Genomic DNA, 65,671 nt, shown 5'->3' with positions numbered 1-65,671 from the left:
GCTGGCCATTTTAGCTCCGGGGAACAGTCTTAAGCCAGGAAAAGCCAAAGACAATAGGGTGTGCCATGTTCCAAACCAAGGGAGGGAGGTGAGAAGGAAAAGGCCCTCTGAGGCCAGTTGATGCTGAACTTGGAAGCATGAACAGTCCTTGAGTGTTTTGCAGACTGTACATCGGGGCTGTACATTTTGGGTTTTGCCCGTGAGGTGAGAGGCCTGTATTCTGTTTGGTTCCCATTCGCACAATGACCCTTCACTTCAAAACAAGTGCTTAAAAATCTCTTCTATCCCAACAAGAAAAAACGACACCGTGAGGAAGCTCCACCACTCAGATGAGAGGAAAAGCCACAGAATAAAGAAGCAGTTTCCAGAAGAGCAAATCACTGGGCACAAGCCTCCAGCCACAAGCTTCAATGCAAGAGAAAATAACTATGTTTAGTAAATAAAGACGATGGTTATTTTGAGACTCAGTTTATCAGTGAAGGAACCTGGAGTCTGCTGGACTGTTTTCTTGAAAACTGAAGGAGATAGAGAAGCGTCAGAGAGGCATTACCTGTGGAGAATTTAAAGGCAATAATCGTATTCACTTAAGCTCTGGTTTCTATTGTCTTTGTGCGACCTTTCCATTGCTGACATGGATAAAAATTCCTCCCTAAAGCATTTTTGTGGTTTTAACATCTAAATAATTTTTGATAATATATACGTAAGTTTCAAGTTGGCATGTTTTTATTATTTCTCTTTGAATAAGCACTTTCTATTGAGAAGTTAATGAAGACTATTCCCCGTTGGCCCCAAGGCACACAGATATACCTGGGTACATTTGTTTCAGGTGTACATTCTGAAGGGTCTGGATCACATGTGTTTGCTTTAGGCGCAGTTGAACATGTCTGGCTGCCTAGAGGACTGGGTGTTCCCATCTGTCAGCCAGAGACTGGGAAGCCCAATGACAGTGTTCTGGTTAAGTGAGGATGTTACTATAATCCTGCCATTTTAGGAAACCACAGGAAGATTTTCTTCTGTTTAAAATGGAAACAGAATGCACACGTTGCTGTAATAGTTTGCTTTAGAAAAAATATATATTTGGGGTCAGAGAGATGGCCCAGTGGCAGAGCAGCACCGCCCACTCTGCACTCTACACGTGGCAGCTCACAACCATCTGCAGCTCCAAACACAGGAAACCCAAGGCCCTCTTCTATCTTCCATAGGTACAAGGAATGCATGTGGTACGCAGACATGCATGCAAGCAAAACACTCGTATGCATAAAATAAAATTAAAATTAAATATACAGAAAATATAGATATATTGTAGCCAGTACATGTATAATTATGGCTCACACAGTGGAGGCAGGAAGGTCACCAGTTCAAGGACAGCACAGGCTACATACCAAGACCCTGTCTCAGACCCTAGCGACAGGAGCTTGATAAACTGTCATAGCCCAGCAAGGATCAGGTAAGGCTGCTTCCTATCCTGATCACCTGCAAACTCTCAAGAAATGTATCTCACCAGCAAAGATAGATACCACTGAGACTGGAGAGATGTCTCAGGGGTTTGGTGTGCGTTGCTCTTTCAGGGGATTCAAGTTTAATCCCCAGCACTCCTGCCAGGTGGCTCACAACTGTGTGTAACTCCAGGTCCAGAAAATCTGAAGCCTCTGGCCCCAGTAGGCCCCTGCACACATGTGCACAGACACACATATGGATATAATTCTAAGAAATAGAAAATACTTTTTTGAAAAGTCTAGACACTCCCTTGGAGAAAAGGAAAGTGTATGACAAGCAAATAGAACTAAAGACAAGCAGGTGGAACTATTCTAATATCTGACAAAATAGACTTCAAATCAGAGATAATGACAGCTACACCTACCCTCCTAGAGGACAATCTATCAAGAGGATATCAGAGTTCTGAACAAAATACAAGTACACCAAGTTTCATAAAAATGAATGCTATTTCTCCAAGAAATGGGTCATTGAGACAAAAAAAATGATGTAATAAATTATATGGACCTAACAGATACTTAAAGAAGTTTGACCCAGTGGCAGAAGAAATGGCCTACCAATTGTAGAGGACCCAGACTTGGTTCCCAGCACCCCATGATAGGTCACAACCATCAGAAATTCCAGTTCCAAGGGATCTTACACTCTCTGGAGACCCCTGTAAATACCAGGAATGCACATGACCCACTTACATACATGCAGACAAAACATTCAAACACATAAAATAAAAATAAATCATTTTTTAAAAGAAGAAATTTTACCCAAGCACTAAGAAAATACATTCTTCTCAGGAGCACATGGAATGTTCTCCAACATAGATCACATTTGTAGGAAGGAAAGCAAGCCTTAACAAACATAGTAAAATTGAAATAATATCCTGTATTCTCACTGGCCACAATGAGCCAAGGCTAAATATCCACAGTGGTAGGAATGGCACAAGGTACTCATGGAGACTAGACAGCATGTATACACACACACACACACACACACACAATGATAAACAAATCAAGACATAAATAAAATAACTCCTATAATTGAATGAAAATGAGTATACAATATGCCAAATAAGTGGAAAAATTAAAGGCAATCTTAGAAGAAAAGCCTATAGAGGTCAGTGCCCACATAAAGAATTATTAGACAGGCTGGAGAGGTGGCTCAGTGGATAAGAGCACTGACTGTTCTTCAGGAAGCCCTGAGTTCAAGTCCCAGCAACACATGGTGGCTCACAACCATCTGTAATGGGATCCAATACCCTCTTCTGATGTGTCTGAAGAGAGCAACAGTGTACTCACATTAAATACATACATACATGCATGCATACATACATACATACATATTTTAAAATATATATATTAGGTCTCAAATAAATGACTTATGATGCACTTTAAAACCTTTAAAAACCCAAAGTAGTAGATAGGAAGATGTAATTAAGATAGGAAATTCATAAAATAGAAGTGAAACTTTAAAAAAAAACAATATGAAGAATCAATGAAAAATTCCTTGAAAAGATAAACAAGACCAGTAAACCCTTAGCCAATTTCACCAAAAGTAACAGAGATAAAACCCAAGTTAACAATATTAGAGGTGAAAATGGAGACATAACAAGAGATACCAATGAAATCCAAAAAAAGGCCATGCTTTAAAATGTAAATTCCTCTAAGTTAGAAAATATAAAAGAAATAGATGAATTTCTAGAATCTAGAAGCCTATGACCTACCCAAAATTAGATTAAAATGAAATAGGTAACTTAAACAGACCTATACTAACAATGAGACTAACTCAGTAAAAATCTCCCAACCAATTAAAACAGAAGTTTACAACCAACATCACAATGAGTGGAGAAAACCCTCAAAGTAGTCTCACTAAGATCAGGACCAAAGTGAATTCATTCTCGTCACTCATCCAATACGGTGCTCCAAGTCTTGACCACAGCAATATGACAAGAGAAAGCAACAGAAAGGATACAGGTAAGAAGAGAAGAGATTAAAGGGTCCTCTTTTCATATTCTATACAGGAGAAACCCTAAGGACTCCACCAAAAACAACTCTTAAATCTAATAAGCATTTTTGGCAAAGTGGCAACATACAAAATTAATATACAAAATCCGTAGCTTTTCTAAACACCGAGACAGGCACACTGAAAAAGAAATCAGCAAAGCAATTCCAAAAAAGAAAGAAATTCTGAAAATGTGGGTCTCTGTGTTACTCCAATGACAAGAGAGCCTTCCCCGAGGAGGGCTGACTGGTGCACTAATCTATGGGTATGTCAGTAAGTTATTAGGAGTCAATTTAAAACTATGTTTTAGCAATTGTGATCACATACACAAGACCCGTGCAAGCCAAGCCTGACCTAGTCGATCATAGCACAGAGAGAGACAAGATGGACATAGAGTCCCACCCCTAAACAAAGAGCTATTGGCAATTGATAGCCACTGGGAAGTGGGGTCAGTTTTCTCTAAAAGCATTGCCACTGGCAGGTCAACCACATTTAGTGAAAGGCCACGTGTCCATGAATGTATGGGAAGCACAAACTCCCGAGTGAAAGGAGAAAAGAGGGTACAAGGTTAGAGAGGGAAGACAGGAGCAAGATGGATGTGGGAGGAGTTGTGGGAGAACATAGATATGATCAGAACTCATTGTGCGATATTATTACAGCCCTAATAAAAAAGAATATAGCATTTAAAAAACCTAAAAAGTGATCCAAAATAGTAATTGTAAGAATTAATTTTATGTATATTTTGGGGGTGATTACTTCTGCCAACTCATTTGATATTAATTTTACTTTCAAAAGATACTAAATACAACCTTGTAGTGGATTTGTTATTCTGGTTAAACCTTTACTCAGTAACATGAATACCAAAATCAAAAGAGAAAAATAAAAATGGGCGTGGTGGCGCACGCCTTTAATCCCAGCACTCGGGAGGCAGAGGCAGGCGGATTTCTGAGTTTGAGGCCAGCCTGGTCTACAGAGTGAGTTCCAGGACAGCCAGGTCTATACAGAGAAACCCTGTCTCGAAAAACCAAAAAAAAAAAAAAAAAAAAAAAAAGGGGGGGGGGCTGGTGAGATGGCTCAGTGGGTAAGAGCACCCGACTGCTCTTCCGAAGGTCCAGAGTTCAAATCCCAGCAACCACATGGTGGCTCACAACCATCCGCAACGAGATCTGGCGCCCTCTTCTGGAGTGTCTGAAGACAGCTACAGTGTACTTACATATAATAAATAAATCTTTAAAAAAAAAAGAAAAAGAAAAAGAAAAATGTCTACTCAGGTAGGAAGCCATGTTCATCGGCAAGCAAATCAAAAGCTTCAAGTTGGGGAGGAAGGATATGACTCCACCTGCTTGTTCCTGAAATGATAAAAATATTGAAAAGTTTTAGCTTTGAAGACAATGAAAATGATCCTTTTAAATCTCCACTTGTTTTATGTCTGTATCAAATATTCTGCCTCATAGTTTATCCTAAGAAAATAATGAAATCAGGAAGTAATTAATGTTCTAAGATACTTGAATCATTATCATTTAAAATAGAAAATATTGGAGATGTACATACACTGATACAGCATTAATCACATTAAATAAAAATACACTCAAATGTTGAGATAATATTAAGCTTCTTGGAAGTTTGAGGTTGATCTTTATGTAATAAAATCTTAAAACTATATCATGACTTACTAAGTCAAAAAAAGAGAGAGAGAAAAAGAAAGAAAAGGTATGGGATGTATGGCTAACATGTTGAATAGATGCTGTAGTTGACATGCTAAAAATGCAGTCAGGGACTGGGAAGATGGCTCAGTGTATAAAGAGCTGGACCTTCAACACCCGTGTATAATGCTGAGTCTGGCTGTGTGCCTGCAATCCCAGCAGTGGGTGTTCAGAGAGAAGAATTCCTGAGGTTTGCTGGACCAGTCAAATCTATGAGCTCTAGGATCAGTAAAAGACAATATCTCCAAAAGTAAGATGGAGACACTAGCATTGACACTAGCATTGACCTCCAGCATCTACATGTACACCCAGAGAAACAGGTACACACATACACACACACACACACACACACACACATGCAATTTTTATATTTTTATTTTTGTCTTTGTTGGCATTCTAATATTTGGACAAAGGGTGTTCATTTCTTTATCAACTAAAAGTAAGCACAGCAGCCTCGTGATTTCCTTATTCTCTCGGGCTTACTAGACCACCCTGGGATCACTTGACGCTACAATTATGACCTCAGTTAAAAAGAGACAGACTCAGCTGGTAAAGGCATTTGTCCCAAGACCTGGATTCAATCCCTGGGACCCACGCAGTGGAAGGAAAGACTGGCCCCATTCAAGTCTTCCGGAGACCTCCACAACTGCAGCATGGGACACACAAAATAATAAATAATAAACCAGAATGTTCTGTGGTGGTATTCAAAATCCCAAATCTGAATGGGCTAATGTGTGGGCCAATTTGACACTTGTCTTTTGTCTTTGTTTCTGATGTTTTGCTGTATAGCAAACCAGTTTCATCCAGAAGACTGCAACTGAAAATGAGCAGGCAGCTCTCCGCTTTGCTCTCGCTCGCAGGAAATTTGCACCAAGCCCCACCCCCCAACCTCCCACCCTGACACACACACCCTTTTGCTCCCTGAGCTTCGGCTTCCATGAATATGGCCAGCTGTCTCACTCCTCGTGGGCAGGATGGAGGCCATGTTTACCACTCTTCTGACAGTGGCCTTTTGCTTAGTCAAATAAGCCAGAATTTGATTAAATTACCATGGATAAAATTCGATCTAAGTCCAAAGACTGGAGGCAGGGCTCCTGGTTATGCGGCCAGCTCTGGTTAATAGGGAGACAGAACAAGATACCCTAACTACCAGGAAAGAGATAACCGTGTATGGTTGAGAAGAGGAAAGTAAGACCTGCACCAGAAGCAAGAGAGTCACACTGTCATTTCTGCCTCTGAGGTAGAGGCCAGAGACATGAAGCCCGCCCTTGGTCGGCCAGTTGCTTTACGCGCATGAGTTCCTCCGTTCAGGTGTCTGTCCATCTCCTTTACGGAACAGCATAAATGAGGCTCAGAGGCATGAATGAAAGCAAGACACTGAACCCAGGACCAGGGATCCAAATCCCTTGTGCCTTCTTCCTTCTATTCTCATGCTCACAGCCTGCCACTCGGGCTCATCGGCAGAACTTGCAAACTCTACTCCAGTACGTTCAGCCTGAACAGATTCCAGGCTTAGAGGAGCGGAGAGGTTTGGCGATTCGCACAATCAGGCAAATCAGTTACCCCCACCGCCTTTGTAGGGAAGGGGAACTGAAGTGTGGTTTAGTACCTGGACTCAGGGACCTCACCCTATTACTGTGTCACCGGCTGCCTCCAGGACACAGCTGGGAGAACTAGCCCTTGGTGAGCAAACTTTGGGGGAGGGGGGTCCTACATTCCCATTGGACTGAAGGGAGCAGCCATGATCAAGATAGAAAGAACCAACAAACAACAGAGTTCCCCCAGAGTGGCTCAGGCTGGAAAACCCTGGCTAGGTTTGTGGCAAACACAGGTTCTGAGTTTCTGTAACCCTGAGCTGAGCTGCAGCAGGCTTTACTCCGAGCTGCTGGCTCCCTCTCGTGGCGGCTGCCACCACCCAAATGTGCGCCTTCTGGCAGCTTTGGGAGATTGGAGACAAAAGTGAATTGGAATCCCCTAAAGGCTTTTAAAACAAGCTCTGAGCCACAGGCCACTGCACTCCACATAACCTGGAGAGAACTGGATCTGTGTTGCCCAATGCTGCCACCAGCAGCCAGGAACTGCTATCGACTTCGGCCCTAAAGAAAACTGAAGTTTAAAAAAAAAATGCAGGAAAATAAATGGGCTTAAATATAATATTTTAAACATGGCATCACACAATCTAGAAAGAAGTCATGTGTTCTCTAGCATATGTCGAATCGAGTCCAGTGTGTTTGTGTATCTATGTGTGTGTTTCCTCTACATACAATATATGTATGTGTAAAGAAATGTGCATGAGAAATAGCATGAGAAAAAGAGACCAAGATTTTAAAAAAATGCTAAATATAAAGAAATAAGAAAGGACTTAATTGGGATTGGTGAGATGGCTCAGCAGGTAAGAGCACTGACTGCTCTTCTGAAGGTCCTAAATTTAAATCCCAGCAACCACATGGTGGCTCCCAACCACCCCTAATAAGACGCCCTCTTCTGGTGTGTCTGGGGCGTCTGAAGACAGCTACAGGACCGGATGGGGCAGGATGGACTGTAGTGAGCAGAGGTCCTAAATTCAATTCCCAACAACCAGATGAAGGCTCACAACCATTGTATAGCTACAGTGTATACTCATACATAAAATAAATAATTTTTTTTAAAAGAAAGGACTTAATTAATGGATACAAGCCTATATCTATAAAGCTAAATGTTTTTCTAGTTCTAATTCTATCACAAACCGTATTTGTTTGTTTTGGTGGTGGTTACATGCACAAATTTAACATGAAACTTCACAGATTCCTTTTTAATGTCAACTAACTATATAAAACTCATTAAGTTATGTAGTTTAAGTCTAGTTCATTTTAGTATATGATGTTTTTATTTTCTTTTATTTATTTTATTTTCAAGGTGTTTTAAATATTAAAGCAGGAAAGAATAAACATTCTATTTGAGATGGAAATGCAGAATGTCCACTTTATTTCAAAACCTTAGAACTGGAAAAGAATTTTCATATGAATTATCTGTTGAAAGGTTTGGGGGGTTTTTTTAATGGTGGGTTTAATAAATAACATTACTTAATTCTCCTCTTCCTTTTTACTTTTTAAAACATAGGTATTAGAAAACTGAGAGTCACAAATGTAGTTCATAGCTGCAGCTTCAGTCGTGCTTAACAGATAAAAATACCGGGTGCTCAGTTAAATATGAATTTCCAGTAAACACAAAATTTCTTAGTATATCTAATAAATGTTTAATTATGTTTAATTCTAAATTTTGGAGTATACTTATAATAAAGTCTTTATTATCTGGAATTCAAGTTTTATTAGTAATTCTGTGTTTTTATCTGGCCACCTTCCTATGTCTCAGACAGCACCAATTACACCCTTGCTACTTAGAATGTAGGTTTCACCTGGGAACTTACTTGAAATGCAGGCTCTCCGGCCTTGCCAGGGCTGCTGAACCAGGTTCTGCAAGCTAGCAAACTTCTTAGTCTAAAAGCACTGAGATTGTACAGCTAAGAGGAGGTACAATGGAGAAGAAAGATTAGCCTTCCCGGTGCGCTTGGGCAAGACAGACAACCTTAAATCCCAGGCTCTGAACCCACTCACTTCTCATCCTGAAACATAACAGTTGCTCAAGAACCTGAAACATGTATGAACTTATGAATAAGTGACTGGATAAGTAAATTCAAGAACAAATTGAGGGTGGTCGAGAGGAGATATTAGCTTTTTTATTAAGTTGTATTTGTTGTTATTGTGATGTATGTGTGTACAGGTGCATACATGCTGCGATCTCCACACGTGTGGGGGTCAGAGGATATCTTTAGGGAGTCAGTTCTCGCCTTCTGGGATAGCGTTCTGTTTTTAGCACGAACTTTGACCCCTCCCCTGCATCAGCTCGCCAGCCTGAGAAACACACTTTGGAGCAGAGCAAATTCTGAACTACATAAACGTCAGCAGAAGAGGAGGAGGCTCAGAGAAAACACGATAAAAAGGTCACTTAAAGTGAATGGAATGTATGAATGCCCTGTTTGTCTGAACCTCATCCTGTCCTCGCAGAGACTTGAGCCCTCAGTGACTTTCCCTCCAGTATCTCTCCTTCTCTTCCGGTTTCCGGTCTGTCACAGTTACACACGCTAACCACGCCTCCCACTCGATCTCCAAAATTTCCTCCAACTCCATGCTCTTTCTCATGATCCTATTTCTCATCTGCCCTTTCTCGAGCAAGTTTATGATTAAAACAAAAGTCTCTACTGTAATTTCCCTCCTTTTTTCATCCCTCTCCTCTATGTTCCAGCATCCTTCTTACGTTCTAAAAGCATCCTTGAAAAAGGCACCAGTAAACTTCCTTGTCAATCAACCCATAAGATAACTCCAGGCCTTCACCTGCTTGGCCTCTAGCAACAAAAAGTGTATTTCACCTCTTCTTTCTCTTTTTCTTCCTCCTCCTCCTCCTCCTCTTCTTCTTCCTCTTCTTTCTTCCTCCTTTTTCCTCTTCTTTCTCCTTGTTTTTCCTCTTCTTCCATTTTTTCCTTTTTCTTCCTCTTCTTTGTCTTTTCTTCCTCTTCCTCTTCCTCCTCCTGTTCTTCCTCCTCCTTCCCCTCCTCTTCTTCCTGTTCCTCTTCCTCCTCCTTCCCTTTTCTCCCCCTTCTCTTTCTTCTCTTCCTCTTCCTCTTCCCCCTCCTCTTCTCCCTCCTCTTCCCCCTCCTTCTCCTCTTCTTCTTTTTCTCCTAGCATTCTTCTTTTGCCTTCTGTGACCCTACAGCTTTCTCTACCTCTGTGCTCAACCTCCCTAGTCTTCTTGCTGGTGTTTCTCACTCTGCCTGCCATCTAAGGGTTGATAGTATTCCAAAGACCAGATCTGGACCCTCTATGGAACTGCTTTTGCACTCTGTTCCTGTGCCATCTCATTGCTCTAACCATCATCTTGCCATCAGGTGTCATCCTCGTGCTGAGAACTCAGAAGTCTGTGCCTCCAGGTCCCTACAACTAACCATGGAACTCCTCCGCACACCACTCAAGATATCTCAGAGACAGCCTCTGTCCACCCAAGCCCTCCCCTCTCTTTCTATAACCTCCAAAATGGTTCCTCCTCCAGCTGCATTTTTAACGTCCATAAATCTGCCACAATCCCCTCAGATACCAATGCTAGATGTTGGGGATCTCTCCTACCCATTTTCTCTCTTGCCCTTCTGTCCTGGTTAGCATCAACTGTCAACTGACACAGAAAAGAATCACCTGAAAAGAGAGTCTAATGGAGCAATCGTTTTTATCAGGTTGGCCAGTGGGCATGTCTGTAAAAGATTGTCTTGATTGTTATCTGATATAGAAGAGCTGATCCCAGTGTGGGTGGCACCATTCCCTAGGCAGGTGGTCCTGAACTGTATAAAAGCCTGATAGCATGAGTCAGCAAGGAGCACTTCCCATAGTTTCTGGGGGACTTCTTTGGCCATGAGTCCCTCAGACAATGTTGTATGAAATAGTGAAGCCTGGCTCACATCTTGAGCACTAGCTTTCAACTCCTACCCCTCAAGATTTGAGAGTTCAGACTTTCCAGTTTTTTTTTTTTTCAAAAACTCATGCCACACATAAGAAGCAAACTCTGGAAACAACCTAAACGCCCAACAGTGGAAACAGCAGCAAACAAACCTGGTGGTGCTACAGGGCAAAATGTGGAGACAGGCTCCAGCAATGAGTTCTTAAGAAAGGCAATACCTCTAAATATAAAGTTAAAACTTAAAAGGCAGGATTAAAAACCACATGTGTCATCTGAGACCAGCTATGTAAAAATGTATGCAATGCTTGGAAAAGAAAATTAGAGGTAAATGAAGACAAATTTTTGGGAGTAGTAACTTCTAAAGGGAGAATTATACATTATTTTCTGTGCTTTTATGATTTAGAAATTTGAAATATATATTTATTTTTATATTCTACGTATTTATTTTTCTTAGACTTTTATCTTTACAATAATTTTAGGTTCGTGGTGAAACGGAATGGAAGGAACAGAGATTTCCTAAACATGCCTCATCCCATACCTATCCAATGCAGGACCTTCCACGTTATCTCTGCCCCTCACCAACTGGTGCTTTTCTCACTGATGATGAGCCTACATTGACATGTCATCACCCAGAGTCCACAGGATTCAGGCTTAGCGTTGTGCTTTCTGGAGTTTAGACAAATATTTAGCAGCAGGTGCCAACCACCACAGAGTATGACACAAATCAGCTCCATAACCCGAAAGTCCTCTGGGCTCCACCTGGCCATCCTCCTTTGGATATTGGAAAGCACTTTCATTTTTTTTTCTTTATTTTTCTGTGTCTTGTATGACTTTTCTGATAAGGAAAAAAAAATAAATATGGCATTTAGTAAGTCTCAGTGGGAGGTAATCAGGTTGGAGTCTTAATTTCTCCCATGACTCCAAAACACCTTGTGTAAATTTGTAGCTCCCCTGGATAAAAGGACCCCTAACGTGATCGTGCAGTTCTCATCTTGAATATTGGGAGATGGCTGGGAGCCAAGCAGGCCTACAGCTAGTCAAACAGAAACCAGGCTTCCCACCTTGTTTGCTCTCGCCTGATTCTGCGGCTGATTCCTGAGAGCAGGAAGCAGTCCTGAACTTCCTGATACTGCCCTCGCTCCGATGAGACGCGCGGTGGGCACTGGTAGGAAAACCAGGACAGAGATGGTCACTATCCCAACTGCTTCTCACACAGGCCTTCTCCTCTCCTCTGCTTGCCATTACTCAGTTAATTTGTTCCCTGTGTTAGCTAAAGATGACTATAGATTTTACACTTAAAATTTTGCTTCATTCCAATTAATCAAAACTGAAAAAGAGCAAAGTCTCTTTCTCAGTTCATGTCCACAAACAATTTGGGGAATGTGATCACTACCTAAGACCTTTCCCCGGGAGTGTTTAACATACGGAAATCTTCCAGAGAGTACCAACTGTACACTTTCTTAGCTTATCTTCATGCTTCAGAGTGAAGTGTTAGTCCAAATTCTTAAGGTTTCTCACAGCACCATATTCAGTCAATTTTCTTAACTTTCTTGATGGAATCCTTACAGAGAGAGAGAGAGAGAGAGAGAGAGAGAGAGAGAGAGAGAGAGAGAGAGAGAGAGAGAGAGAGAGAGAGAGTTTGATTTTGTTAAAGTCTAATTTTTTCATTTTCATTTGTTGGTTATACTTTGGGTGTCATACCCAAGCAACTATCCCCTGCTCCAAGATAAAGATCTGTGTTAATGTTTTCTTCTAAGAAGTTTGTAGTTTTAGCTCTTGTGCTTAGTTCTTTGGTCCATTTTGAATTGGCTTTCATGTGTGGTGTGAGGCAGGGATATGACGTTATCCTCTTAAATCCAGATACTCTGCTGACCCCCTACTCATTGAAGGAACTGTGCTTCTTCTCCACTGAATTGTCTTAGAAAACTCTTTTAAGACTCAGTTGGCCAGAATGTGAGGGCTTATTTTTGAATTCTGAGTTCCATTTATTGAATTATGCGTCTATTCTTATATATTTGTGCCATGCTGTCTTGATCACTGTAGATCTGGAATATGTTTTAAAATCAGAAATGCTAAGTCCTATAATTTTGTTCTTCTTTCTCATGGACCATCTTAGATTCCTTGCATTTAGAATAAGCTTGTCCATTTTGACAAAGAAGTCACTGGAGAGGCAGAGCCAGGCGGATCTCTCTGTACTTTTGAGGCCAGCTTGGTTTACATAGAGAGTTCCAAGCAAGCCAGGTCTATGTAGTGAAAAAGAGAGAGAGTGGAGGAGGGAGGGAGGACGGAGGAAGAAGGAGAAAGCAGAGAAGGGGAAAGGCTGAAGCTAACCTTTCAATAGAGTATATTGGATCCAATTGGGAAATGTTACCATCTTAATAATATTAAATCTTCCATTAAGTTGAAGATATTTCCACTTATTTCTATCTTTTTAAAGTTAATTTCAATGGTGTTTTGTACTTTAAAGAGTTTAAAGAGTAAAAGTGACCTGGGGCATGGTGCATGGCTCGGGCATACAAAGTACTGCTGCCCTTCCACAGGACCCAAGCCTTCCATACGCAAAAATAAAAAATAATAAATAAAGACAAATCTTTTTTACAGTAAGAGGTTTTGTACTTACACTATGAAATTTATCCCAAGATATTTTTTTTCTTTTTTGTTCTGTGTGTATGTTTGCATGTGTGTCCGTATGTGAATGTATGCATGTGTGTGTGTGTGTGTGTAAGTTGTATGTGTCTGCATGTATGTGTCTGCATGTATATGTATGCATGTTTGTGTGTTTGCATGTGATGGTGTGGGAGTCAGAGGGTAAGCTCAGGTGTGAGTCCTCAGTTTACCTTGTTTGAGTTCAGTGTCTCTCCTTTTGTTCACCACTGTGTAGACCAGGCCAGTTGGCCCATGAAGTTGCAGGGATACTGTATCTTGCTGTGGAAGCACTGGGATTACAGGTGTGTACTGCCATCCCAAATTCTTCCATGGCTTTTGGGAATTTGGACTCAGAATCTCACACTTACAAAGCAGGTAGGTGCTTTCTACACTGAACCATCCACCCAGCTCAATATTTTAATTCTTTTGATTTTTGAAAACACTTGGATTGTTTTCTAAATGTTATTTGCTGATTTTTCATTGCAAAGTATATAAATATTTTTATATTGACCTTAAACCCTGCAACTTAGTATTTGGGTTTTTATGGGTTCTTTAAGTTTTTCGTGTGTGTATGGGTATAAAAGTAAGGATCATATAAATATATATATAGCCGGGCATGGTGGTACACGCCTTTAATCCCAGCACTCAGGAGGCAGAGGCAGGAGGATTTCTGAGTTCAAGGCCAATCTGGTCTAGAAAGTGAGCTCCAGGACAGCCAGGGCTATACAGAGAAACCCTGTCTCGAAAAACAAAAAATAAAAATAAAAATAAAAAAATAAATTTAAAAAAAGAAATAAATATATATAAATATATACATATATGTGTATATATGTAGTATGTGTGTGTCCTCAGCAAACAAAAATAGTTTTGCTTCTCCTTCCAATCTGGACACCTGTCATTTCTTTTGCTTGCCTAATTGTTGGCTAGAACCTCCTGAAAGATGGCGAAAGCAGGCATATTTAACTTAGTCCTAACCTCATGGAGAAAGTATTCTGTCTTTCACTTTTGCATCTGATCTGAGTGATGGGTTTTTTATAATCTCCTTTTTAACTTAGAAAGTCTATAGTCATCTCTTTTTCTTGACTTAAAACATTTTTTTCAGAATTTTCTTTTTTACAAGTCTGCTCTTAGAGAATGCACTCTATTTTATTGGTTTGAAAACCTTTTTTAATTTATCTCTATTTTTTTTGAAAGATTTTGCTTCCCACATTGAAAATCGTTCATTGCAGCTACCTTTCCTCAACTCTGAGAGGGCGTCATCCCACAGTGACGTCTGTCCTCCACTGTTGACAGTCTATTGCTAATTGCCACTCCCTTGAAGTGAATCTAGTTTTTATTAAAATTCCCCTTTATCTTTGATTTTCTGCCATGTCATGATATAGCTAGAGAAAACAGGATTCATCCTGTTAATTGGGAGCTTATTGAAGGTGCAAACCGTTGGTACCTTTCTCTGACTCCAAAGTATTCCCAATGACTATGTGCTTGTACTGGCATCTGCTGCATTCTGTCTTCTGCTATTTGAATTGCAGTTAAACAGACTTATTCCTTATCTCTTTCTCTTCCAGGCTCCTCCTTTCTCCCATCTTCTTCCCTCCCTCCAAAACCCCCTCCCTTCCTGCTTTCTCTAAACATCTATTTTTTATGTGTATGCGTATTTGCCTGCATGTATATACGAGCATCACGTGTGTATCTGGTACATACAGAGGCCAGAAGAGGGCACTGGATCATCCGGTACTGGAGTCACAGATAGTTGAGAGCTACAATGTAGGTTCTGGGAACCAAACCCAGGTCTTCTACAAGAGCGGTTATGAGTTCTTAACTGCTGAGTCATTTTGCCAACCATTTTGTTTTCTTAATACCCACAGTGCAGCCTGAGTAGGAAAGGGTTCATTTCAGGAAATGAGAGGCCAAAACTGAAAGAGAGGCCATAGAGGGGTACTGCTTACTAGCTTGCTCCCCACGGCTTATTCAGCCTACTTCCCTACAACACCCATGACCAACCAGCCCAGTTGTGGCCCGGCTCACTGTGAGCTACCCCCTTCCACATCAACTATCAATAAAAACAAAAACAAAAAACAGGCTTGCCCAAAGGCACATCTGGCGGGAGTATTCTCTGGAGGTTCCCTCTTTCCAAATGACTCTAGCTTGCATCAAGTTGACATAAAACTAGCCAGCCCATCCATATTTATAATTTGTACATAGTTATGCATTTCTGGGACCAAAGACTACGCCATATTTGTTTCCACACTGCCAGTGCGCAGTGGACTGACTGCACAGCCCAACAGCCACCTCTTAGACAAATGCATCCATGAATGCATCGAATCAATCATCTAAAAGCCATCAGTCACTTCATGACAGTCTACATCCCTGTCCACAGAGCACTACCTGAGTTCATCTAAGATCATGGAAACCCTCCCAGGAACAATCTGTTCCATCCTTTCTCGTCTATTCTTGTTGTGAGCTACATTTCCCCAGATAACACTCTGCCCACCTCCGTTCCTGCCCCTCAGCCATAACATCCAAAGTCATTAAGTAAGTTTGACTAACCCCAAGCCTAACACCTCACCCCAGGGCCACCGAAACTTCCACCCTCACTTTCCACTCAAGAGTTGTGTTGTTGGGGCTGGTGAGATGGCTCAGTGGGTAAGAGCACCCGACTGCTCTTCCGAAGGTCTGGAGTTCAAATCCCAGCAACCACATGGTGGCTCACAACCATCCGTAACGAGATCTGACTCCCTCTTCTGGAGTGTCTGAAGACAGCTACAGTGTACTTACATATAATAAATAAATAAATCTTTAAAAAAAAAAAAGAGTTGTGTTGTTGCCCTTCATACTTTGGCATGGCTACTCAATAAACCTTATCAGTAAATATCTCACTGGCGATAGCCAGAAGCCCAGCAGCTCCAGACTTCTGCACATACGCTGGTCCCTAGACTACCCTGGCCCATGTTCACACTGCCGCATCTGAGAAAAAAAGATATGAAATATTAATACAGACCTAGCTATGGATGAAATTCTTCTATTCTGAGATTGTAGTTTCCTATCTGGTATTAAAGCATTCTCTTATGATTGTAATAATTGATCTATCCTTTGCTTGGAAAAATAAGTTGACAATTCTCTTTATGTTCTTAAATCTTTTATATAAAAACATATTCATTCATAAAAATCATAAAGGCTTGGGACCACCAAATCATCTGCAAACTCAAAATCCTTTCCTTGACTTGTTCTTCCAGTGGAGAGAGAACTTGAAGGGTTACAGACTAGACTTTCTAGCCAGCCACCATGATTAGAAGGTGGATTGGGTTCCTGGGACAGTGGGCTCCAGCTAGAATGAAGGAGTTAGAGAAAGGGCAGAGAGGAAAGAACCAGAAAGGTAAGGGTTCCCTGTGATGAGAGCCATCCTTGCCACGGGCTGGCTCTATGTACGAATTCTGCCCTCTAAGGACCTGTGTCTCAGCACATAAACCTATGTTGGCAGCAGAAAAAGCAGCATCCTGGCTAATGTCCATTTTCATGTGTTCCACGTTTGCATTTCAACTACAGATATAGTTGAAAATTTACAGATCTTCTTCTTGCTGAGTCCAAGAGCGTGTATGTTGCTTTGTTCAAATTCTTTCCCAAAAATTTGCTTGAGTTTATGAGCTGATTTGATTCTTATGTTTTGTCAAAAATTCATATGTTGTTAGTCACTCAACTGGTACATAAAGCAATAACTAGTACAAAACCCTAATGGACACTAGGCAGTATTCTGGTTGTTCATGCTTGCTGGCTTTAGAATTGAATCCTGAACTGAATGGAATAGAGTAAATGAACATTTATATCCCTAGCACATAAACAGAGGAGTATTGTCTCATGACTCCCAGAAGCTAAACTGAGTGGAAATGAGTCATGACTTGGAACACCCACATTAGACTGAAACTCAGGTTTGATAGTCGTTTTGTGAGTCATATCTGAGTTGGCAGTATGAGCTCATGACAAGAACATGTTCAATTTTTCATAAGTTCTGGAATGGCTACTTCACTTGAAGAGAGCAAGTGGGACTTCCCACTTCTGGACATTTTAATTTACATATCAGAGCCCACACATAATGCTAAAGACCTCTGAATGTAGAAATGTTTCGTTTGTTATTTTTCAATGTGTCTTTAGGTTGTAGACAAAAGATAGTCTCAACCAGGCATAGTGGTCCATATCTGTAAGGTAGAGAATTGTGTGTTGGCAATAAGACTGGGCAACATAGAAAAATGGTCAGAAGAAAAAAAAAAGAAGGAAAGGGGAAGGAAGGAGTGATAGAGAGAGTGAAGGAAGGAAGGAGGGAAGGAGGGAAATGAGGGAGGAAGGGAGGAAGGAAGGGAGGAGAAAAGAATTGTTTCCATGGCAGAGTCAGAAACCAAGATGCAGTTTGTCTTTGAGACCTGAAGATCCTTTAAAATGTTGTCCAAGATTTCCCTTGGGAATTCTCCAATCCTGAGACCTAAATGAGACTGGTTTGAATTTTCATTTCATACCCTAGAAAATTCTTCTGCCCTCCCCAGGATTTGTCAGAATATCTAGGAATCTTACATTTTAGTAGCCACCTCTAAATGCAATGCCCACCCACTACTTAAGTCTACCAGATGTGGTACCACACAACTATAATCACAACACTTACAAGGTGGAGATGTCAGGAACAGGGGTTCAAGGTCATGCTCTGCTATATAGAGAACCAAGACCAGCCTAGGCTAAATGAAGCCCTCCCTCAAAATAAAATGAAATGTAATAGAAATAGAAATAGAAATAGAAATAGAAATAGAAATAGAAATAGAAATAGAAATAGAAATAGAAATAGAAATAGAAAAACTGAAGCACAGAAAAGTTAACTAATGATGTAAAACAGATCACGGAGTTATAGAAGAGCATTGACTCTTGAACCCAGACCCAAAATAGAAATGGGACTGCAGAGATTGCTCTGCAGGCAAGAGCCCCTACTGTGCACACATGACACTGTGCACTATGACAACTTGAGTTCCTATCCCTGGCACTCTCATAAAAAACTATGCAGGGTTGTGTGCATGCAACTCCAGCGCCTTGAAAGAGACAGGGGGAACCACTGCAGGACTTGCTGGTCTCCAGCCTAGTTTCAAGTTCAGTAAGAGGCCCTGTCTCAAGGGAACATGAGTTTACTTTCAGTGTTTACACACACTACATACACACACCAACAGAAAACAAATTAGAAATAATACATGGACCAAAGACTTTATTCTTTCTGTGCATAGAGACATCTTGCGAGAGAAGGCTGCGGTTTAATTTGTGGTTCACATGAAGACATACAGCATGACAGTCATTACCAATGGCTAAAGCCATTGCTGGTAATATCATCAGTCTCTCTGGAATCCTGATGTTAGCCAGCGCCTTCTGAGCATGTTCTGTGTGTGATGCATGGCACTGCACTTTAGTCTACAAGACAATCCAGATAACCCAACACTATTTCTATCTCATTTTGCAGATTGTGGCTCACAGAGGTTAAGTGGGCTGCGGTTGTCTATATTTGGATATTAAGCAATGAGGTAGGCATTGAATCCAGACTACCCAGCTCCAGAACTCAAAGACCTTCTTGCAACTTACTTCTGCTCTCCTCTCTCCGTCATGACCTGTCTGTTGATTCATGCAGAATTCACTCGTATGCCACCGAAGCTGCAAATGACTTAGACACGTAACTAGTCCATTCCATCAAACATTCGATAGAGTTGATTTTTCACTATATGCGTATTCCATGTTTGCAAATTTTGTAAAAATCTATCATAATCAAATTCAATATTCATGGCACTCCACAGCCCTAAGTAGGCATGCGCAGAAGGTAAGGCTTTGGTTTACTCAAGTTGTGTGCTCCCAATAAAGGGAGAGCAGGGGAACTCATGCCTTCTGTTTTTGCTCCCATACAGTAAATAAGCACCCTCTCTGAAGTGTATTTAGCGAGTCCTTTCTCCTGTTTTGGCACTTCCCGTTGCTTTTGCTGTTTTAAATGGTTCACCATAGAAAGTGCTGAAGTTCTTTCTGCTTTTGATAAGCATCAGTAGGCTACCACATTTCCCGTGGAGAAAATACATAAGTGAGATTGTAGGCATAAATCATATTACTATTGACTATAATTTCAACACTAATAAATCAAGATTATATATTAAATTATATATCATTAAATAGAAGTACACATAAAATAAGGTTATCCGTTATTGATGAAAATTTGACCAGAGATTCACAAGAACCTAGTGGTGTGTTTTCCCTATAGGCAATGTTTCAGAATTTGCTAACTCAATATTGTGATTCTTTTTAACATAATGACCATGAAGAATGAGGATCAACCTTATTTGCCGAAGTTTTTAACTAAGGAGGCAGAGTTGTAGGAAGTACCCGAAGGAATACTTCCCATCGATGAGACACTGCATCTTCAAAGTTTTATGGTTCAGCCCCTGGAAGCACCCCCTGACCAACATGCCACACCTTCCAAGCAGCCACCCCCACCCCCAGTTGCTCACCCTCTACCGGGGAGAAGCTGGTTAATCAGAACAGAAACTCCCTTCAAAGGCAAACAGTGAGTAGAGTGTACATATGGCGGAAAACAAATGGCTCTTGGTACCATGTTGTGGAAATTATCTCGCCTAGGTAGATAAAGAAACAGGCAAGCCCAGGCGGCACTGGTGAGTCCCCCCACCCCCACCCCATCACACCGTCTGTCCATTCGTGACGTGTGCACCAGCCTCTCAGAGAAAACGCCATCCCTATACTCGGTGCCCTCAGAACCTGCCTGTCTCTTGTCCTCTCCATTTGTGTGGACTCTGTGTTCCATCATGTCGGTGACCGCCTGCCAGGGCTTGGGGTTTGTGGTGTCACTAATCGGGTTTGCGGGCATCATTGCAGCCACTTGTATGGACCAGTGGAGCACCCAGGACTTATACAACAACCCAGTGACCGCTGTATTCAACTACCAAGGGCTATGGCGTTCATGCGTCCGAGAGAGCTCTGGCTTCACCGAGTGCCGAGGCTACTTCACCCTGTTGGGGTTGCCAGGTAAAAAGACCATAGGGTGGCTGGGGGTAGCAAAAGGGCAGCAGCCTCTGCCTGAGACACCCAGAGAGGGACCAAAAAGCAAGTGAAACTAAGATTCCAATTTGACAGGAGCAACAGTCACTACCACAATGGTTGGAATAGAAGTATAGGGAGAGGAACTTTCTGGAGCCCAGTTCTCCCAAGGACACATTTATCTAATAGCTCTTACATGAGCAATGGCATTGTCTCAACCACCCTCAAGGACAGAACTGAGGAGACCCAGATACTCACCACGTTCTCCTCATAGAGCCAAGAGCCCCCTTGCTGAGTCAGAGACCTCCTGAACAAATTCTACACCCAGGCCTCCTGGCCTGGTCCCTGCTTCCAGGAATTCTGAAGCTAACAGCAAGAATAGAAATGGGATATGAAAAAGACCTGAAGGAAAGAGGCATGATTCTCGGGGGTGCACTGGATGGGCCAGGGCTTGGAGGTCGGGAAGGCCCTGACCTCCAGGTGTCTGACCTCCAGAAAGTATCGGTCTCAAGGAACGAGACTCCAGACCCTCCCAGAGCAGGAATGTCTGCCTGACAAATGAGTTCTGCCATGAGGAAAAGCTGTGGGCTGCCAAGCCCTTTCCCCCAGATTGGCGTGTTGGCCACATAGGGTTTGTGCCTACTGGATTGGTCTTTTTAACTTGAAAAGAAATTCAAGTCAGAAGAGAATGCAGAAAAGGTCTTTCACTAATAGAATGGCGGGGGACGGGGGGCAGTGTCATTTTAATTTTGCTTATCTGTTCCTTCCATGGATACACATAGAAGTCTTAGTCTTACTAAGGGGATTGGTCTAAGTTGAGTATTGTAGGACAGATCAGAAACAGCACAGGGACTTCTCTAGGTGGGACTTGCCATTTGACCACAGGGTCAAGACTTAAATACCCAAAAAAGGAAGCAAGAGAAGATGGGAATTCTATGGAGCTTTATCCCTTCATAGATTCACCATCTGTAGAGATCCACCATCCCTACGGTTGATGCAGAGACCCTATCTCAATGGGTTTGCTTTACAAAATGTCTGCAGCCATAAGTCGTCTGAGGCCTGGTGCTTCCTTGGAGTGGGCTTGTCCATCAGAGGAAAGACGGCCATCGCACTCCTGAAATCTAGCTCCAACACAGTTATTTCTGGAATCCAATGGGCAAAGGTCTTTCCTCTGCACTCTGTATTTCTGTTGGTAATGGCTGCCATCCAGTCTGTGCAAAAAAGCAGGTTGTAAAATGAATGTAGTCAGCACTGACAGACTGACTGCCAGGCACAACCTTCAAGCTTAGGTGCTGGTGCTGCAGGGTGAGCAATGCCCTTCCAGGCAAAATGCTCTTCGGCAATCAAGGACATAAGTTTGCCGACCCCTGTAGACACAGAAACTATCTAGGGCTAGCCAGAGAACCCAGGGCATTACTGTTTGAGTTTCTTTTTCATTGTCCCTGGAAGGAAAGCACCAATGTTTTAAAGTTTCCGCTGGAATGCAAACATAGTCTCGGGCTCAGCAAGAATCACTTGAACACAACACAGCCCTCCAGAGCAGCAGCTCTCAACCTTCCTAATGCTGTGACCCCTTAAAACAGTTCATCATGTTTAGGTGGCTCCCTTAACCATAAAATTACTTTCACTGGGACTTCTTAACTGTAATTTTGCTACTGTTATGAATCGTAAGGTAAAAAAAAAAAACTGTGTTTTCTGATAGTTAGGTGACCCCTGTGAAAAGGTCATTCGTCCTCAAGGGGTTGTGACCCACAGGTTGGGAACCACTGCTCTGAAAGAACTCGAGGCATAGGACTGCCCGTTGCCTTCCTAGAAAAGGAGGCATTTCACTGGGCTCACAGCCAGAGGTCAACCTGTTCCAAGATGATAGTGTAGACAAGATTCCCTCTTCGGGGACACAGGAAGGAAAAGCAAACCCTTTGCTTCCCTCACACAGTTAGAAACCATAGGGGCTGAACAATCTCATAGAAATGGTGGCATTAGAAGAAATATTTATTCATTCAATGAACATTTGCTGAGCACCAACGTATTTCAAGCTTTCTGAGTATGGATAACATAATTATCAAGGGGCTTGAATAGCTAGAGACTTTTGTCATCTATTTTTTTTAAATAGATATCATCATTTTTTAAAAAAAGTTTGGGTCATATGTATCAGATTTATGTAATCATGCTTTTAGTCAACTATTTCATGCGGATATATTAAAGGCAATTCATTTCTGAAAGAAAGAAAGGAAGAAAGAAAGAAAGAAAGAAAGAAAGAAAGAAAGAAAGAAAGAAAGAGGGAGGGAGGGAGGGAGGGAGGGAGGGAAGGAGGGAGGGAGGGAGGAGGGAGGGAGGGAGGGAGGAGGGAGGGAGGGAGGGAGGGAGGGGGAAGGAGGAAGATGCGGTGGGGAGAGAAAGGCAAAGGAAGAGTTTTCCAGACAGGGAGACTCATATCTGAGAAAAGACAGCGAGGTAAGAGAGAATGGAAAAACAGGCTCTGTGTGATAGGAGTGAGGGGAGGAGGGTCGGGGAAGAGGCAGCCACATAGCACAGCCATAGGCCACAATACTTAAGGAGTAACATTTATAAACAGTTGACAGGAGTCAAGTGGAAAAAGCAAAATGTCTTGCCAAAGTGACATTTCTTAAACTCTTCAGATTCCTGGTGAGAATATTATTAAAATATTTATTTGTCTTCAACTAATAAAGTAGGTAACAATAGTGGGTGTCTCGGTCCTTGCTGTGTGCTGGGCATTATTTTAAGAAATCAGTATATGTTGGTATATATTTTACACTATTATATATTCATTAAATTAAATAGCCTATACTTTAATATTTTCAACAATCCCATGAAAGAAGAACTCATTTCCTCCATTGCACACACTGAGGAGACAGAGGCACCAAGTGGTTAAAGAATTTGCCAAGTGGCCCTGCAGTATGAGTGGCAGGACAGGGTCCCCCTGAGCTGCTTTCCGCAGATCCTGGACCCCTGGGCATCACAGAACTTGTAATCAAAGACACAGGGGTTTCCCTCTGACAATTTGGCTGAGTCCTTATCAATAAGAAAATTCGAATGAGGAATGCTTAACTGTTTTTGTTTAGAAATAATGAAGTGATGGTCTTCATTATACTATACAGATATTCAACCCAATTTTAATGCTTCCATAATTAGAGTTGTGTTTTGCCACAAAGATGAACCAACAGATTAATGGAACAAAAGTTAAAAGACACGAATGTGGGTTTAATGGAAGATGCAAGAGGTTTTACAAAACACAGGGGAAAGGGAATATTCAAAAAATGCTGCAGAAATTATTGAGTGGCGTTTATGGGAAGAAAATGGAATTATCAACCATTGCATACCAAAATAAATTCAATATTAATTAAATGTAAAAATATATTAACTACTCTTTAAATATTTTTAAATAGAAGATAATGTATAATGTGTTTGTCTCCTGTATGGGAAATATCACTCTAAGAATAAAACCAACAGAGGAAAGCATGAAGGAGAAAATCAGTTCATTTGGCTACATCATTCAACAAGCACTTAACTGAGCACACTGTATGTGCCAGATACTGAAAGGCAGATAAAATAGAATACATTGTATTTTTTTTTCCAAAAACTGGAAATGAAAGGTGAAAAGCCAATAACATGTTTGTTATACTTCCTGCAGTAGAGTGTGTTACTGCAATTCCCAAATAGTTCACATCAATTGATGGTAAGAGATGTTAAAGTGTTGGTGAATGAACGAATGAGCAGGGCAGACACCAATTCAAGAAAGAAAACACTTGCCTTATCAGAATTCTGTTGTGAGTTTCTTGAGATGAGGCCTCTCTGTGTGGCCCTGGCTGGCCTAGGACTCAATTTATAAACCACAGGGGCCTTGAATTCAAAGCCTACCCAACCCCCACCAAGAGCTGGGTTTAAAGGTGTGTGCTCCATCTCACTCAGCCCAAACGTTCTTCTAAACGAAGAAAAAAACCTTCAGGACCTCAGGGCCAGTAGAAAGGGCTCAGGCAGTAGAAGTGCTTAGAAAGCAAATATCATTGGCCTGAGTTCAATCCCTGGGTCTCATGATGAAGGAGAGAACTAACACTCTTGGAAATTGTCCTCTGACCACCAGAAATGTATCATGTACATACACACACACACACACACTCCAAACACACACTAATAAAATAAACTTTTAAGTGTTCAAATTCAAATTAAAACAAAGGATCATGTATAACTTACGAATTTCACAAGGTAGGTGAAAGTATAGAACTATTCTCCCTTTTGTCTTTATTTTATATGTGTGAGTATTTTACCTGCATGTATGTCTATGCTCCGTGTGCTTTCAGTGACCTCTGAGGCCAGAAGAAGGCATCAGAGCCCCTGAAACTGTAGTTACAGACAACTGTGAACCATCATGTGGGTTCTGGGAATAGCCTCGGGCCTCTGGAAGAGCAGTCAGGCTTCTTGACCACAGAGCCATCTCTCCGGCGCCTAGAACAATCTTTTTAAATAGCAATGTTGCGAATAAAATGTATGGGGGATGTCATTCTACATAAAGGAGATATTGCTTTAATACTTCACACTCTTTGACAACTTAGTTCACCTAAGAGTCTATCTTAAAAGAGTGACCAGAAATGCTGGGAAAAGTTGCATATTAAGTGTTTATCGTGACATTGCTTTCATATAAAAGGAAATTAGAGGCAGATAAAAATCTAGGTACAGAGAACAGAAAGTCTTTATGTGAATAGCAGTACATCTATGTAAAGGACTAGTAAGTTATAGAAAGTATCCTTGCAAGACCTTTGAAGACAAAGCACAACTAAATAGGAATAGCAAACTACCAAACATATCGTCTCTTGACCATGGAAATTGTAATCTCTTTACCAAAATGATTCATCCAGAGAACTGCTAAGAAAGTATAGCCAATAGTTTTGGAGTTTTAAAATGTGAGTGATTTGTTTAAATGACTCCAAATCTATTACCAACACCAAACACTTTTAGAATCAGAAGTTTAATATTCCATGTAGTGGCTTTTTGAAATGAATAAACGTGCCGTTTATTCTCCTAGCTAGTTGAACTAATACCTACCTATAATGTTTTCATTGCTCTTTGGATCACCATTCTTGCCACATTACTCAGTTGCTGTTCTAGCTGAAAAGGTTAAGAAAACCGAGAGAATCATCTCTCCAGTGCGGGCCAAATAACATCAGCGCCTGGAAACGCACTGGCCGAAGTGACAGGGAGCTGTGTTGAAGCTGAACACCAGGTGATTTCCCCCGAGGACGTCACCAACACATCTCGCTCCGTTCTAGAGATTATTAAACAAAATTGTACTGAAGCTATTACTGTAAATAGGATCAGATCCTGGGACTGAACTCACACAGGGATACGTGGTCCGTTTTAACAACACCTGTTGTCACAAACAGGAACTCAGATTCTCCTCCCTGGACCACCCAGTCAGTCACTCTCTGGCAGAGACAACTAAAGCAATGGTCTCTCATTAAGAGCACAGAAACCGCACCCAGAAAGTAAAATTTTCACCTTCCAGGTGTTTTAAATATATCCTCTAAAGTGTGTAGACTTATAATTTCTCTCTTTTCATTCAGATTCTATGTAGGTAGATTTAGCTTTAGTTTAGCACTTGAATTTAATTTTTCCTAAAAAAAAAAAAAAAAAAAAAGAAAACACACACACAAAAAAAAAAAATTCATTGCCACATTTCAACCAAGAAAGAAAGCATATTACTGAAATAAGATTCCCTCCCCAACTTTAAAAGTCAGTGTAAAACATCATAGAGAAACTGCTACAAATAAAAATAGGTAAATCAATTTTTTTTACCTGTTTCAACCTATTTTAGCTGCATTACAACCAACATTTTTAGGAGGAATGAGTGATAAACCAGATAGCTGAGAACCACACACACAGAGCTCTGTGGGAATGACAAATACGGCCTCCGGTAGAACCAAGGTTGGCAGTGCCCCCAGAAGCAATGTCGAGAATTAATCTAGAATACATTCCACCAACATTATTCAACCTAATCGATCAATCTCAGTGCCCCAGCAGAAGCCGATAGCATTGACAATTGTCTCGGCCTTGTAGCTCGGCTCAGCAGCACTCGGAGCAGCTCATTTGTCACGGCTGGCTTGTTCCCTCGTTGGGACTGTTCTGGTTCATGCTTCACTCTCTACAAATACCAACCACAGGAAGCAGTGTGCAGTCAAGGAGAGGGTTGCCCGAGAAGACCATCCATGTTAACTATTGTTTTGTGTGTTTATCGGGACTGGGTGCATCCAAGATAACATTCAAATATGGGCTGGCTTCCTGGAGAACTTGCCATGTCTAGAGAAGTGGTGGGGGAGAGAGGGTGTGGTTGTGTGTGTGTGTGTGTGTGTGTGTGTGTGTGTGTGTGTGTGTGTGGTATTTGGTATTTGTATAGTTCCGTTTTATGAAGGACAGCTCCCTGGGCCATCCCAATACCTGCAGATCAAGGGTACATTTCTACAACCTGGTTTCCTGTTCTCAACTTTGCTTGTTCCAGCCTCTCGGTTTGTAGATAGAGAAGGAACGCTAGTCTGAAAGTGAAGGGTAGGAATCACTACTGCTGCCTGTTACAGTACTTGTAGTTCAAAACATCTGGACAAATTCCTTTTCCACCTCTTTACGAATGAAATAATAACAGGTGCCCTGCCCTTTGGGGATCAGAACAGAAAGGTGACATAGGAGTACAAGGAGAATGTATTACAGTCTGAATTACAATAGGGACAAATGGGTGAATCCCAGCAAGTTTTGTTATAGATAGGGTCAGCCTTGGTGGTCTCTCCTCATGCTGTCACGGTAGAGGACAAACTTTGATTTCCCCTAGATAATGCGTTCTGGGCAGAGGCAGAGCCCGGAGGGCCTGGAGGAGGGGAGAGTCGGTTCGTCCACTCAGCCTGCTCCACGTTCCAACCACCGGGGCTGCAAAGCTCAACCAGACAAGTGCCTCTTGGGGCTGCTTCCCCAACAAATGAAAACCATGCCCTTGAAGCAGGAGCGAAACTGAACTATCTAAGGAAAACAGTATGAACAAACACTGAGCTGAGGGGAGCTTCTGATTAAGAGTGCTCCCCAGCGAGGCCCGAGGCTGTGAACCTTCCCAGCAGGAGGGTAGTGGCTTGCTCCTGGAAGCCTGCGCCCAGCAGCTAAAGCCATGGCCACCACCACGTGCCAGGTGGTAGGGCTTCTCTTATCCCTCCTGGGTCTGGCCGGCTGCATAGCCGCCACTGGGATGGACATGTGGAGCACTCAAGACCTGTATGACAACCCAGTCACAGCCGTGTTCCAGTATGAAGGGCTCTGGAGGAGTTGCGTGCAACAGAGCTCCGGGTTCACCGAGTGCCGGCCATACTTCACCATCCTGGGCCTTCCAGGTAGGCGAGGTGATCGAGGCAAGGCTGAGGAGTTGTGCGTCCTCAGAAACTCCCGGGACTGAGCAATCCAGCCTCAGGTGTGACTGTGGCAGCCTTGGCTCCCAATAAAAGGTGTGAATAGAGAATTTGGCATTGCATCAAAGGGAACAGTAGCCATGTAGGAGATAGGAGAATTCATACAGCAGTCAAATAGAGTGGGTCTGATATAAGGACGTGCTGGTAAAAGCTAGTTTGAACCTTGTTGTTTAAGGAGAACATAAAAGGCTTCCTTCCAATCGCAAGAGACTTGCTTCTGCCTGAATAGACTTGGAAGTAAGGAAGGTGGGGTGGTATTTTGTTATAGACAGAAAAATTTATTGAGAGTGATTTCAATTGTACTTTCGATTTGATTACTTTTTTTAAAAAAGCAGGATCTCTGTGAGGTGTAAAAAACGATCATTATCATTAAATTACAATTTCCTTTTTCTGCGTTTGCAATTAAAATATCTGCTATACTTGCCCTAAAAACAAGAGTTGTCCGGTTATAATATTATAACAATGTAGAATATAATATATGACACCATCTCACCTTGGAAGATAAAGTCGAATTTTGCTTCTAATGTGGATAATTATTTCATGCATCATAGGCACTTTGCATTCTTGATAATTCACAAACTCAACTTGTCCAAGGGCATAGGTGTGGCTTTGATTCTCTGAAGCAAGCCCCTTGTAAAGATGAAACAAATCTACAAGATGCTAAGGGGTCGTGGGGCTCTTGGAGCAGAATTATGAAAAGCAACTTGATTAGTCCATCTTTGTTTTGAGGAGTAGTGTCAGGGTGGACTCTGCCTTGGAAAGCCACTCCATGCAGGGTTACAGTCACAGGCTGGATGAGAAATCTAAGCAGGGAAGCAAAGGAGGAAGAAATAGCCTGAGGGAAGGGGAACAGACTGCCAGGAGAAGATTATACTGTGTTGAAGGGATAGGTCAAGGGGAGACCATACAAAACCTGGATTATTGCATGGCTAGCCACACCCATGCTAAAATAGACTGAGATCATATTCAAGTGTTACCTCTGTGTCTGTCCCATGCTCAGTACCCTCTTTCTAGCACCCACCAAACACTGCCGATCGCGTGCTTCCTATGGCAATGTCTGCTCTGAACATTCCAAGCCCAACTCACCCACATGGCTCAACCCCATTGCAGGACCTTCAATCCTGTCCTCCTGTTTGATCTTTTCTCCCCATGATGAGAATCTCCTATTCACCCCATAATTCCACAAAACTCACCTTCCACCCATGTTCTGGAGGCCCTTTGTCTTCCTGTCTAGGAGCCTGTCCTACTGAGCCGCCCCTTTCTTCACACCCTCCAACCTCTCCTGCTAACCTGGGCTCCTGCCCTCCTTTCCTGGAAAGTGGCTCCCCGATTCTAACCTTGTCAAGTTCTGTCTCCTTCCTAGTCACTGAATTAAAAGGCTACCTTTTCCCAGTACTTCAAGACAAACTCATCCCCTCCCTCAGTCTGGTTTTGATCCCGTGTCCTGGCTTCTCTGCTTCTTTGACCACACAGCACAGGGGTTGGAGTGATTGATTCTTCCAGTCCTTGGTCTTCTACTCATGCTAAGCCCCAGGCAATTCCCATGATTATTCCCTGCTTGATTAGTGAGTAGACATGAGACTCTTAACACAGGAGCCTTTCCTCATCCCCCTCCTGCCTCCTCTGCTCTGTCTCCCTAAGGCTTCTGCTCCATCCCGTTCTTCTCTCTCTCCTCTTAGTGTTCTCTGGTCCAGCTGCCCAGAATCTCTCCTTTCACCACCCCCAACTGGTCTTTCCACAAATCTTATCTGTAGCTTTCCCACATCTTCAGATTTAATAAACCAGAGCGGCCCAAGAATATGCTCAGAACATCGAATTCTCCTGCCCCTTTGACTCTGTTCACGAATCTCAGCAGTAGCGCTTGCATATCTCAGAGGACTCGATGCAAAATTGGCCTTGTGGCCACCTGTAAATCCTGGTGGAGGGGACATGAGTGTGTAGCTATGTCAATGAAAAAGCAGTGGCTTTGATGGTACTTTGACACGGATATTAACAGGAGCGGTAAGAAAATGCTTATTCAGTGGTGGGGGAGGCAGACTGAGTCTGAACTTTAGATTATTAACTTCATTAGTTATACATTTGTCCCATTCAGCTGTGTGTTAACACCCCTGTGAACCAGAGCAAGAGTCTCCTCCCAGTTCTGAACATAGGGCCTGGTAGGGAGGCTATTCAGCAAACGGTTGATAAATTAGGTTGAACTGAATAATTAGAATTTAATTCAATGGTTATGCAAGCCATTTACACAAACAAAAAAAAAATTATAGATAAGAAATTTCCTCTCCCAAAAAGCAGAAGATGGATTTTGCCTTTGGATTTTGCTTTTGCTGTTGTGTTTCCATGTGTAGAAAATGACCTGATCCTCCTCCTTCTGAAGTAGACACTTGATCACCCAGTCTCGTTATCAATAAACATCTTCTGCATGCTTACTATATATTGCATGGTCTAGAGTTTTAAAGACAGTTAAGAGTAGTTAATGCTAGCTGCTGCAACAACCACACTGCACAATTCAGTAGCTTCACACCATGTAAATTTGCCATCTGCCCATCTGAAGTCGGAGGGAAAAGATTATAGATTATTTATTTGTTGATATGCTACTCAGCCGAGGCAAGAGAAAGTCGTATCGGGAGCACATGAGCTCTTAGACATCAGCCTGGAAGTGACACGTGTCACCTCCACGTAAAAAGCATTGGCTAGAACTGGACACATGGCCCTGGACAGTGAGAGATGTAGAAGCTTCCAGTTATTTGGATAAGCAATGATCACCTCGGCCACAGAGGTCCTTTGAGCAGTAACTGTCCAGGCTGCAGTCCACCTGCTATGCTAACCTCCCAACACCCACTTCTGCTTTCTATGCCATTGGTTTTGGTTTTCGTTGTTGTTGTTGTTTCATTTGGTTTTGGTTTGTTAGCAGATTGAGGTTCTTGCTTTATTGGACATGGAACCTAGGGCCAGACCTTTGTACTCACTAGGCAACTGCTTTCTTTTTTTTTTTTTTTTTTTTTGGTTTTTTTCGAGACAGGGTTTCTCTGTATAGCTCTGGCTGTCCTGGAACTCACTTTGTAGACCAGGCTGGCCTCGAACTCAGAAATCCGCCTGCCTCTGCCTCCCGAGTGCTGGGATTAAAGGCGTGCGCCACCACGCCCGGCTTGGCAACTGCTTTCTATTGAGCTACAGTCCTAGCCTCACTTCCACACTGATCTCAGTTCCACAAAGCAGGTAATTCCTCAACTATACAATGGTCCAAGGCTGTAGGAACTTGCGAGAGAAGGTGTATGGTCGATGTCTACTCATGTCTTCAGCAAAGATTGCTAAATTCCTCTCTCTGCCTGTGATATATTGTCTGATACAAGAATATAGTTTCAGAGGGCAGACATTTGATGGGAGTGGCCAGGAATCCAGAAGGAGGAAGTGTTTGAGGAGTTTCCGTGAAGAAAAAAACTCCTCAAGACTTAGTATCAGATGAGTGTAGATATGGCCATGGAGCAGAGACTCAAGCTCCTTCCCCAAAAACTTAGATGGAATGAAGGGACACTTGGCGGTACCTTTTTCCATGTCAAGCCAGACGGGCAGCTTTAAAGAGGAAGCCCGGTTCACACCATTAAAAATCCCTGAGATGTTTCAAACTTACTGGTGGAGGGCGGGGAGGCGGGGAGAGTCCTGGGCTATGTTGAGTTTTAGGACACAGTGCGCAAGGACTGCAAAGATAAGTGTTAAGGTCCCACAGCAATGCGCTTAGTGCTGCTGGATGTTATTGCTCTTCTTCATCAGCTCTGTGTGCCTGATAGCTGATTTCCTCTTGCTGTGTTCCAGTCTATGCAGCATACAGTGCCCAGATGTGAAGGGAGTGGATGAGTGCTGGGCTGCCCCAAGACTCTCTTAGAGGGAAGCATGTACTGCTGTATTCTTAAAACATAGAAACTGGCCGGACAGTGGTGGCACACGCCTTTAATCTCAGCACTCGGGAGGCAGAGGCAGAGGCAGAGGCAGAGGCAGAGGCAGAGGCAGAGGCAGAGGCAGAGGCAGAGGTGCAGAGGTGCAGAGGCGCAGAGGCGCAGAGGGGCAGAGGGGCAGAGGGGCAGAGGGGGCAGAGGAGGCAGAGGAGGCAGAGAGGCAGAGGCAGAGAGGCAGAGAGGCAGAGGCAGAGAGGCAGAGAGGCAGAGAGGCAGAGAGGCAGAGAGGCAGAGAGGCAGAGAGGCAGAGAGGCAGAGAGGCAGAGAGGCAGAGGCAGAGAGGCAGAGGCAGAGAGGCAGAGGCAGAGAGGCAGAGGCAGAGGCAGAGGCAGAGGCAGAGGCAGAGGCAGAGGCAGAGGCAGAGGCAGAGGCAGAGGCAGAGGCAGAGGCAGAGGCAGAGGCAGAGGCAGAGGCAGAGGCAGAGGCAGGCGGATTTCTGAGTTTGAAGAGAGGGAAAACAGCTTGTTTAAAAAACACAAGGCACTCCCAGATCCCAGCTTAACTTTGTGACTAATGGACTCATCCATCTCCCAGGGCCAGCTGTTTTCCCTCTCTTCAAACTAAAAAGGAAGGGAGGAAGGAAAGAAGGAAGGAAGGAAGGAAGGAAGGAAGGAAGGAAGGAAGGAAGGAAGGAAGGGGGGAGGGAGGGAGGGAGGGAGGGAGGGAGGGAGGGAGGGAGGGAGGGAGGGAGGAAGAAGGGAGAGAGGGAGAGAGGGAGAGAGGGAGAGGAGAGGAAGAGGGAGAGGGAGAGGAGAGGAGAAGCATAGGATGTCTTTTACTGTAAGGACAAGCATTCCAATGTCTGTACATCATCATACAAGTGAAGGAGGTGCCACAGGGAGCCCAGCCTGTGTCCACAAAGCTCCTGAGGACCTGTAACTGGGGTTAAAATGAGGCCGCTTGCCCCAGTTTCTCAAGGACTAAAGCCCAGGCTTAAGGACCAGAATGCACGCTCAGCTTGCCGCCCTGGTGATTCTGGTCTCCATGGCAGGGCCAGCTACCACAAAGTGACAAGTTTGGGGCTGGCCTTGTCAGGGTACAGCATTGTTTCTTGGTGGGGAGGCATGTCCCTGGAGTTATATAGCTGGGTCTCACCTGAAAGGCTGAGAAAATACTATAACAGAAGTACCATAGACTGGGAGATGTAGGAACAGCCCCCTCTGCTTATCTCTCGCCTCTCTGGAAGCTGGGAAGTCCAAGGTCAAGGTGACAGCAGGTCTGCTTCCTCCTGAAAGAAGTTACCTTTTGCTGAGTTCTCACACGGTGAAAGGGAAGGAAGGGACGAAAGGTACAACCAGACTTCCCTAACCCCTTAGCTAAGACCTTCTGTCATTCATCAGATTGAATCCTCCTTTCAAACCCCACCTCTTTATACTATTTATAACTATTGTATTGGGGATTAAATGCATTTGACTCATCTGTTCACTGCTGGCCAGATCCTGTGTCCCAGTCCCCCCACTTTGTCTGTCCTTTAACCCTCCCTGCTGCCACTAGGTCCAGCCTCCCTCTTCTCAGCCAACTTTGTCTTTTGTGCTCATCACAATCACACAGTCTTGCTAGTTTTATCACATGTTCATGCACAGCTTGTACAAGCCAAAGCCATGTGGAAATGGCTCTTTTAGGGAAACAGAATAAACTGAAATCTATCAAGCCTGGCTTAATTTGATGCAGATACCAAGTGGTACCCGGGCCTTGTGACATCTCTGTGCAAGAAACATCTTTATTTCAAGATCCAGAATTGAGGGACTTGCATCCCTGGGGTCAAATGACTATCCTGGGGGCACTCGGCTGTCATCGCAGGATGGCAGAATTTCGGAGACATGAGGGCCTTTCTATTGGTTCCTTGGGCTCTTTGGAGAACTCAGGTCTGTTTTGTTCTGAAACTTCCCTCTGAGGTCAGCCACAGACTTCCCTATGTGGAATCCCCCTCTATCCCTTCCTGCATCCAGTCAGGCAGACCCAGCTGCCTGAAATTGTGGCTTCTCTCTCTGCTCCTCCAAGCCCCAATCCATGGGCCTTTGGTTCTCAGCAAACTACTGTCTTCACAGAGGTACTCTGAAATCAGCTCAGTGCTCACAGCTCTGGGCACTCTTTCCTCCTTGAGTATCCCTCAGGACCATTGTCAATGCTTCACTCTAAAAAGTCTTACACTGTGGAACAACCCAGTGACAGGCTCCAAATGAGGCAAGGCCATTGTCATATCTCTGAAGATTCTGGGCATGCTCAGAGGCAATCAGGACTGAGCCCCACACCTTGGTGCCCCTCACCCCTCAATCCACAGCGACTCTTCCGGAATGAGAGATTTTGCAACAGGAAGGAGAACTCTGAGTCCCAACCTTTCTGTTTGTTTTTATCAGCCCAGAGTCTTGCCCGCCCTTCTGGCTGATAAGGCAAATTATTCACTGGGAAGAATGTTGTGTCACACCTTTGGTGCAGGGACTCAGAGGACAGAGCCTACTGACTCACACCTTATCATTTGACAAGCCCTTGCCGTTTGATCAAAATCTCAAATAAGAGACTCAGTGGCAAAAAGAAAAACCTACGGTTCTGTGTCGTTCTTCTGTTTCTATCTATGGAGAAGGATTTGGATTCCAGAAGGTAGACTCTTCAGGCTAAAAAGGGAGCTCAGATCACCTTCTTGTCTCTCCAAGATCATTATAGACGGTGCAGCCTCCATCCATCCACTCAAGCCTGGGTTCCTAAACCCCAAGTCGCAAGTCAATGTTGTAGTCCTTCAAACCCCATAGAGAAGAGGGGGCAAAAGTAACGAAGAGGTTCAGAAAAATAAGAAGGGGCTCGGGGACATGCTGGAACCCTTACTCAAAGCAAGTCCTGCCCACATCGCAGGTCAAGAAACAGCAAACAAGAAGAAAGAACCCGAAAACCTGGCACAAAACCATCTGCCCAGGGCTCCAACTTCCATAGGATCAAGGGAAGGATCACCTTCATCCTATGTGCTGGTTTGATTGGTTCACTGGCGCCCAGTTGATTCTGCTCGATTGATTCTGGTTGTGTTACCTTAACCAGATGCTTGGCCAAGTGTTTCTCAACATGAATAAATGATGTTGTAATTTTTTTTTAGCAGCGTAGGAGTTGAAAGATCAAAACTAGAGTAGTTTTTTTAAACTTTTAGTAGGATCCTGGATAGACTGAAAATTTCTAAGAGGCCAGTGGGAGCAAGACAGGGGCGATGTCTCCAGTCCTTTTTTCCTCAAACGTCCAGTTTCCCAATGGTAACACATAAAAACTGAACAGCCTGGGGATATTTATTTCCAGAGGGTGTGGGCTATCTTACAAATGTCCTCTGAGTCACAGTTCTGAACCGCAAAATCAGTGTGTCATTCAACTGTGTGTACAAAAGACAACCAGACTCACTCTATGAGTTACTATTACAAAGTTCTCTGGCATTTATTCAGCCAGAGCATTCCAAGGTAAGAAAAAATATAAGGCCCAGGACTGTGGAAATAGCCAATCTCTGAACACCAAAGGCTTGAAGGCAGGTCGCTTCTCTGGAAAGTTCATTTCTCTAGTGTCTGGGGGACGTTTTGCAAAGGATTTGAACTCTAAGTATTTGATAAAAGGCGGCCCTGGTGGTGAGCACCTGGTATCCCAATTGGCAGGCTGAGGTAGAAGGATTTCGGGGAATTCAAAGCCAACCTGGACTACCTGGTGAGTCCAGGGCTATCCTTGGAAACACGATGAAATTCTAAACAAAAGAAAAGCAAAAGCAAAATCCCTAAAATATGATGAATGAACAAATTCATAGATGAGTATGTCGAGGCGTCATTAATTCATGGCTGCAATAGTTCAGTGTGTGCTGCCTCTAAAAACACAAAGACAGAAACAAATACCCCAGTAGATGGCTTGCATATGCATTTGCATGTATTGATAAGGAAAGGAGCAATGTATTTGCTCTCAGCACCTTGCACGGCCAACCAAGCCACCTGGCGTGGCTCTGGAATACAGGTACAGTGAAAGAGCTAAACCATATTTTACAAGTAGACAGGTCTTAACGCCCCTTCAACACTCATGTGTTCTTTGTGTCTCACTGGAGTTGCCAATTACACTAGCACAGGACCCAACTGCAACCTCAAGATGCCAAACTCCTTAGTTCTCCCAAGAACGATCGGACAGATAGCTCACAGAAACTTGTACTGGAAATGGACCACAGCAAGTGACAGTGGCTTATTGAACACTCCTCCCAGCAGAAAAGCAAAGTTAAAAATCAACCTCAAGTTCCTGAGGGAGAGGAGAATTAGGACAAGGTAAATGGAGGTCTGCACTGTTGAGCTAGAGTCAGTGGGATCTCATTTCAGCCATCCAAGAGCCATGATAAGAAGGCCACCAGAGCCATGATAAGAAAGCCACCAGGAAGCTTTTCTGCTGTTTCTTTCTACTCCTGAATTTGAATTTCACCTGGAAATTATTAACTGGTCTCGATGATACTAAGAATAACATCTCTTTCAGGTGACCCCCTCATCGTTAGAACATTGTAGGGCCTAGACGTCTCCATACATCTCTAATTGGCTCCTGATTTGGTGTCTAGGGAATAAACAGTAGTATGACACCCCCTCCCAGTGGGGCTTTGTTTCTCTTCTCTAAGAAGAAATCTTTCCCAGGAAAATAACTCATTGAGATGCTACAGATAGTTATCTTTCCCCACCTCCCACAAGAAGTGAGATAAAGACTCTAGGAGGGTCCTACTAGCGCAGAGATGTTTATAATGGGCATTTGGTGCTTAGATAATTAGGAAAGAATTTCTATGGTTTCAAACAAGAGAAAAAGATCTTTCTATCTGACCTCTGACATTGAACTGTAGGATGTGGTTCCTGTGGTTGTGACATCCCGTGACGTCACATCCCTTCCCATCAGCAAAGACCTTCAGCAATGATCATGCTTTGGAAACTGTCCAACAATTGATCTTTAAAGAATAACACCAATGAAAATATCCTGCATAATTGAGAATCTTCTGATTTCAATTAAGAGTCTCAACAGGAATGAGTTTCCAAATATGGTTTCTAATGATGTCAGGATAACTCCTTGATCCCAAGGCGGGGGGAAAAAGCGTTTAGCCCTCTTAAGTAACAGCATGTCTGAAATTCCATGCCTAGTGTGAGGGTCTTGGTGAGTGACTGTTGAGGTGATTTACCGTCTTCCAATAGTAAAATGGAAACTGGGTTGGGCATATCTGGAGGTGAGGTAAACAGGATCCAATAGGACCTACACTAACAACTGATTCCAGAAAGGGGACACCTTTGATAAACTGTGGTCATGTTGAAAGGCTTAATATACAAAAAATAAAGTACTGCTGGTATATTCTTGGTACCTTGATGATTTCATGCCAGACTTAGTGCTGAGTTTCTCTGCAATTTGCTTTCAGTTCCTATGCAAAGAGAAGTAGAATGATGTTTGGGTTATTTGAGTTTCCTGACAACTCGATAAATAATTTATTGATTGCGTTAGACAAATGTTTTCCCTTTCTGGGCTCAGATTATAAAATTTTGAAATGATGCTAATAAATACCCAGAGCTCTCTTAACGGCACTGAGCCACAGTTCTCTCCGTCTATGGGCATCTCTGAGTGCATCTTTCATCCCTCAGAGGGGTTACAAGTGATGCCTTTTGGCATTTCCCACAACTCCACATTTTTGCACAGTGTCAAAGAAAACAGTTTATGGTCTTGACGTCCTCAAAGGGTCAGCGCTGGTTCATTGGGGTTGCTGAGTTTTTGCCAACATAAAACCTACTCAGTGTAGTGATGGTCTGCCTGTGTCATGCCCCTTCTCCTACAGCCATGCTGCAAGCCGTACGAGCCCTGATGATCGTGGGCATTGTTCTGGGGGTCATCGGTATCCTCGTGTCCATCTTCGCCCTGAAGTGCATTCGCATCGGTAGCATGGATGACTCTGCCAAGGCCAAGATGACTCTGACTTCTGGGATCTTGTTCATCATCTCCGGTAAACAGACTCCCACTCTCCTGCACCTGCAAATGTCAGAGCAAATTATCCTGATAGAAGAAAAGTGGTCCCTCCCCACTACTGAACAGAGCTCAAGGTGTTTCACACTGGGATTCGAGATCTGTGTGTGTGTGTGTGTGTGTGTGTGTGTGTGTGTGTGTGTGTGTGAGCCAAATTATACTCCACAGAATTCTAACCATCTCTAAGGTCCCTCTTAGCTGCCTCCGACACTGTAATAAGAATGTCATAGGCAAACATAGACCTGGGCCCTTAAAAAGCATTTTCTAGGTGAAACTCTAGAAAGTGGTTTTAAGGGGAAAGCTCTTGCCATAAACCAAAGATCAGTTCCCAAATGCTTGGGTTATTTGCGCTTGGTCCCGAGATGTGTGGAAGCGTCTCTTTCTGCGTGCATGCGCATGAATCCTTCCAGAATTAAATATCAGTATCTTGCCCACTGTCTCTCACAAAGTAGGAATTCAACGGTCAATGGTGAGTCAGCCATTCTGTTACAGGAATGGAATACCCTACAGTCTTCATCTGAACTCATTTCAGCATAAACTGCCACAGAAACATTGCGATCCCTTAAGCTGGTCCTTGTTCTTCGCCCACAGGCATCTGTGCAATCATTGGTGTGTCTGTGTTTGCCAACATGCTGGTGACCAACTTCTGGATGTCCACAGCTAACATGTACAGCGGCATGGGTGGCATGGGTGGCATGGTGCAGACCGTTCAGACCAGGTAACCTGCTAGTCCACTTCATAGTGATCCACAGTGAATAGTGAAAGAGGATGATTAAACTGTATGCTTAATGTGACTGTCAGTGCCTGAAATAGCAAACATTTATCAGAGGCAACCATGCCGTACCATGACTCAACAATGATCTGTAAATTCAAAAACCTCATTTCCATGAAATACCCTTGCTGATATGACTTGAGGTTGATCTGGCATTTGCCCTGAAATACAGTGACAGTCCGCAGTTTTTATCTAGCATGCTTACGTGGGCCCCATTGTGGTGGCTAACTCACAATGCTAATGAATGTCAACTTAGACCCTCAGTCCATAATGGCAGCTTGGTGGGAGCAGGGAAAATCTTCAAGAGAAAGAAGTATGGTGCCCTACAGGTGAGGAAACTGATATTCCCTCCTGTACTGCTGCCTTCTCTCTCTCCTTCATTTGTTCAACAAATGTATTGAAAACCTACTGTGGCCCAGGCAGAGATCAGAGTGCAAGAGGCAGTCAAAGCCCCCACTCACGTGGAGATCTAGGAGATGGGGATGAACCTCACCTGGAGGTGGGGGGAGCAGGACCTTTTTTTAATTTTTGAGATTTTATTTCTTTTTTATTCTATGTGTATGAGTGTTTGCCTCTGTGCATGCCTATATATCACATTATGCAGTGCCTGAGGAGACCAGAAGAGGGTGTCATATCCCTTGGGGCTGGAGTTACAGATGGTTCAGAGCTGCCATGTGGGTGCTGAGAATTGAACCCAGGTCCTCTGGAAAAGCAGCCACTGAGCCATCTCTCTAGCCACAGAAAAATGTTTAATGGAAAAGCAATATCAATACCTATATCTGGCAACATCAATACCTATATTTGTTTAGCCCAAGTATCTGATTGATGCATCCCATCAGTAAGCACCAGCCAAAACCCAAAGAGAGTGGTGTAAATCTTTTCCATGCAAGTGCCTGGTATTTCTCCAGCCACCCAACAAGAGGAAAGCGCAGGGTATGGAGATGAAACAGCCATCATGATCTGATTCTCTGGAACTCCAGGCCCCAGTCATGTGACTGTCTTGTTTCAAGACTGAGGAGGAAAGTGATTCCAGAAGCTGCTATTATTCTTTGTGTCTCTCCCATGGTTTCTTGTTTAGAAGGAACAACTTGGGGCTGGAGAGATGGCTCAGAGGTTAATAGCACTGACTGTTCTTCTGAAGGTCCTAATTCCCAGCAAGCAAGCAAGCAAGCAAGCAAGCAAGCAAGCAAGCAAGAAAGAAAGAAAGAAAGAGAGAGAGAGGGCAGGGAGGGAGGGAGGGAGGGAGGGAGAGAGAGAGAGAGAGAGAGAAAGAGAGAGAGAGAGAGAGAGAGAGAGAGAGAGAGAGAGAGAGAGAGAGAGAACAACCTGGAAGTCACTGATAAAGTCATTCCTGTTTGCATGAAACTTTCTCAATTTTAACCTAAGAGTCTCACATCCTTTGAAAGCACACCCTCAATGACCTAAGATCTCCCATAGGTTCCAATTCCTAATGTCCACCATCTCCCAATAGTACTGCCTTGCACACCAGTTTTAATGCCTGGGCCCTTAGGGAAGGCATATCTCAGGCTATGTAATGCCACCCGAGATAAGGTCCACTATGAAAACTCGAAATACCAAAACTCCTTCAGAAAGAACAGAGGGTGATTCCATCACTCTTAAGCACCTTCTGGCCAAGTGTTGCAGGCTCTCTCTTTGAACAGCAGAGAGACAAAGTGGGGACTAAACAGGAACAGGCATAACCGGAAGCAAGGGGAAGAACGGGGAGGGTTTGGATGACTGTCTTCACAACATCTCCCCTCTCAGGTACACCTTCGGTGCAGCTCTGTTCGTGGGCTGGGTCGCTGGAGGCCTCACCCTGATTGGGGGAGTGATGATGTGCATCGCCTGCCGTGGCCTGACACCAGATGACAGCAAGTGAGTCCTCCCGTGAGTCCTCCCTCCCACTGCATACATCATTTAATGTATACTTTGTAGCTGGAATAATTGGTCCACATACATGGAAGAATGACATTGGCTAAGGGAACAATGAATTTCCTCCTTTATAGGGAACCTAAGAAATAGAACAAGATCCCCCAGGGAATGTTTAGTGGATACTCTTTGGAATTGTGGGAGCGGGACAGGATAGAGGTAAATCCCTCTAAGTTCCCTCCAGCTCCAGCACTTCCTAACTCTGTAATCCTACGCTGGAAGAGATTTTTGCATCACTCCCGCCTGCAGAGGTATTTGGCAACATCTGAAAATACTTGATTGCTTTGGTAATGGTAGGGGAAAGGAACCTGGTTTCTAGTGAGAATATGTCCAGGGTGGACACCCAGCAAAGCATAGGACCAGTCTCACCACAAAGGATCAGTCCTGATGTCAAGTCTGTTCTGAACTTTTGTCAAGGCCCTGGGACTGGTGGAGCCAAATGATGTAAAATGAATTATTTTAATATAAATGTGATCAGTGAATTAATCCAGCGGCTGTATTTTTTTTTACCTTTGTTAGACTCCAATAACCACACAGAGAAACTAAGATTTATTTCAAGCTGCACTTCAATACCTGGGCAGTTAAAAGTTTTACCTTCACCCCCTATGCTAATCGGACTATGAACCAGCCATCCACAAGATACTTGCATTTTAATACGGTGTCAGCTCTCTTTGCTTCAGATGTTTCTTCTCACGGTGTCTTCTCCGAACCTCTTTTCGTGGGTCTCATTCCAACCTCCTCTCTCAGTTCTCCCCCTGTACCCTCTCCCCTCCCTCCTCTTCCCTCCCCTCTCCCTTCTCTCTCTCCCCCCACTGACTGGCAGAAGCCCCTCCCCCTTCCGCCCAGCCATTGGGTGATCAGCATTCCCACAAACTTGAAACAGGAGCTTCTAGACATAGACATTACGATGTCCTGTCCAGATTGAAACAAGATATGAGGGCCGAGAGATCAGCATTTGAATAACGAGGGCATCTGAATAACTCAGCACCCCACGCCCTTACACTGTGCTCAAGAACACTATGCCTACAGGATTGTGTGGTGGTTCCACTACTCACCAGTCCTGCAACCACAACAGGTCCTTTCTGCTCTCCCGGCCTCTGACCGAGTGCATTAGGACTCTTAGAGCACAACACCCTACAGTAGCTAATTTATAAACAAACAAACAAAAAATGTATTTATTCTGGCTCTAGTGCTGGGAAGTCCAAGAGAAAGGCATTGGGATGGGTATCTGGTGAGAGCCCAGTCTCTGTGGCCAAGATGGGATGCATTGTCTGCAGGAGAGGAAGACTCTTCACATGGGAGAAGGAATGGAGGGCAAGGAAGAGACCCCTTCAACCTGGAGCCTTTTACAAAACCCAAATCTCTCATGGTTTGATCATGTTTCCAAAGGTCCATTTCTCCTTTTTTCCTGATTTTTTTGGAGACAGAGTTTCTTTGTGTAGCCCTGGACATCTTGAAACTTACTCTATAGACCATGCTGGCCTCATACTCAGAGATCCACCTACCTCTGCCTTCCCAGTGCTGGGACTAAAGGTGTGTGACACCATCGCCCCAAAGGCCCATTCCCTAGCATCATCACACCAGGGGACTAAGTTTCCTGTGAATTTTGGAGGGCACATATTCACACCGCAGTAGCCTCTGATAACTTGTCCATAAGACAAGCAAATGAGAAGTTGCACACATGTGCATTCCAGCTGACAGGGTCCGTGATTCTTTGTCAAAAAGATCCCACTGGACACTGTCACCTTCGTTTTAAATAACAGAAACAATTCCGTAGTCAGTAACAACCATCTCCTTACAGCTCGAACGTGTATAAGACAGATAGACCGACAGACAGACAGACAGACAGACAGACAGACAGACAGACAGACAGACAGACAGATAGACAGAATGTTTTATTAGCTTTTTAGGTTAGAACCAAAAACAAAGCCATGGAGGTGCACACTTGTAACATCAGCACTGAGGAGGTGAGGGAAGGGGGTTGTTAAGAGTTCAAGGTCATCCTCAGCTACACAGCAAGTTAGAAGCTCAACCTGACTTATGTAGGCTACTGCCAGAAAGAAAGAAAGAAAGAAAGAAAGAAAGAAAGAAAGAAAGAAAGAAAGGAAGGAAGGAAGGAAGGAAGGAAGGAAGGAAGGAAGGAAGGAAGGAAGGGAGGGAGGGAGGGAGAAGGAAGGAAGGAAAGAAGGAAGGGAGGGAGGGAGGGAGGGAGGGAGGGAGGGAGGGAGGGAGGGAGGGAGGGAGGGAGGGAGGGAGGGAGGGAGGAAGATGAACAAGAACAGGCCAATCTCATTTAAGTTTGCAGGAAACATAAAATCATGACAGGTTTCATTATGACATTTCTAGACACGTGCCCAGTTTTGCCCTTATTTCTCTCATCACCCCTCCACATGTCCCATCTCCCCTCCCTCCTTGCTGATCCCCTCTTTCCCTCCTGCTTTCATGTCATGTGTACTCCATCACCCTCTCGGACACCCTCCTTCTCTTACTTTAAATCTCTCCCTCCCCCTACGAAGTCTCCTCTCTTCTTTGAAGGCCTGATGTAAAAATCAAGAAATTCTGAATGTGGTACCTTGGTCTAATCAAGACTACCATACCTCTTCAAACACTGAACTAAGACGTCCTGCTAAGACGGAAACAATCAGGAGTAAAAGGGGAAGTCGGTCCTACTAAACACACATGGATTATGTCCCCCTACTAATCGCACAGGTGTTCATGGACTCTTTCCTTGCCTTTTAGCTTCAAAGCTGTGTCTTACCATGCCTCTGGCCAAAATGTTGCCTACAGGCCTGGAGGTTTTAAGGCCAGCACTGGTTTTGGGTCCAACACCAGAAACAAGAAGATCTATGATGGGGGTGCCCGTACAGAAGACGATGAACAGTCTCATCCTACCAAGTATGACTATGTGTAGTGCTCTAAGACACGCTGACCTGTGTGCAGGAGGAACCCTTCCCCAAGAAGAGCTCACCCCAAAGCAACGGGAGTCTACCTTGTTCCCTTGTTGATTTCAACTGACATCTGAAAGTTGGTAAAGCCTGATTTTCATCCATGGGGAGGCTAGACAGTCTTGGCCACATGAGTCTGCCTCTAAATATCCCATCACAAAACAGCTGAGTTATCGTTTCTGAGTTAGAGGCCGTAACACTCACTTTAGCCCAATCCTCTACTTTTTACCATAGACTTTTTTTTTCATCTGGTGATGGAATGGAATTTGACTCACAGACTAATACTTTGATGATTTAGAAAAACTTTCCTTCCTCATACTTAATAAGCCTGCTGATGATCGATTTTCCAGCTTGACCACCAAGGGAAATTTTAAAAGAAAAAAAAATACATTAAAAGGCATTATTTCCTACTCAATTGTGCCTTACCCACCCCCAACTTGACTGATAATAATAATGAACACCACTTAAAGAAAGAATGCCAGAGGAAAGACAGTTGTGGTCCCCCCAGCCAGTCATCTGAGTCCCCCTATGTGGTGATCTAGAACATGACTCGCCACAGTGATTGTCAAAGAAGGTAAGCGAGCCTGTTCGCTCTGCTCAGCATCTGCTGATTCCAGCAAGGCCATTCCAGAGCTTTCCACTAGAAGTCCTCCTTCTCTCGGAAGTCAGAAATTCCCCCTAGAAGAGTAAGAAATGATTCTTTTGGGTAACCTGAGTCCTATGTATAGTTATAATAAATAGTATGTTATCAAAACGGTTTGATATCTCAGTGAATTAGTTTCAGCCTTACATATAGAAAAAGCTGGAATAAAAGCATCCCTTGACATTGTCTATAGCGTAAGATCCTATATAAATCCAAACTTCAACAAAAGCTCACTGAGCCTAATAGTTTTCTTTTGAGGTCTCCACAGCCTTAGTACTCATAGATGCAGCCCCTGTTTAAAAGCAAAAAAATGAAAGTAGCTTAAAACTGGTTCTTTTTTTTTTTTTTTTTTTTTCAAAAAAATCCAATAGAGACCTGTGTGTCTGGCATAGCTGCAGTTACTGCCAATCGACAGGACCACTTCTTTGGTCCTGTAGTCAGTTTTGCAGTTCTGACAGCTGCACCAGGCATCAATATGCAGACCACACCCTTCTCTGTGCTTGTAGGAAGACCCTTTCAAGGAGAAAGCATGAACTCCATCTCCATGTGCAGTCTGAATGCTCCCAGGAAATGGAGATAGGGTGCTCTCTAAAACCCACCTGAGCCTGAAACAGCTGTAGCGCTGTGCTGTAAGAGCCTGGCCATCAGGTTCCTATGGAGAAAAGGGCAGTCCTTGCATTAATAGTGCATATATAAGTGTCCTCTGGGGGGCAGGGGTGAATATTCAGTGGTGGCTCCAAGTCTGTATAGACCGTCTAAGGAGCCGTGTCGACCAAGAGCCAGGTTAATACACAGAGTTTTTCCTGCTGGGACAACAGTGATTTTAGGCTATACTGAAGAAGGCCCTCTGGAAAATCATTATCTGAAATGGCATAAAGAATGAACAGACCAAACAATTTAAGGGGAGGGGGCAGGTGGAAGGAGGGGGAAGGAGGTAGAAATAAGCAATCTAGGGCATGAAGATTGTTAAGGTTCTTGGGGTCCAAATGGAAGGTTACTCCTTTGAGGCCACCCCCACCTGCCCACCCACCAGAAAGTCCCTGGTCGAACTGAAGGCAGTGAGAATTGGCTGTCTTCAGTTAGTGGGTCTCGGTGTAGCATTTGGCTGTTTCAAAGCTTCCCCATATACCTTGCTTTGCCGTTTTTCGCCATTGCTGTCTTGTTGTCTGTGTTATTAACCTCCATGTTTTGTAAGTTAAATATTAAAACACTGTTAACATCCATTGGAATAATTGTCCTTTTCTTCCCCCCCACCCCACCTCCACCCCAAGCTTTGAGGTGCGGATGTAAAAAAGTTTCACTACTTCAAAGATGCATGCGTCTTCACAGAATTGCTCTTGCTGGCAGAATCTGTGTCTGCCAGAGCAGAAGCCTGGGTGGCTGGAGGCCACTTAGGTCTGGGCCCAACCTGGTTAATGGTTTCTGAGCACTCAGAAGCCATAATGAAGGGAGGTTCTTGGAACAAGCGGGGGTGAAGCTCAGGGACCTAAGACAGCTTAGCCAGTCTGACCATGGACTTTATCCATAGCCTAGGAGACAAGGGAGTCTGACCTGGGGCTGGGATGAAAGCATGACGAGCTGTAGTCACTGTATCTGTATCCAGTGATAGAAATGGAATGAGTTGCTAAGTCACGACAGCCGGCCTCCACCTCAGGTCCTGAATCTCCGTTCCCTTATTTATAACCTGTGGATAATAAGGACCCGGGAATAATGCACATGCAGGGCCCTCATGAAGGACAAGTGCACACTTACACAACTTTAAGACAAACAGTTTATTAGCTTATATACATACCCAGGCTAGCTGAAGCCAAGGTTGGCTCAGGCATAGCTGCACTGAGGAACATGAGTGGGGTCTACCTTGCTCGCCCCACACCTCAATTCTCTTTTCTTCTCTGTTGTTTGGTTTCCCGAGAAGAAGGTCAAATGGTGTCGGGAGCACTAATCATATGGCAAGCAGAAAGCCCTTACCAACAGTCAAGGCAGAAGTCCTAACAAAATCCATTAGACTATGAATCCTTTCCCAGCCCAAAGCCACCTCCTTGGCTGGAACGTTAGTGCTTAGTCTGGAATGCCCAATCAAAAGGCAAACTGTTATGTGCCGCAAATACTGAATCCATAGGACGCTGTTTGCCTCATTTCTCTAAATTTATTTGAATAATTAACATATTCCTCAACAGTTATGCACATATGCAAAATTTTCTGGTCACACTCCTCCCCACTCATTCTCCCCCTACCCCGCCTCCCTCTCTTACTCTCCTCCCTCTTTCCCTGACCCCCACCCTTCCCACCAAGTCCCCCTCCCATGGTCACATCTTTTTATGTTCCTTTTGCTTTTTGACTCACTAGTTTTAACTAGGGCCACCGGCCGGGACATGAATGTGGTTGTCTCGTTTCTTGATCCTTAGATTGAACCTGAATTTCAAGAAAAATTTCAGAAGTCAAATGTCTGTCTGGGTCTCTCTAATTACCAACCATCATATGGTAGAGAAAAGAGGACCTAAGAGAGTCCCTCGGTGCTCAAAGAAAAGTGACAAAGATTAAAATAAAACAATTGAAATTCTTAAAGTTTGCACTCAATGTTAAGTATGTGAAATTAGAAAAGTAGTTAATGATGAGCCTCAAGTTACACTGAGCGTAACGCAGTGGTAGAGACTGCACATGTGAGGCCCTTGATTCGGTGTCCACCAAAAAGAAAACAGAAAAGAAGGGGGAGGGGAAGGGGTACGTTAAAGGAAGGGAGCACGGGGGAGGGAAGAGAACGGAGGGGGAGAAATAGTCCTCAGGTATGTCATTTAGTGTTGGCAGGATCGAAGACAAATATTTATGGATTTTTTTTCTTACTTTGTTGACTTCTTGGATAATCTCAAGGCTGGGCCCAGCCTGAGAGGCCCAAAACCTCCAGGCAGACATCAGCAATCACCCACAGACGCTCTCGCACTAAGGCACGAACACAGCAAGATTTCCGGGTCTTCCTCGGGGATCATCATGTCTTTGATTTTTCTATTCTTAAGAATTTGCATGCGCACATGCCTCGGGAATGGTTTTGAACTACTATATTCCTCCTAGCTTCAGTCAAGCTGGTTTTCAACACCTCACAATCCAAAGTTGAAAAAGAACAAGTTATTCTAGTCATAATGTCCCAAGCAGGCACAAAATGAGCAGGGAAGGAGTCAAGAATTGGAGACTACACTTCAGCCAGGTGTGTGGGACATGCCTCAGGAGACAGGCGTGGGAAGAAAGGTTGTGAGTTGAACACCAGCCTGGACATCGTCACAAGACAACAAGACCCAAATTCAAAACAAAACAAAACAGGGCTGGAGAGATGGCTCAGCGGTTAAGAGCACTGACTGCTCTTCTGAAGGTCCTGAGTTCAAATCCCAGCAACCATCCATAATAAGATCTGATGCCCTCTTCTGGTGTGTCTGAAGACAGCTACAGTATACTTACATATAACAATAAAATAAAATATTTAAAAACAAAGCAAAAATCTCCTATACCTATACATATACATATACATGCTGTGGTGCAGCTATTAAAAATTAGTAAGATATTTTACTAGAGCTGGGGAGATAGCTCAACATATGAAGGCACTGCCTGCACCAGTGTGGGTAACATGTAGACCTGAGTTTGGATGCTCAGAACCACAACAAGAGCCAGGCAATGTGATGGCCAACCTATAATAGCAGCACCCACAAGACAGAGGGAGGCTATCTCCCAGACCAGCTGATCGATTGCCTAGACAAACTGGAATCAGCAAGCTCCAGATTCTGCAAGAGGACCTGAGCCAGTAAACACAATGGTAAGCGTTTAATGGTAATGAGAAGACATCAGCCTCCTCACAGGGGCACACACACACACACACACACACACACACACACACACGAACACATGCACACTTACACTCTCATACCTGAGCACATGCACCCTCACACAGGCAAACACACATACATACACACATGTATGCATGCCATACACACATACAAGCAAAAATATTTTTAAATACATTCTTAATTTTTCCTAATATGGATTATTAAATAATACATTGAAACTGCCCTGGAAATATATTCTAAAATATTAATTGGCTGCTTCTAGTTAAAGATACAATTTTCCTCTTTATTTAATAAGAATGAAGGTTCTAACCAGGTATGGTGGTGAATGTCTTCAATCCCAACCTTCTGAAGGCAGAAGCAGGCAGACCTTGTGAGTTGGAGACCAGTCTTGGTGGACTTAGTTCTAGGTCAGCTATAGCTGTATAGTAAGACCCTGTCTCAAAACAAAAGATTTTTTTAAAGTATATCTAGACAAAAACTAAAGGCTGAAAGCAGATTTTTAGAGGCAAAAACTACATTTCAGGGACCCTGAAAGAAGAAATGAAGTAATCATGAACCCAGGAACTTCCCTCACACTGAGTGCCCTGACTCTTGTTCCTTCAGAGACACTTCGGGGTTCATCTCTCCACTCCATCACCTCCGCTCCCTGAGACCCACATCCCTGGTAAGGAAAAGGATCACAAAGGACATAGACTATGCTCAAAGCTTTTGCTCAGGCGAATAGGAAGGACCAAAACAAGAAGCAAAGAGTCCAGTTAACCCTTTTGACTGCTCAGAAGAGACTGCATAATCTTCACCTTCACTCCACTCCCACCAGCTCCCAACACCATTTCCTGGACAGAAGAACCAGACAAGTAGAAAAATGTTGGGATGTTTCCAGGAAGGAAACCTACTGCTGGCAGCTGGTGGAGGCCAAACCAATCCAACTGTGTGGGAGCTGGGGAAGAGATGAGAGCCAGACCCAAACGTGTAACACCTGGAATTCACTAAACTGAGTCTACAAACAAGGGGCCCCACATGAGCTGTGCAGAAGAAACAGTTTCTCTGAAGAAGATTTAGGGGTCTTCAGCAGGTTTCAGAGGATCATCTAAGTGTTCGTTTGTGTAGAAGCCATTCGGGTTGTTTGGAAGCTGGGGGAGAAGCTGGCTTTTCAGTAGAGGAAGCCGCAGAAACAAGTATCATTTAAAAAAACATACTTCAATGCCTTGGACAAACAGAAAAATTAAAAGTACAAGGATAGTGAAATGTCACTTTGAACTTTTTAAACTGTAGAAAAAAATCAATATTAATATAAATTAATATTGAGGTCATTAGCATCTATTGAGAATCTGTCAATCCCTCAAAAATAGTTTGGGGCATTTTTGAAAGTAACTGAATATTAACTTCTAACCTATAGCTAAACCTAGCTCTAACCCTAAACTTAACCCTAACAATAGCTAAACCTTAATCCTACCCTTACTCCTAACAGACTTTAACCTTGACCCTAATTCTATCCTTGACCTAAATCTAACTCTAGCCTTAGCCCTAACCTTAACCCAAGCTCAAACACTAACCCTAACCCTAATGCTAACACTAGCCCTAACCTTAGCCCTAAGTCTAGCACTAATCCAGGCCCTAGCCCTAACCCTAACCATAGCCCTAAACCTTCCCTAGCCTTAGCCCTAGCCCTAATTCTAAGTCTAGCCCTAATCCAGGCCCTAACCCTAACCCTAACCATAGCCCTAAACCTGCCCTAGCCTTAGCTAACAGCCCTAACCCTGTTACTGTAGCCCCAATGTCACACTGCCCCTAACTTTAACCCTAGTCCTTACCTGATCCCTATGAGATGTTGCCATCTTTGTCAGAGGTAAAGAAACCAGTTTTAAAAGATCAATTATTTTGACTAAGTAATTTTCCTATCATCCCAGGGCTGTGCTGGACTTAGCACCAAAGTCCTGTGTTCTGGAAAATCTCTCAGCAACCAGAAAACTAGACAGCAATGCCAAGACTGCCCAGCCAGTAAATAGGGAAGCTTGTGTTCTACCACACCGCACTCTCTCCCAACTACACAAGAGAGATACCAAGGAATGGGAAAAATGCACATGGACACGTAAAAGTGTTGGAAGGGAGAAAAGAAGGGAGGGAAAGAAAATAAACAGGGGAGAGGAGAAGGACATGAAGCTAAGAAACACAACACAACACTTGCTACAGTTTCTTTAGTTTTAATTCTCTGATTTCAAAAACGGTTAAGAAGGGGCAAGTGCATCATAAGGGCACACAGTTGCCCAGTGCAGTGAAGGGCATGTGGCCAGCTTGTCCCTCCTGAGCCAGCCAACACTCAGCCCCTGAAAAGGTCTCAGCATGCTCTGTGGTGTGTGTGCACACCTAAGGGCTGCCGCTCTAAAGACAACTGTGGTTTGATGCCGCCCCTGAGGACAAGGAAAACCCCAGGACTCCCCTACACCCCAAAACTGCACTGTGTGTGGAAGAAACACCTGTGTCCTCCAGGGGAAGCAGCTGAAAGCTCAGACTGGATCCACTTCATCCCTGCAAGCCCCTTGACTTCGAGGGTTCTCTAATCGCATTTGGTGGGGGGCTGGGCGGGGGTGTCAGTGTCCCTTCTGCCTGAGTGCTTGCCCATTCCTTTGCTGTCTCAAGTGCAGCTAGAAGTGACTGGCTCACCCTGATTTCGAGTTTTTGACCAGTCCTGGTCTTGCCTGTTATCAAAGCTGCCGCCTTTAGCCCTTGTTGATGACAAAATCTTATTTATTTTGTTCAGCCGGCCCAATTTGAACTTCCCCTAAAGAATATCTTGAGAGTAAAATAGCAAACATATTAAGCATGTAGGACTTGCCACCCATATTTACTGCCAAAGAAGGGAGGTTGCCATGGCAATGCCCCTGTGAAGAGGATAGAGCTTGGCTGAAGGGTGACTAAAATACCATAATGGAACACAGGCTGCTGAGCCAGCCTGAAAATCTCCGTGATACAAGGAATGTTTGCCCATTCCAAGTCTTAGGAGCCAAGTTATCATTAATAGAGGAGGGGGGGTGTCCGATTGTAAACAAACACGCCAAAAGGCAGTGGAGGCTTTCTGTGAGTAGATGCAACCATGTGTTTTATGAGGACTGTAAGAACACCCATCCTTCCCCGCCACCAGTCCACACCAGTTCAGACTCATCAACCCCATTCATTTATCCACAGAGAGGCACAGCCAATGGTAGAAAGAACCCCACAGAGAGTTACCAGGAGTTCACTGACAGTAAGTGACTCTGACAGCCTCCTTGGTGTCACACAGCAACACTGTACCTGCTCCTTCTCTTTGACCCCATTCCCATGAGGATTTCTTAGGAATCTGTACAAAGGAAATCACCCTCAATCCACAAAGGGCTATGACAGTGAACTTCAATGCAGGGTTGATTTTTCATTGTGTAAAACACAAGGTGGGGCTGGGAGGAGAGTCACAGAGACACAGAGAGAGACAGAGAGGAAGAGAGACAGAGAGAGCAGGGGAGAGAGATGCAGGGAAGAGAGAGAGAGGCAGGAGAGGGGGCAGGAGAGAGAGGGAGAAGGAGAGGAAGAGAGAGAAAGGCAGGAGAGAAGAAGAGGGAGGAGAGGAAGAGAAAGAGAGAAGAGAGAGGGGAGGAGAGGAAGAGAGTGGGGGGGGGGGAGTTCCAGCTGCAGAGAAGGAATTATACTGTGGTGTGGTAAAATGCACAGACAATAGCTAGGTGTGGTGACACTCACCATTTAATCGTAGTACTCTTCCCAAGGAGGCAGAGGCAGGTGGATGTCTGAGTTTGAGGCCAGCCTGGTCTACACAGAGAAATCCCGTCTCAAAAACAAACAAATGAACAAAACAAACAAAAATGCATATATATATATATATATATATATATATATATATATTTAAAAGAAGAAGAAAGAGGAGAATGAGGAAACCTTTAAAAAAATTGTAAGAAGAACACATAGTGCTGTTATGGAGAACTGAGTTCAGAACATGAACGGTCCCAGCCAATCTGGAAATTGATAGTAAAACTGGGCTAGAATTGCTTAGCTCTTTTTTGTTTGTTTGTTTTGTTTTGATTTGATTTGGGGGTTTTTTTGTTTTGTTTTTTTGTTTGTTTGTTTTTTGAGACAGGGTTTCTCTGTGTAGCCCTGGCTGTCCTGGAACTCACTCTGTAGACCAGACTGGCCTGGAACTCAGAAATCCGCCTGCCTCTGCCTCCTGAGTGCTGGGATTAAAGGCGTGCTCCACCACACGCAGCTTATACATTTGATTTGATTTTTTGTTTGTTTGTTTTTGGTTTTTGGTTTTTCGAGACAGGATTTTTCTGTATAGCCCTGGCTGTCCTCTTAATACAGCTTACTAAGTTCCTATAAGACTCGGATTCCTCCTGCACATGAGAAACGTAAACTATGCACATGCTCCTAGGACAACTATCTAAGCATCCTGTTCATGGGCAGTACATAAGCAAATTTTTTTGAATCGAACTTGGAGCTCCTGGATGCAGAGAATCCAGCTGTGTGCATTTGTACATACGGGGCAGTCCAAGAGCACTGAGCCTCCCAGAGCTGCTATGATGGTCAGAAGTAACGGTTGGGCCTTGGGGTGGGAACACATTAAAAAGAGACAGGATATCATATCAAGACAACAGGAACGAGGCCTTCAAGTAAAAGGGAAGTTTCCCTTTAACGCCCAGGGAGGACCTTAAAGTGAAGGAAAGATATCATAGACAGGATTTGATGGGGGATGCTAAAGGGGGGGGGGCTTCCGAGAAATGCCCTGGACAAAGAATAATATGTATGACCTTTTGGGATCTGGCAGGAAGTTCCACACCACGTGGTTCAGTCTGTGTGACAAGGAGCATGGAGGAGCCAGGTATGAGGTAGGACCATAAATTCAAGGCTGTGAAGTCACAGGCAGTATGGCTTCTCAACTCTCTGTCCCTGAGAAAACCTGTAAAGGGGCATATCTTGGTAGTTTTTGTTCAGACTACAGGATCTAACCACCTTTGGGTGACCAGCATCTTAGAGGGGCAGGCCCATAATGCAATGAGTGGATCTGGTAGACTCCAGAGCATAAGGAAGGAACATCTTAGAAAGCTTCATCTCAGAGAAGAAAAATGACCAAAAAAATTTTTTTTTAATTTTAAAAGTTTGCATGAAGGATGGGGAGGGCCCATTCTAGATGTAATGGAATGGTTGTCGTTATGATTGTCCTGTGTAGTGCACAGGCAGATATCTGAGTTCTGGGATGGGTAAATTGGGAGAAGAAGTTAAAAATATCAATGGTTGCTTCACTAAACTTCTCACGCCATTCTCAGAGTGCTCAGGTTAGGCCCCAGCCTTGTCGGAAACCCAGCTGAAGCTTCAAGGGGAAGCAAAAAGACTCTGAAACGCTGAGCATTAAGTAGTCGTGAAGAGCCTCCTTTTTGGAGCCTAGGACAACAAGTAGTTGGACCAGAGAGACTCCAATTGATGATGCATGAAAACAGTCCTGACCAGTTATCAATGTCTGTCAGGGGCATGGCTGGGGACCGAAAGCACACTTCGTCACACAAACTCACTCCCGAATCCATCTCAGCCGGACCTCCACCACCACCCCTCCTCCATCACAATGAGGATGCTCTCCCCCTACCACCGGCGCACATTTACGACTCCTTTCTTTTTTTTCTTTCTTAGAGCAAGGATACACTTACAAAAGTGCACCCTCTCTGCTCTAACCAGTGCGGTCATTGTCAAACAATCCACCGAGTCCAGGAGCTCGTTTGTGTCACATTATTGTCTCAGGGTTTCAGGATCCTTGACAGTCCTCAAGGGCTGCCGCTTCTCAGAGAACAACTCTCCGCCTAGTGGATCTGACTGCAGGATTTTAGTGCTGTTGTTATTTTTAGCACTTTTCTTGTCTCTGCTTCATCCTACAGATTGTAACCATGAGAAGTTGTTGACGTGCTTCGAGGCTCTTTTGTTCTCCCGGGGGGGAGTTTCTGGAGAGGGTCCAACCTCACGACATCCTCATGGAACAAGGCCACGGACAATCGTTTGAATATTTCCACAAATATTTCTTGAGTATCTCCTTCGTGGCAGGTGCTACAGCAGGTACAAAAAAAAAATGAATATGGAAGAAAGGAGGAAGTATCGTTTATTGAAATTCTGATGTGCTAAACAATGTACCAATACCTAACATGCTGGAACTTCTAAGTGTTCGGCCCATTCCACTCCCACAATAGGCTCTCAAAGCATCATTATCACAATTACAGCCGAGAAAACCAAGGCATAGGAGCTGACTTGCCTGGTTTCTCTACTGATTAATAGAAGTGCGACTTGTAGTGTGTCTATGTTTCCATTCACCGTGATGTTAATTCAACATATTGTTGATTCACAGGAAAGAGCAGGGAAGGGAACTTGGGACATCGAGGGCCCAGAGGCTTCCTAGAAAGCTATAGGACTGTGATCCTGTTACCTGCCGCTGAGCCTGAGGAACCCAGTCACCAGAGGCTCATAACAACCCCCTAAGATTGTTGTAAGGATTGAAGATTCCTGTAATGCTCTTGCCGTGTGGTGCCCCATTTTGCAGAATGGCCACTGTTATTCAGAGCATTACAAACTAACATTTCTCAAAGAAATAGACACCATTCACATACATATCAAATTCTTGGAATTTGTCATGAGTACAGATTAAAAGATGTAAAATCTAAGCCAACAAGATTTTTGCCACAAGGGTTTAAGAAGGTTGTTCCCAAATTCTCAAAAGAGTCTTTTGTTTGTTTGTTTAACAAAAATGTCACTTACTTTCAGTGCATACATGAGGTTTAAATTTAATATCAACACTGCATGTTTGATTATATAAGAACATTATAAAATTGTAACCAAAATCTACCTCACAATCCACCTAGCATCTTCATTTTTTATTCGCTATTTTCTTTATTTACAATTCTTTTTTAAATTTTTTATTAGTTTCTTTATTTACATTTCAAATGTTATCCCCTTTCCTCATTTCCACTCCAAAACCCCCTATTCAATCTCCCACCCACCCACCCTCACCAACCCACCCACTCCCATTTCCCTGTCCTGGCATTCCCTTACACTGGGGCATCGAGCCTTCACAGAACCAAAGACCTCTCCTCCCCATTGATGTCTGACAAGGCCATCCTCTGCTACATATGCAGCTGGAGCCATGGATCCCTCCATGTGTACTCCTTGGCTGGTGGTTTAGGCTTTGGGGGTACTGGTTGGTTCATATTTTTGTTCCCCCTATGGGGCTGCAAACCTCTTCAGCTCCCTGGGTCCTTTCTCTAGCTCCTCCATTGGGGACAGGGAGAGTCTTTAATAAAAGAAAATCTCACAAGTAGATGCAAGTTCAAAGGCTTGCTTTCCTCCTTCAAGATCTTCATTTGGCGGTGCTGCTGGCCAGGGATGAAGCGAGAACTCCCCTTTGTTTAAGCCTGCTTGTGAATTTGTATGAAAAGCAAGAAACAGCACAGGCTGGATATGGCCCTGGGCCACCCCTGATAGCTGCACTGGGTGGAAAGGTATTATCTGCGCTGCCTAGAATCCCACTCCATGTCCCTGCAGAAAGACACAAACTCACATCTGATCCAGCTTTTGTTGGTCTCTGCGGGAACGCTGACTTTATTCGTTAAAGCCACAACAAATGTATATGTGAACGAGGGAACTCACAGGGCACACGCCTCCTCACGGAGACCTGATTAAAAGTAAAGCCGGCCCCTTCTACTCTAGGTTTCTAAGCTGTGTGGTCCTTAGTGGTTCTGAGGTTTCTACGGCTGGATGGCTCTATCCTTGCTTCTTCTAGTAATAATCCACACAGCATAATGAAGTTGCAAATTCTCAAGAGCAGCTTCCAAAGTGTTGGGGAGGGGAAGGGGGCAGTGACTAAGGAACAGGATTTGATGGGCATTGAAGACACAGAGCCCCATGCCATTCATGGCTACTATCATTTAGCGCTACATAAGTGACCCTTCAAATAAAAGTTTTTACCTGCCTCCTTCATACTCAGTAAATCTTGCTCCCGAGGCTGCGTGGCAGAGCCAAGGCAGCACTTCCCAGAGTTTTTAATTTAAAAAACAAAAACAAACAAACAAAACCTTTAAATGGGAGAGTAGTGAAAAGAATGATATAACATTGTGCAGATAACTGAATTTCACTCTTTAAAGTGACGAGGTTATGTTGTATGAATTATAGCTTCATGACAATAATAGTAAACATGTTTTAAATCACAGGGGACATCAGCTGTGTCCTCAGGAGGCCTTGCAGGCCCAGAGTAAGTGAACAGCTCTAAGTATGAACTCCTGCAGGTTGCATTCTGCCCTGGAAACATATCTTAAATGTGAAGAATGTTGACACTGTATGCAGATAATCAAGATTTGAACTCAGGACCTCCAGAAGAGCAGTCAGCAGTACTGCTTCTCATTCACACGTAGTACTTCTCATTTCAACATTGTGCAGGTGGTTGTGTGAGGAAGACAAGGGTGTCTCGACAGTGGAAGAGATCAGTTTGGGAAACGCCACAGTCACAGCCCAAAAGGTTCAGACAGACAGTAGACATCACAGTCTAGATTTTCATTCCTTAGTCATAAGGTGTAAATGTAGTGTCGATACAAAAACCACAGCTTTTATTATAAAGGGAATAAGAGATAGTTTATTCTGGAGCCATTTGAGTGACCATGGTCCAGGGACACAGATTTAGGTTACCCAAATGGCATGTTCCAATGTGAAAGCAGTTTCATAAGGTTTTTATAGTTTTACAAAACAAAGAAAGACATAACTTAAGTACATTGGTGGGTATACCAGAGACACAGGTACAATGAGGGGGTGGGAGGTGCTATTCTGTAGGCCTGAGGTGCTATCTGATGACATTGTTAGCTTTTGGATTGGCAAAGGCTATTGTTCTGCTAAGTTAAGAGGTTTTGATTTATTATTAAGAGATGTTAGCCGGGCGTGGTGGCGCACGCCTTTAATCCCAGCACTCGGGACACAGAGGCAGGCACCTGGATTTCTGAGCTCAAGGCCAGCCTGGTCTACAAAGTGAGTTCCAGGACAGCCAGGCTACACAGAGAAACCCTGTCTCAAAGAGGGAGAGAGAGAGAAATGTTAGCTGTGATATAGAGTGGAGCAAAGAATGGCTGTCCTGGAAGGCCAAAACAAGCCCACAATAAAGCAATTAGCCTCTGAACCTACAAAATTCCAGTCTCTCCACAGTACTGACATTCCAATCGGCCCAATCGGCCCATCGATCTCTGCAGACACAGACTCCTTCCAAGGTGTTTTTCATTCACAGCCAGACACAGCTTCTTTTCAGGAACATTCATCCCCAAGACCAGATGATTATCCTTCACATTTTCCTGTGCGCAGTGGATGAAACTGGTATTTGTGCTCATCAGTTGTTTCAAGTAATTGGAAGCCAGTATTCCTGGGGTGGGGGCTGGGAGGAGCATGGCCAAAAAAAAAAAAAAAAAAAAAAATTCAACCACCTAAGAATATAACCAGCAGGGCCTGTGAGAGCCACACCAACTCAGATCCACCCTATTGGTCCTAGTTTATAAGGCCCAGTGCCTGTATTTGACCCTGTGCTACATGGCTTACCACCCGCATTGGCCTCCCTGAACACATCTAAGCCATCTCCTTGGGAGTCCTGACTGCCATTTTCTGTCTTCTTGCAATCATTAAACCAGCAACTACACTGAAGCCAATCTGTGATGCATCTTTACCCTCAGTTCCTCTTCTCTGTCTCTCCAGGCAGGACAAGGCTGCTGGGGACAAGGCTGCTGGGGACAGGGCTGCCTTCCCCTTCTGAGACCCAGTTCTGTCCAAGAGCCATATGGACCCTAGTCCCATAATTCCTGAAAGACTGTTTTCAAATGATTTTATTTCTGCTGTATGCTATTAACCACTAGAGGACTAATTCTAAAGAAGAAGAAAAAAATTGTGAGAAAATAAACAGCTCAGAAGCATGAAATACGTGCTGATTATAAAACAGCTCAGAAGCATGAAATAAGTGCTGATTATAAATACAGGCTTTAGGCTTCATGAACTGATGCAGCTCTAATTTCTCAAAGGACAAAGGAAAAGTAAGAGAACTGTTTAATATCAAAAGGAATTCCAGGTTACAATTAGTTATCTCCCCAGAGGACAGAAGTTTGAGGCTGACCAGTCTCCCATCCTCAGGCCCTTTCCACTCATTCTACGGTGGGAGTTGATTTCATGAGTGGACAGTGGTCCCCAGAGGTTACGATGCAGCACTGTGGTTTGTGGAGGAGATGCTGATGGTGAAGGTTATTATTTGAACTTGTTTTTCCCACCCCCACCCCCCGCAAAGGCCCATGTGTTAGACGCGTGGTCCTCAGTGTGGTATTGTTGAGGTGGTGGACCTTTAAGAGGTGGGGTCTAGTCAGAGACCTTTAGGTCCATTGAAGACCTGTTCTCAAGGAGGGCAGGACCTATGTCTTTCTCTTGAGCTCGTCTGTCAAGGTGACCTTTTGTTCTTGCATACCTTCTCTATCAGCAAGGGTTTCCACAAGTTCTTGGCACCTCAGTCAAAGAACTAAAGTTAAGTGCAGGCAAATAGCAAAACTGCAAAGAGTTTTATTCAAAAGCAAGGTGGATGTACAGCCCAGATGCAAGGCTGCGAGAGAGAGAACAGTGGGTTACCTGTGGTAGAGGGCTCATAGAGCATCATCCGGCTACTGTGGGTCCAAGAGGAAGGGGGCGTTGCTAAGGGCAAAGGATGGTTAGCTTTCTGATTTGATTGAAAGGCTGGATTGTCCTCAACTCCTAATCTCTATGTCCCAAGGCATGTTTGACCACAAAGGGGAACTTACTAGAGCCTTCCAGGGAGCTATGGGTGAAAGTGACCATAGCCTTTGTTCTGCCCCCACCTACTGGACTCCAATGAAGCCCTAGGCCTTACAATGCACACTTCCAGTAAAAGTGACAGGCTACTACGTGCATTGCTGGGAAAGCGACAGGTGTGCGTGGCTTGAGTCAAGTGAAGTTCCTGGTTGCTAAGCTATGCTACACTCGCCTGCCTTCCACCCTTGCCTTTGCAATGCAGAGTGATACACCCAGGGGGAACGACTCCGGAAGTCTGGAAGAAAGTTTTATCTGGGGATGGGGGTGGGGGATAAAAATGTTCTAAGACTCAGTTGCCCAACCGTGTATGTAAATATGCTTAGTACTATCAAACAGAACCCCCCAGTTAGAAATGGCTAGTACTGAAAGTTTTGTGTGTGTTTTGTCATAGTTAAAAACAAATGGTTGTTTGGGGGAGGGGAGTTGTTTTTGGTTGGTCGGTTGGTTTGGTTTTTTTTTTTTTCGAGACAGGGTTTCTCTGTGTCGCCCTGGCTGTCCTGGAACTCAATCTGTAGACTTAGGCTGGCCTCAAACTAACAGAAATCTATCTGCCTCTGCCTTCCAAGTGCTGGGATTAAAGGTATGCACCACTATCACCTAACTGATAAAACAAGTGTTTTGAAAACCAAGGTTATTTGAATTGCACATGACCTAAGTTGTGAATGTCACTGTGAGCACAAGTCTGCAGCATCTGCCTGCTTTAGACAGATAACACTAGAAGAATTAATAAATAGAATAATTTGATTTTCAGCTTTGTGGTGTTTTTCTACTTTTCATTAACACATAATGTGATTATAAAGTGATTTTCCATATTTATGAACTATAGCATACTCCTATACATGTATACAATGGGTAGTGATACGATGAATTCACCCATATGTATTTCCAACATAACACTTACCATTTGTTACATCATCAGTGAAGAGTGTGGTATATGCACAACACGGAATCTTTTCTCTAATCTTTTCATTGTCACTTGATTTTATGTGTGTGTTTTTCCTACATGTATGTTTGTTTGCCACTTGCATGCTACGTGCATTCGTGGTACCTGAGGAGCCCAGAAGAGTATGTCACATCCCCTAAGAGTTGAACTGGGATTCTCTGGAAGTGCTCTTGCTTGATTCTGAGCACACACAACTCAGAGGCAAAAGGGCAGCTCCCGGAGCACATGTGTCCGCGAGGCTTGCAATAGGATGTGCTGCTGCTCAGAGTTCTGTGAGGTCCGGGTAATGATGGAGAGACAGGGGTGGATCAAGTGCTCTTAACTGCTGAGCCATCTCTCCAGCTCCCATCACATGGAGTAGTATTCAGCCTAAAAGGGAGGAAATTGTTTTATGGGCCCCAGTGTGGACAGATATTGAAGACACTATGTTAAGTGGAAAATGCTAGTCCCAAAAGCCAAATACCATGGTGTTCCCTCGAGTAATCACATCCATGGAGACAGAAACTAAGTGGCTGCCAAGGGTTGGAGAGAGTAAGGAATGGAGTGGAGTTTTTACCATCCATGAGCGCACACTTTCAGTTTAGGACGATGACAGCCTCCTTCGGTGTGAATGGTGGTGGTAGTGGTAGGTAATGATTATAATGATGACGATGATGATGATGATGATGACGGTGACAGCTACAGAAGAGTCTGAATGTATTTAGTGTTTGAGAACCATTCCTATCTCTTCAATCTGTGAAGTCCCCCACTGGCTCCTGTTCTAAGTGTTTGATCCCCCGTTTCAAAGGCTGTGGAGCCTTTAGGAGGTGTGGCCTGTCTGGCCAAAGTAGGTCACTAAGAGCCACCTTTCCAAGGTTTTACCCATCCCTGCTTCCAGCCTCTGCTCTCTATTTCCTGATGAAGAATTTCTACTACACACTCCAGCCTCAAACGAAACCACGTCACATCTTCCCATGTGATGGACTGTGATCCCTCTGAAACTGAGAGCCAAGTTTTCCTCTTAAAAATGGTTTCTATCAGGTATTTTGGTCACCTCAGTATTGAAATATAATGGATACAACTGGACATTTAAAAATTGCTAAAGTTGTCGTTTTAATGTGTTGTATGTTTTTGTGACAACAAAAATTAGATGGGTGGCAATGGTGTCATGCTAGTCCCAGGAAACAAAAATAGAAAAGACATCTGTAGATTAAGACTTGAATTTTTAAAAAAGATAAATTGGGGATACTAAAAGTTCTATAATATTTAGAAAATCTTACCAATTTTTGCTGGGTTCTAGTGCTGGTAGATTGGCTAATTTTGGAAAGGCGGTGACTTTCAGAAAGAGAAATATTTGTAGATATGCTGGTAGAATTACTTGGAAAGGCAGTGAAGGGTACAGCAGGCAAGTGTCTTCCTTCGTGTGCTGATAACTGTTAAAGCTGAGTGATGAGGGGGCAGGGGGGAGCATGAAGGTCGTTATCCCATTTGCTCTATTGTTCTTATAAATGCTTGACGTTTTAAATAAAGAAGAAAACAGCAACAAGAAGTTAACTACACGAGCTTTTTTCAAGAGGCTTCTGAATATCATTAGGCAATGGATGAAAATTTACAACCTGCTTTTATTCTTTCAATATAAAAAGAAGAAGAAGAATCTAACCTTATGGGGGGTGGGGGGCAGGGGACTGCATTTCCCATGGATCACAACTCTAAAACGCGGTGTGATGAATGATGGCCATGGTAGCAAGAGGAAGTGTGGGGAACTGTCTTGAGCACTGAAGCTCTAAATTGGCTCAAGTTTCTAGAGAACATTATTTGGCCCTCTGTAAGAAAAAGATGGGGGCAGGACTGGGCTGCCCAGGACTCGCACAGTCCAGTTGCACCACCTACTGGTGACAAAACTCAAGTGGTGCCCTAGGCCCCCAAATGCATACACCAGCCTGAAAGATTGCTGTGAGGGTCAGTCAGTCGCTATGCATAGAGAACTTGGGTCAAGTGCGGATGCTCAGTGTTATGTTCTCCCAGCAGCATCCCTTTCTGTGGCTCGGTCTTACTTTCCCTTTCTCGAACATCAAATCTCCAGACTCTCTCACCACAGGCCTCTGAGAAATGCACCTCGCAGTTCCTCAGGCCCTTGGCCTCAGACTGGCAGCTGCACTCTGAGTTCCCATGATCTCACGCCTGAGCTCTTGCATCGAACACCACCATTGTCTTCCAGGAGTCACATTCCCTAATAAATCCCCTCTCTATCTCTCTTTCTGCACCTAACAGGTTCTGCTCTGCCTGCATCGGCTTTCTTGCACTTCTAGTTGACCCTACAAGCAGACTACGCAGCAGTCCACAGGAGCAGACACAACTCAGGAGGCAAAAGGGCGGCTCCCGGAGCACATGTGTCTGTGAGGTGTGCGATAGAGCGTGCTGCTCAGAGTTCTGTGAGGTCCGGGTGTGACGTATGGAGAGACAGGGATCATATACACAAGCATCACTCTTCTCTGGCCTAGTAAGTGTCGGCAGACCATTGCAGACGCCCCAATCCTCCTTCCTTATCACACAGCTACTGGGATAGCCATCAGACACATCAACTCTGAATGGTATGAGATAGTCAAGGGGAATTAACCATAGGAAGCTCAGCTTCAAGAAAACATTGAAGGGACCAGGCTTGTCAAAGGAAGAAAAATGAATGATGCCTGATCACCTGGAATGCTGGAGCAGACAGAGTCAAACAACCTAGGGACTGCTATCCTATTACGAGTCAGCCTACACCTGAATTTCCCAATTCCTGGGAATTGCCTGAGCTTTGCCTCTCAGTGACTAGAACTCATCCTGATCAAAGAGGTCCCATGCTCTCTGCATCCTCTATCAAGAAAACCCAACTTTGTGCTTATGGCAAAACCTTCCTCTCTAGGCCCTAGCCCTGAGCTCTGTTTATCAGCCAATAGCACTCATCCTTATTGTAAGGGTCACGGGTGCTTTGCTACTTTGCCAGGGAGTTTCTGTGCAGCTCTGCCAAAAGCTTTGTTGTGATAACTACTGTCATGTGAAAAACCTTTTCCTTAAGTTTTACTGCACTTAAATGTATAAGAATAAACCATGAGGTCAGACTCTAGAAGTTTTGACTTAGCACCTAAAACACTGGTGCTGATTCCCTTCTTTACTTCCTTTGGATTGGCCCCCTGCAAGCCTTGGAGCCTTTGGGGTCCCTGACAATGACCTGCCCAATCGTGTCTGGTGTGAACATGAAGAGACCTCTGCTCTAACCTCACCAAACTGTTTCCTTTACATCAATATGGCCTCAGCTCTCCCCCTACTCAACCACATCCCTTCACTCTCTCCGATGCGGGGCGTGTCTTCCATCACTCCTTCTGTGCTCCTCCTATAAGAACATCAGCACCTAGCCCAAGTTTTTGGGACCACTGAGAGGCCAGGAGAAGCCTGAACGGAGTGATGGCTGGAAATAGGTGAAGCAATGCTCACAATTGAGTTGCTAATGGCTGGAGCCCAGCGATGAGGACAGGGTCTCACCACACGGTTCCCTTCCCTTGTACATGTCAAAATTTTTCCATAGGAGTTAGAAATAACTTGTGACAAACACGAGCGTTTAAGATGACTATTTTTCTCTTAGGATATTAAAGTTTCTATTCAAATGCAAGGAATATAATTGGCTGACAGAGTTCACAGCTGAGGTCTCGTGCAACCCCAGGATCCCCCAGCCAATGATAAAGCACAGTGCAGTAACAAAGGTTTGGGGACACTACAGTAGGCAGTCCTGGCTCTGTAGCTCTCCTGGAAGAGCCCTGCATTGCTGTCTGGGTTCTCCCTGTTTCTGCCTTGTGGTAGTTTGAATAAGTATGGCCCCTACAGGCACACAGATTTGAATGCTCAGTCACCAGGGAATGGCACTATTTGAAAGGACTATGGGGTGTGGCCTTGTTGGTGGAGGTGTGGCCTTGTTAGAAGAAGTGTTTCACTGGGGGTGGGCTTTGAAGTTTCAAGCCCAAGCCAGGACCAGTATCTCTCTCTTCCTGCTGCCTGAACCATGTCTGCCTGTGTGCCCATGCTCCCCTCCATGATGACAATGGACTGAACCTCTGAAACTGTAAGCCAGCTCTAATTAAATGTTTGCCTTTATAAGACTGGCCACAATCATGGTGTCTGTTCATGGCAATAGAGCACTGACTAGAACATGCCTTTTCCATTTTTCTACTCTGCAATCTTCCTCTGCCAGACCCCTTTTCATCACCTTTACCTTGCCCAGGTAAAGCACCTCAGTAAAACTGGCTGTCTTACCACACCTCGATCACTGCATCCCAAAGGCCCTAAGCTGGCACAACTGAGGTGGAAGCTGCTTCACTCCCTCTTCACCACCCTCAGTCACCACAAAGCTTGAAAAAAGTAACAAAGAACGACATAATAAAGAGGTGTATACATCATTATATTTAAATGTTCAATATAATAAATAAATGTTTTCACTCTTAAAAAAAAAAAAAAAAAAAAAAAAAACAATGTAAGTTGTGTGCCACCACGGACATCTTTAATCTCAGCACTCAGGAGGGAGAGTCAGGCAGATCTCTGAGTTCAAGAGCAGCCTAGACTGTAGAGAGAGTTCCAGAACAGCCAGGGCCACACAGAGAAACCCTGTCTCAAAAACAACAACAACAACCTTCTCTGCCCAAAAATACAGTCAATATATAAAAAAATCTCATTCAGAAACAATCTCAAAAATTAAATGTATGGTTCTATGGGGACAAGAGGCTTCATCCACATTGCTCTTTTTATTGTCATGACCAAGCTCCACCGCACAACACAACTCTGGGGGCTTTCTCCAGGGTCATCCTGGACTCGGTGGAATGGTGTCCTGGTTAGTTTTAAATATCCATTTGTCACAACTGAGAACTGTCCAAGAGGAGAGCCTCCTCAGAGGAAGTGCTTTGAGGACAATGTCTGTGAGGGATTGTCTAGATTGCTCATGGATATAGGAGAGCCCAGCCTACTGTGGGCAGTACCATCCCCAGGCAGGAGGTCCTGAACTGTATAAAAAGAGCTAGCTGAGTACACACAGCTGCAGTTAGCAAGCAGTATCCTCTAGGGTTCCTAACATGTTTCTTTGGCTGTGAAATGAATTCCTTGGTCAGAGGTAGTGCTGTGTGGAACAGCAAGCAGGCCTACCTTCATGGTCCAGCCTTCATCTCCTTGCAGTCATAGACTAACAAAGCCTTTCTTCCTCTAAGGTGCTTTTGGTCGGAATGTTTATCACAGCAACAGAAATGAAAGTAGGGCAGCCAGCCTCAACCATGCCATCCCAACACTCTAATGCCTAGTACTCGATTACTATGCCTGGCCCTGGTAGCAGGCTAGCACTCGTTTACTGTGCCTGGCCCTGGTAGCAGGCACTTTGTACCTCCTACCTCTGTCTGCACCCCAACTCAGTAGTGAAAAGCTAGAGAGTCCACCATAGACTACCTAACTGGTAACTGACTCAGGACCCAACTCCACGTTGACCTGCAGATTACAAAAACTTAGAAACAGTGACTACTTTCAGTCTGGACTGGACGTAGGGATCATGGAAGAAACGCTCGGAAGTCCTGTTACAATCCTTCTCACATTTACACAAGACCCAGCACAGGACCCAGCCCTTTGGGGTAGCGGTCAGGGGATGAATAGAGGTTCTGTCTGTCTCCTACTCTGCTTCTCTTCAAGGGAAAGATTTCTTGGCTGCTAGTGAAAGCGGGAGGCCTGATGGCCTCTTCCATTTGGGTGAGACCAGCCAAGAAACAGGGCTAAGCTCTCTGGCAAACGTAAGAGAATCACCAGCCAGGAATCCTGGGTCGTGACCCCGAGCTCCAAGGGCTGACATCAAACTTTTCTGGGAGCTTTGAGTGGGTCAAAGGCTTTGGCTTTCCTTTCTGGCCCAGGTCTTGGGAGAGATCTTCCAAAGACGAGATCTCCAAGTCACTCTCATCTTCTGAAAGCTGCAGAGGTAGAAGAGGAGAAGAAAATTGACATTGATAAGTGCAGGAAGGTGGCAGA

At 44.0% G+C, this 65,671-nt stretch overlaps 2 protein-coding genes across 6 annotated transcripts in view; one reads left to right on the top strand and one right to left on the bottom strand.

Moving 5' to 3' along the window:
* The first annotated feature begins 20,137 nt into the window (after positions 1-20,137).
* On the top strand, positions 20,138-43,364 carry Cldn18 (claudin 18). 2 transcript variants are annotated; one of them, XM_021172862.2, is made up of 5 exons: positions 20,138-20,357; positions 37,568-37,732; positions 38,344-38,470; positions 40,289-40,399; positions 43,193-43,364. In XM_021172862.2, the coding sequence occupies exons 1-5, from the start codon at positions 20,138-20,140 to the stop codon at positions 43,362-43,364; spliced, it is 795 nt and encodes a 264-aa protein (XP_021028521.1). The 2 variants fall into 2 exon arrangements, with proteins under 2 accessions (XP_021028521.1, XP_021028520.1); XM_021172861.2 differs by lacking the exon at positions 20,138-20,357 and adding an exon at positions 27,532-27,751.
* A 20,799-nt stretch (positions 43,365-64,163) lies between these two features.
* Dzip1l (DAZ interacting zinc finger protein 1 like) overlaps positions 64,164-65,671 on the bottom strand; it is a 39,446-nt gene continuing 37,938 nt past the window's right edge. For all 4 annotated transcript variants that reach the window (XM_021173016.3, XM_029481110.2, XM_085827942.1 and 1 more), the window contains one exon: positions 64,164-65,613. In XM_021173016.3, coding sequence (XP_021028675.1) covers positions 65,449-65,613 — 165 coding nt within the window. In that variant the 3' untranslated portion in view covers positions 64,164-65,448. The remainder of the gene's footprint in view (positions 65,614-65,671) is intronic.

The sequence above is a fragment of the Mus caroli genome, unplaced genomic scaffold, assembly GCF_978045245.1.
Source record: "Mus caroli unplaced genomic scaffold, Mus_caroli_1 scaffold_11, whole genome shotgun sequence".
NCBI classification, from domain to species: Eukaryota; Metazoa; Chordata; class Mammalia; order Rodentia; family Muridae; genus Mus; species Mus caroli.
Note: the sequence above shows the minus strand (reverse complement) of the source record. Positions and strands in the feature narration are given on the sequence as shown.

Bases quoted from the DNA above. Each gene is read 5' to 3' on its own strand.
- Cldn18 (XM_021172862.2), top strand. From the start codon at position 20,138: ATGTCGGTGACCGCCTGCCAGGGCTTGGGGTTTGTGGTGTCACTAATC. The intron at 37,733-38,343 runs GTAAACAGACTC...CTTCGCCCACAG, and splicing joins GATCTTGTTCATCATCTCCG to GCATCTGTGCAATCATTGGT. The intron at 38,471-40,288 runs GTAACCTGCTAG...CTCCCCTCTCAG, and splicing joins GTGCAGACCGTTCAGACCAG to GTACACCTTCGGTGCAGCTC.